Source organism: Salarias fasciatus, chromosome 20, assembly GCF_902148845.1.
Source record: "Salarias fasciatus chromosome 20, fSalaFa1.1, whole genome shotgun sequence".
Lineage (NCBI taxonomy): Eukaryota > Metazoa > Chordata > Actinopteri > Blenniiformes > Blenniidae > Salarias > Salarias fasciatus.
Genome location: NC_043764.1, coordinates 12337187 through 12408452, shown reverse-complemented (window position 1 = coordinate 12408452; position 71266 = coordinate 12337187). Strand labels below are relative to the sequence as shown.

General features: G+C 41.1%; 3 protein-coding genes across 19 annotated transcripts; 1 reads left to right on the top strand and 2 right to left on the bottom strand.

Moving 5' to 3' along the window:
* Positions 1–15483: 15483 nt before the first annotated feature.
* znf217 (zinc finger protein 217) lies at positions 15484–21868 on the bottom strand. Of its 2 annotated transcripts, none has more exons than XM_030118736.1 (5): positions 21790–21868; positions 18509–19795; positions 18316–18423; positions 16749–18014; positions 15484–16663 (listed from the first exon to the last, which is right to left on the bottom strand). In XM_030118736.1, exons 2-5 carry the CDS (start codon positions 19752–19754, stop codon positions 16551–16553), a joined length of 2733 nt encoding a protein of 910 aa, XP_029974596.1. In that variant the 5' UTR covers positions 19755–19795; positions 21790–21868; the 3' UTR covers positions 15484–16550. The 2 variants fall into 2 exon arrangements, with proteins under 2 accessions (XP_029974596.1, XP_029974595.1); XM_030118735.1 differs by lacking the exon at positions 21790–21868 and adding an exon at positions 21597–21690 and having other exon boundaries at positions 16530–16663.
* An 8425-nt stretch (positions 21869–30293) lies between these two features.
* On the bottom strand, positions 30294–44815 carry bcas1 (brain enriched myelin associated protein 1). Of its 16 annotated transcripts, none has more exons than XM_030118977.1 (17): positions 44678–44815; positions 44485–44544; positions 44163–44247; positions 42680–43212; positions 38739–38927; positions 37450–37509; positions 37244–37279; positions 36846–37061; positions 36652–36720; positions 35158–35208; positions 34900–34932; positions 34705–34773; positions 34385–34426; positions 33401–33520; positions 33206–33286; positions 32646–32867; positions 30294–31386 (listed from the first exon to the last, which is right to left on the bottom strand). In XM_030118977.1, exons 2-17 carry the CDS (start codon positions 44521–44523, stop codon positions 31321–31323), a joined length of 1911 nt encoding a protein of 636 aa, XP_029974837.1. In that variant the 5' UTR covers positions 44524–44544; positions 44678–44815; the 3' UTR covers positions 30294–31320. The 16 variants fall into 16 exon arrangements, with proteins under 16 accessions (XP_029974837.1, XP_029974839.1, XP_029974840.1 ...); XM_030118979.1 differs by having other exon boundaries at positions 33401–33517; XM_030118980.1 differs by having other exon boundaries at positions 34397–34426.
* A 1906-nt stretch (positions 44816–46721) lies between these two features.
* On the top strand, positions 46722–51122 carry pfdn4 (prefoldin subunit 4). Its single transcript, XM_030118631.1, has 4 exons — positions 46722–46827; positions 47216–47323; positions 48250–48390; positions 50712–51122. The coding sequence occupies exons 1-4, from the start codon at positions 46801–46803 to the stop codon at positions 50841–50843; spliced, it is 408 nt and encodes a 135-aa protein (XP_029974491.1). The 5' UTR covers positions 46722–46800; the 3' UTR covers positions 50844–51122.
* Positions 51123–71266: the final 20144 nt, after the last annotated feature.

The window sequence follows — 71266 nt, the reverse complement described above, 5'->3', positions numbered from 1 at the left end:
GTAAACCCGGGACAGAGCTGAAGGAATGAAAGCAGCGGGTTGTGTAGTCGGTAGAGAAGCGAGGGAGAAAGAAAAGGGAAAAAAAAAAAAACCAACATACACACACACACACCGGCTCCAACTCCGGTGCTGGGGAAAGAAAGGTACGATGATCAATTAATCCAGGCAGTAATTGGATGAGTGTGTATGTAAAGCGGTAATGCTGTAATGAAAGTCATCCATTGTGCACATTCCCTCCCTGGCCGGTGAACCATCCCCCTCATCATCCTCTGGATCTCAGGTGCTTAGCCATGCAAATCTGTCTGACAGCCCAGTACATCTCTGTCTGCCTAATTGGACAGTATAGAGTTGTTTATGGATATTGCAGACATTTAGGACTCAGTTGGGGGCTGCTCAAAAATCATTAGCAAACGGCCCCTGTTACTGGACTGTCAGCCTCACTTCACCGACGTCAAAGCGGCGCCATAAAAAAATGTTTATCTCTGTCAACAACGGGGGGAAGGCTCCCTTTTTAAATGGGGCAGCGTGCCTGCTGAACATTCAAACATGTACTGGTGAAATGAGAGTATGTGGACTCTAACAGCTTGTTATATCACTCCCATCGCTAGTTTCTGATGTGTAAGCGAGGTGGTGTTTTTGTTAATTAGAAAACCGCTCCGGCTGTAGAATTTGCAGTGCTGGATGTATTTACCTCGGACTGGAAGTGTGAGAATATGAGACTCTTTCCCCTAATATTTAGTTTTCACTGCCTCACATACCTTTATGCCCCCATGTTTTGACAGGACAAAGACTTAAAACTACCACCAGCAGTGTTTTCGTCTTTGTTTTAAAGCGAGGAGGCGCTCGTTGTGACCAAGCTGCAGAGAATTACAACCCGGTGATGAGCAGCTCTCCTCGGGTTTATGGAGGGTATTAGTGTCTTTCAGATCATCGTTTTGGTTTTCCGGTCGGCAGCTTTATGCTTGTGGTTCACCTTCATCGGTTTCATCGGCCTCTGGGTTTAGGATGAGTCTGACAGAAGGACTTCCTGATCAGGGGACTCAGGAAATGGTGAACGGAGCGAGAACGGGTTTGTTTAATTGTAAACAGACTGGAATGAAATCATGCAGGGATAAGATGCCCTACTGGTTAGAACACAAAAGACATGCTGTGGTCCAGTTGGAGCATATTTTGGGATTGCAGGAGGAAATAAAGGACCTGCTCTCCTTTTGGTCAGTCCTTCGACTGGAAACTCAGCGCAGCTGCAGTGACTCCAAGTATTGTTTTCAAGATGGCTGACGTGGAACGTGACATGTTAGCATAAACACTGTTTTGAAGAGAGCTTTTTTCATTGTCCTGTTCTGCAGTTAAGGTGTATGCAATATAATATGACCGAGAACGTTTTCATGTCAGGAGAGTTTTTGCTCTTGCAGTGGGAAGCGATTGGCGTTCTCCCTCTGTTGCTGTCTTTATTGACAGCTAGCATGTCCGCCAGACACGATGAGGGTGGAAACGCTCGGAGAGAGGGAAGAAAGAGATGAGGGGGCTGGCAGACAATGACTTTTCTTGCTGAAATATCACATCTACAGATACCACACCGATCCAGACACCTCCCAACCAACAACGGCCACACAACCAGACAATCCTGAGCAGCACTGACCCAAAATACATACAGCAACAGCAACCAAGACGTCTGTTTGTGCGCGCACATGTGTCTGCGTGTGTGTGCAGTTTGCCCACTGGGTATGCCCGCCCAGACCACTCCACCAGCTTTGTTGTCTCGCTTTTACATTCCTTCCTGACTCCATATTGTTTTCTGACTTGATTTTTTTTGTGTGTGATAAACTGGACCGCTTAGGCCGTTCTGTCAGGAATCCCGAACATGTCTTCAAGAGAGGAGGCCGAGCCGGAAGAGGCAGACAGGAAGATGCTGATCTTTTCATTGGGAGCGAGCAGGGTATTAAAAATGAACCGATCAGAGGGACAGCAAAGGTCAAGAGGTGCAGAGATAAAGCCCGAGTTGTCCGGAGAAGAGGCGAGCTTGTGATGGTTTGGACATGTGTTGAAGAGAGATAGTGGCCACACTGGACAAAGGAAGCAGGAGATGGAGCTGCCAGGCGGGAGGAGAAGAGGAAGACCTCAGAGAAGATTCATGGATGTCGTGAAGGAGGAGATGCAGCAGAAGAAGAGACTCAGGAGAACAACTACAACAAGTTCAAGAATTAAACAAATTACATGAAAAGTCAAGTCTGGTGCGTTGAAGCTGCAACCTGTGAGTCACATGCAGCTCTTTGTTGGTCTCCATCACACAGTGTCACTAAAAAACTAAGAATACTTTGTTTTCTGGATTTTCACATTGTCAGTTGACGATTGAGGCGATGCAGGAGGTTTGTTGATGATTCTGGTTCAAGGCTTTTACTTTGAAATCCCTCTGGCTATCATCAGTATCTATGCTCGATGCTGAAACTGTTGCACTTCTTTTAAATATTGTCATAATTTGTCTTCATACTAAATTTCACCAATGAGATAGAAATCTGCGTATTCCGTAGAATACAGCTAATGATGAAGAAAATACTACTGTTAAACATAATTTAGCTCAAGGAAACAACTCATTCGGGTACTTTTTTAATTTGAATTTATGGATTATTTACTGTTTAATATACTCATAAAGTCAGAGGGTGTCTTCTGAACACTTGGCCATTTCAATTTAATTCAATTTAAAGAATTTATTTAATTAAAAATACATTTTCCTGTATTATTTTGGAGATACTTCTATGTCAAAATGATGGAGTGATAATTTGAAGAATGATTCAAAATTTTAAAAATGAAAATATCTCAGAAATCTCAACGAAATATCCATGTTTACTTGGATCCAGAACAAAGCTTCCCGGTTCCCCCCCCCCCTCCGTCTCACTTTCTGTCCTCTCACCGGAACATGAAAGTCTCCTGTTGTACATCAGGCAGCTCCGTTCGCCTCCCGGCTCCCACCGCCAGGTTTGGCTTATGAATGTTCAAATTGAAGGCACTCGGATTTGCATGGCTGAACACGGCGAGGTGGGGGAACGGGTCACCGGGACTCCAGACGCGAGCTCTTAGAGGGACGAGGCGATGCCAGGCTGCGTGGAGGAGGCGATGTGCCGGTGGCGCTGGTGTGACCTTAACACGCGGCGGACAAAAGAGGAAGCTGTGGAGGGTCCTGCCGGGATCACGCCGAGCAGATAGCCGCACGGACTGCACTGTAAACACGACAGAAAACGCGGGCCACGCCTGCAATTATTCATCAGAGTTATTTATTAAAGCTCATTAACGCGACGGCGTTTCAGAGACAGGCCTCCGGCCAGCAGTAATAGCCGTGTCATCAAGCCCTCTTCCATTTTTGCAGAGGAACTGTTTTATCATTGCACTTATCTCCGTCAGGATGTAAATGCACCGCGCGATTGATCGGAGTGACCACAGAAGAAGACTTTATGCAGTGCACACACACATACAAAAAAAAAAAAAAAAAAAAAAAAGAGAAACTGGTGACAAGACAAGGGTAAATTCAGAAGGTGGTGCTCACTCTAATTCTCTTTTCCTCTCTCCGCTCCCTCTGCCTCTCCCCGGCTCTTTAAACCATTCCATCTTTATAGCTGAGCCAATCAATGGCAAACCAGTGTCTATTGTCTGTTCTGTGCTCAGGCCACTGCCCTCCTACTGCACCCCCCATTACAGAAATGTTTCTTCCCATCAGTGCCTTTACTTATCACTTCCCGGGTGACATTGAACTTCCTATGCCCCGGCCGCCGAGACACATCTCTGAACTCACACAATTACTCTTCATCCCCACTAACAATTTAGTAATGAAGTATTGATTTCCAGATTCCTCTCTTATGGATGATATTAGATTTTGTTTGATAAACTGTGCCTGGGCCTCTAATCTACACTGTCCCTTTTCCCACTGTCTGTAAAACAAAGTGCCACTGGAGAGATAATGACCAGGGAACATCGATGAACTCATTTCATCAATTTGTAACACTTGACAATGAAAAAGGGCAGGCATTTTTCAAGCTGCAATGTCAAAGTTTATTGCTCTGGGTACGGGCTTATTGGAAGCCAGACATCTTGAGCAGCATTCAGTTCTAATTTATGGGCCCCAATGTGCCAGTTACTTTTAAAGGAAATGTTTGGATACTGGGAGGATATTAGTGTTGCACCTGGGTTTTCTGATTCCCAGGGCCACCGGGGATTCATGTGTCATGTTAGAAAATACAAAAACAGCAGAAAAAGAGGCTGAGACTCGAGCTATTTGCAATGCAAGAAAATGCTGCTCGGGACATAAATCATGCTGAGGTGTTACATGCAAGTCACACATGCATGGATTCAAGGGCCACCTAAATGCTTGAATTCTAATGCTCTTGCTTAAACTGTGTTCTTAGAATATTAAATGCACTGGCAGTAACAACAACAACAACAACAACAAATGGGTCTAAAAGATAAGAATTTAATCTTGTAATTGAAGTCGAGCAATTCAAAGTGCTGCTTCTTCCTGGATAGTCAATGTTAAAAACAGACAGAGCAACCTTTGTCTGAAGGCAGACTGCAAATCTGTTTTGTGGTTGTGGTCGACTAACTCAGAATAAATATTCAGAACCAAGTTACCGTGTCTGAACTACGTTAACGGATGTGTTTAGTTGAAGTTACCGGTTTGATTTCATGTTCAGGTTTCATGTTACAACCACAACTCCTTCACTGCACGGTGCATGTCAGGTCATTATCACATTTCTTAAACCAACATGTAACCTAAGAGCTGTTTTCTCTTTAAAGGTACAGTGGTGCAACATTTTCATTTGCTTTTCAGCTAATATAATATCGATTATTAACCCAAATGGGAATACATAACAGTAATTTTGTGATGAGTTGTTGATATACAGTTCATCCCAAGATCTGCTTGCTATTTAACTTACTCCAGGTCATTACGTCTAGGTTGCGTCAAATCAAGGTTGTGTTATTTTTTTTTTTACCAGAAGATGGTGTATTGAGTCATTCACAGAAGCGGCTATAGCAATAGGCAGCACAGCGATTGATGCTACTGGCTGCTCCATCGTGAGGCAGACTTCTCTGGCAAGCTAGTGGATGAAAAATGGCCACTTAAATTTACCGGAATTACAGTTAAAATACAAAAGCGTGTGTAGAATAGCCTGCAAATGCTTCAAAATTTGACATTAGACATGTATATTTATGCATATAGTCATGTGTCCAGACAGAAGGCGTCTGAAAGCAACTAAATCTCTTCAACTGGACTTGGTCATATGCTGCTGAAGCCACTTGGATGAAGAGAAAAATGTCTTTAAAGACCATTGAACAGGTCAAGTTGAACTCATCAGATTATGTTGAGATATAAATAATTAACCAAATGCAATCATTAAAAACTTGAAAAGGAAATCTTTGAGCATTGCTCACTTTTACCTTTTTAACAACAGATGGTTTCAGATCAGGAAAAGGAATCTAACAGAGTATTTTGTGTCTGGTGTCGCTGGATCGAGCGCCCAACATTAAAACTGTGGTCTTGTTGAAACCAGGCCTAAACGAGTATGATGTCATTATCTGTGGGTTGACTTTATGAAACAGATTAATCCTGGTTTGCTTTCCAAGGCTCTTTCCAGACAGGTCTGTGGCAATAAAGGCCGGCTGTCTGTGTGTCACCTCCATGAAATACTGAAGCGCCCCTCTGGTCATCCATGACACCAGATCAGTCTTCGTTCTTCAATAAAGGTTTCGCTAATGGCTGCAGCTCTTTTTTTTTTTTAATAATACAGTATATCTTTTACATTATTCCAGCTGATGTGGACCTGCTTGCTTTTTGCAAAACGTATAAATTACATGTTGAGAAGTGTCACTCGTGTTTCTGATGTCCTCTTTTCTCCTTGGTACAGAAACTTTATCTCCCTAAAGATTAACTTTACACAAATCATCCAACTGTTTTGCAGATTCTTGAACTTATTCTTTTTTTTTTTTTTTTTTTTTTGCATTAAATGCATATACATGGCAGATTCCTATATATGCCCAATAACCCCGGTATTGTTTTCTGTGCTTTGTTGTATGCTCCCGTGCAGACAATTTATCCAGTACAAAGTCAAATCATTTATTTCCTCTCATTCATCCTGTTAGAATGAGAGACCCGGGGAAGAACAGCCAATTTAGACTGAAAATCCCAGTTCAGCTCAGGGTAATCTGATTTCTCTGCTCCCCAGAAATCTACATGTATAGTGCTTATCAACTGGATTACTGGCAGGTAGGAGGAATAACCCAATTTGAGGTTACTTGTTTCTCTGTGTGTAGTATTCAGTGTCACATTGCATTAGAGGAGGAGGGCTATTGCTCTGTGGAGTGGATGCGTAACTTCCTCGCTCCTCCTTTCCCAGATCTGACTGCTCATTCTTTTTTTTTTATTCTTCTTCTTCTTTGTCTTCTTTTTATGTAAATGTACTGCAATCAGATAATGGCTTTAAATGTGCACTACTTAAAATTTAAGTCGTGCCGCTGTTGTACAAGGGATGGCGATGTTGAGTCAGTGTGTTATTTGTTTGACTCTCAGAGTTTTGTCTCTTCTTTTCAATTGGTAGCTGCAGAGTTGCAGATCGCAGAGGATTGGGAAGTACAAGCTTTTGATGACATTGGGGCACAAACGCATCTCGAGGCTGATGCTTTGGCTTTGATCACTTGAAAGTAAGCGGCAATAGCACGAGCAAACTTCTCATGCTGCATTTTTGGAAGGATAAATAGTAATTCGGGGCAATTTTAGTTGAGAAATGTGGCTGTTTAACAGTCATTGTCTCAATGACTCAATACACCATCTGGTGGCACAGAGTTGTACTGCAAGACTAAACACAATGGAGAACATTGGAAAACTAGCAGATTTATACCAGCAGGACATCAAAATGTTCCCTTTAAAATGTCAGTATACGTGTTTTACTTCATCTTACTGATTATTTAACTATATTTTTATCACATAAATAAAAAATACTAATGCTACCTTTGAAGACGGAGAAAAACAAGCCAGAAAATTCCAACTTCATCTTTTTTTTCTTTCTGAAAGCGTAATTTTTCTTCCTCCCCGGGACGCAGTGAAAGTGACAGATCTGAGATGGGTTTACTGGAGTGGTGACAGGGCCAGGAGGCCACCTGCTGTATGTGGTATCACTCTGATCCCAGCATGGACAATAAGAGATCTGCTCCCACCCTCCCCCCGTCTGTTGCAGATATTATACGGAGCCCAGTATGGGTTGTGGTAACGGATGACCACTATTCATGCACCCTCATCACCACAGAGGTCAGTCTCCCTCCAACAAGAGCTGCACTCCCTCCAAGGTGATTATTGATAAAGGATGACACACCGATGTAGACACTGGATAAATTATACTCTGGGGCCAATCACTGCTCCTCTCTTGTTTCTGGAGAGGGACATCTTGCTTAATATATAAATACTGTGGTGGGACACTATTCCCTCACCTATTGAGTGACTATAAAAGAAACGGAGTGGAAACCATCAGGGATGCAGGGAGCCATGTCAGTTTCCTTTAGACACAGTCCTCCTAATATCTTTTAAAGGAAACAATCATCTTTCCTGATGAACCAAAATGTCCTGGAGTGGCCAAGGTCAAGTACATGGAGTACACACACATACACACACATGCACACACAGAGACACACATGTCACATCTTGCAACAGTAAATGCATCATGTGTTCAACTGTGCATTGTGTCCTCTGATTCTCCCTGTAGTCTGCTGTGTTTTGATCTCAAGGTGCTGAAAGGCAGATGCTTCAAATGCTTTTTTTTTTCACACAAAAGTGGTGCCATAAATAACACATTAACATCTTAATATAGCCTAAAGGCAATTCTAAACTGTGTGTCACGCAATTGCATCTATTAGCCTGTCTGTTTAGCATTTGTGTGTAGATACACACAGTTCAGGCATAACATTATGACCACTCTAAGCTGCTAAAACAGCACTGACTGATCAATACATGGACTCCACTGGACCGCTGGAGGTGTGTCGCAGCATATTTCACCAACATGTTAGCAGAGCTGGGAGTCAAAAAAATGCATTTTATAATGCTTTTTTTTAATTCTAAGAAGAAAAAATATTTCAAATAGGCTTTAGTTATACAAAACTGCAAAAGGTATAGGGCAAGATATTTTTCTTACAACTAAGTTGTCAACTAAATAGAAAGATACTCTGTTCTGGGGCAGATACCTGACAGCATTTATCATCGTATAAATTGCACAAAGATGTGCTTCATTCACAATCTCTTCCAGGTTGATGGTTCCAACCCCAATTTCACCCTGTGTGCGTAAATGGGGTAAATGTGACATTCTTCTATTGTTTTAATACCTCGTGCCACTTTGACTAACCTCTGCAGACAGAGAACATGTTTCCAGACCAGCAGTTTCAACGTGTCAAAGCCATACACTTAAACACTTCTATGCTTCTGACACTTCAACTAAATTCACATGCTTCCTGTACGTCCCTTAACTTTAAAATCTGATTTTGAAAACCCTGCAGGGAACAGGATGCCATGCCTGTGTAGATTTTGTTAGAGTAACAGGAGCTTGCAGCGATAGTAACCTTCCACATGACAGCACATGAAAACAATGTTTGAAAACTCAGTTACAAAGTGAACCTAAATGTTCAATTCATTCTATATGTTTAAGTTAATATGCAGAATTTATCATTCAAATGAATAAGTGCACTTACAATATTCTGATGTGGATTTACATTATTTCATGTGTGTTATAAATTGCGCATGTATTTACCACGCAATTGCATATATATCATTTTTATTAATGCAATCAAAGATGGGAGGTATTAAGATATTGTTGTTTTTATTCATTATTTAAAAAGTGATTAATACAAGTTTTCAGGATGAATTATAAACACAGACATTCGTCATTGCAGAGCCTAAAACATTATATTGATTATGCTGTGCTGAAATGTTAAATACGAAGGAGGGGTGTTACTAAACGAAAGTAAGAAAGGTAAAGAAGAATTTTCTTCTTAGATTTTCTAAATAAATGTTACTTCTCCAGCTCATCTTCATGCTGCTACATGTATTGTTTTTCTTGTGCGATGTGAGCAGATGATGTCTTTGGTGACATTGTACATGTTTTCCCCGCAATGTAGCTTGTTGATAATAACTGTAAAACTGGGAAACTCTGAGAAAAAAAAAAAAGAAAAAAAAAGCACACTTGCTTAGGGGTGCCATGTCCTACCAATCACTCTCTCCTTCTAAAGGGGCTCCAATGGCACCTGAGGGGGAATCTCATGGCTGTCATCCCAGAAAGCCTGCCGCACTGATGCCTGCTTACCATCTGCTCCCCATATGAGCAAAAAACATGCAATTGTCTGAGAGAAGGCACCTCAATCACGCTGTCATTGAACTAATATACTTTAACATGTTTTTCAGGCAGCGTCAGACAACATCTTGCTGGAATCTGCTTTTTCTGGGAGTCTGTTTGGCTCGTGGAGATAACAGAGAGCGAGTGTGTGCGCACACGGCGTAGGGCGAGCGCGCTTGAAATGTATATCATGGTGCTGCCCTGTCTCAGCATGGATTTGGCATCTGACAGTGAAAAAAGCCGAACAGTGGGACTCTGTCAGCGTTACACTTCCTGTAAATAACCCCTCCATGCCTTTGGTTTTATCATTCCCTGCAAATGATTCCAGGCCCCTCCAGAGTCGACAAGGAATAGCATTATTTTATGGCATAGAAAAAGAGAGAGATAAAAAGAGGAGCCGGGGAGAGAAAAAGGGAGATGGGGCTAAAAAAGGTCCTTCAGGGAACATGGTGTAAATGAAGTTCCAGGAATGACACAGGCGAGCAATGAGGCGTGGATGGAAAATATACGCTGCACATCATCGGATAGAGATGCCAGTGGAAATGGCTTCATTGAAGTGTCAGCCCTCATCCATCAATCAATCATCCGCAAGAAACAATAACGCTGTGGCGATGGGGCAGCTTTTATGGGGCTTACTCATGGGTATCGGAAACAGCACTTAAGTGTAGTTCTGACACTGGGAGAAAAACAGAGATGAGGTGCTCGGCTTATTCCACATTCAGGTAGAGCAGATAAGAGAGGGGAGGGAGGGACTAAGTATACGGTGCCCCTGTGGCAGTAAAGCTTGGACAGAGGAGTTTTTTATCTTCGCAGCAGTGGCGGATTTCTGCTTATCTCTTGTACATCCGCTTTATCCTCATTAGTTGGAGTTGTTTTGGATTTAAAACGGGTTTATGTTGTGTTAATGTGCAAGTACAGTGGGAGGGCTTTTTAATTCTGCAGCTTTTCTTTCACAGCTAAAGCTTGTGAGGGATGGTTGAGTACAGGTAGTGATTTTATATTCCTGGTTTGAGTTTGTGCAGAGTTTGCATGTTCTCTCTGTCCGTGTCTGGGTTTTCTCTGGTTTGTCCAAAGACGTACATTTCAAGTTAATCGGTTTTAGATTGGATGAGTTCAAACTTTATGGATCCCTTTGGGACGGATTCCCTCAAGAAAATTGAAAAGCGACTCTAATACACTCATAAGTGCCTTCGTCCATAGAGAGCTGGGACCGACTCCAGGATCAGGATCCTGAAGGAATTTATTCATCCGGGGGGGAAAAAAAAGCAGAAAGCTAGAAATTCAGTAATATCTTGTGACCCACCAAGCAGCCGTCCATTGTTCCAACCCAAACAATCCAACAGTTGACTCCTCCACAGTGAAAACAAACTCCAAAAACCTTATTTCCTTTTGGCAAATATTCGACTTGTCCCGTGTATTTAAATCAGGATTGAAGCTAACAGAGAGTTTAGCAGAAAGCCAAACACACAGGCCCCCCCACCGCCGCCACAAACACCTCCAGGTTTCAGCCTGCTACCTGCTGCTTCTCTGGCCTCCGTCGCTTTGTTTATGGCACCACACTGACCCTCCAACCCACGCCCGGCCCCCCGTCCTCTCCTTAACTCTTAAAACAGTGGTGGGCTTTCTTTTTTTTGTTAACACACAGTCTTCGCATTCTTGCAACACAATGCAAAAATTGAATATACACTAAGTTCATGCATGGTAATGAACCTTTAGTAAAGTTAAAGTTAGGGTTTTAAAATGCTCAAAAGTCGTTCAGTTTTGTCACAACACTGTCTCGTTTTACTGCTCGTATTCTTTCTACTTCAGCTCTTGACAGTAAACAGTTTCAGAAAGTTCACCTGTATCTGAGAGCAGAAGGCCTCAGATTCTACACTTTAAATGTATTCAGTTCCTTTAGCTTTCATTTAAAACATAAAAAAGTTGGTCTCAGAATTTGAGTGATTTGTCTAAACATGCGCCTGCATGGTGTCATACTGTGATTAGCCTTTCATAGCAAAAAAACACAATGTGTAAGCAAGCCATCATCTGAGCCAGTGTGAAAAAAAACCAAAGGTCCTCATTATTTTTGCACTCCAGACTTCTCGTTGGCTAAAAGTGAATGCAACATGACAGAAGTTAGCTAAGATGATTGTAGCTTTATGTGGTTTATTTTTCCTGAAAGATGCCTGGTCCTGGTGCACACTTCAGAGAGAACCTGTCCCACAGTCTGAGGACCGCCGGTCCATGTTGTTGAGTTGTTGTGCCCTCTAAATGAGACAAACACAACCAGGGGTGGAGCCTCGGGGGGACTCAGGCCTGGGGGGGGGGGGGGGGGGGGGGGGGGGGGGGGGGGGCGCAGATTTGGTAGCAACATGAGGCATCATGCCCAAAACTTTAAATAAAGGCGAGAAGTCGTCTTGCAAGGGCAGGCTGTTTATTTTCACTTTCACAGTTAACCTCCAACATGAAAATTTACAAATGAATTGCCACTTTTGTCTCCAATTGCATCCTGGTAATGGGTGCCTGGGGATGAGGGGGGGGGTTGCCAGTCGGGCCCGTTTGTCTGCCCTGCCCCCGGCCCGACCTTGACTTGTTCCGCTAGTGAACACAAGCATGTATCACCATGTTCATGAGCACATTAAACACGCTGCAAACTGCAACATGCACAAGCACGAACAAATAATTACTGTTTATTTTTTGCATGTTTTCTTGTGCTCTGCAAATGTACCTGTAAAAATACATTATGTAAAAATTAATTTTTTTCTTTTTTGCTGAATGCATGAAAAAATCTAAAACTAAATCTAAAACTTGGCAAAAACATCAATTCAGTCATCTCAAACAAGTATTGAGTTGAAAGGACTTCAAACTGGAGTTAGCCTCACATCGTGCTGTAATACCTCTTACTACCACAAGATGAAGCAGTGAGCCACTTTTGTATTGCTAAAAAAAATGAAGGCTGAAACCTTTAAACTCTGAAAGGCAGGCTCACCACTGCCTACTAATGGCCAAAAGTGGCATTACATCAATCTTGCACACATGACCTTTAACATTTATTAGTTTGAGGTTGATTAGTGCGACGTGGTGCTCAAGCCATCTGCAGCGTCTCTCTGACAAACAAAAGGAATCCTCACTGTGTTTACTCAGAAATAAACCTCATCAAACCACAGGTACTGAAAACACAACACCACATTCTTTACAACTATATGTTCAGCGCTTTAACGACACTAAAATAAACAAAAAAAAAAATGCTAAATGGTCCAACAGTCGCTTTTGCTGTATGTGAGCCTTTTGATTTCCCCAACCAAAGTCTCTTGATGGCTTCTCTGCAACATGAAACATGACACATCATCCATTATTCTGTACATGTGCCTTGCTATCTCAGCCCGCTCCATATGGCCTCTGTTGTCTCTAGACACCCAAATCCCTTTCCTTAGGCCAGGGGCTGTTTTTGTGGGAACCATTACATTGCTCCTCTTCCTCAGAGGAATGGGGTGACGATGATGAGCAATCACAGCCAGAGCAGACTTTCAGCCTCAAATTCTGACAGGATATTCAACAATTGACTGTATCCGCTTTGTTGGCCCAATTGCTAATTCATGCAAGTTGACAATCTGGAGGCAACAATTATGAGTGATGAAAGGACTGAAAATAAGTGGAGAGAGCACTTAAGGGAAAGGAGGAAAAAAAAAAACATGAAGTTTACTTTACAGGGAGGGAGGGAGGTAGAAGAATTAGTAGTCATACGAGAAGAGAGAAAGAGGGTGAAATTGCTAAAACACATCCTCAGTCACAGACGAATGTATCCACAAGTCTTAAACACAGCCTCCTGTTAAAAACTCACAGCAGATGAATCGATGTCAATGAAAGCATAAAACGTCACTTGTGTGCCAAATGTGCGCTGAAATGCCCGATGCGGGAAACTTTATCGTACACAAGCCTGATATGATGGCAGAAGTCTGATAAGGAGCTGTTAAGGCCTCAGGTGTTCCAAGCCAAGGAATTTTTTTTTCTCCCCCAAGTGCGCTTGCATTAGCTATGAGGATAATCTTGGGTCATCCTGGCCCACTTTTTTTTTTTTTTTTTTTTTTTTTTTTTTTTTTTTGCATAATTGGCAAAGAAGCTTTTGGATTGAGGGACTAAAAAAAGAAGTGTTCAAATAAAGGTCTAATTAAATCACTTAAGTGAAGATTCTCCCACATTACTGTATCCACAGGAAAATTATCGCAGGCCTTTGGACCATACGGAGATTGAGTGGAGATGCAGTGCGGTGAGCGGATGGTCCGCAGTGCCAGGAAAGTACGCTGAATCTGTGCAGAAACGAACAGATTTTTAATGCTTCGGGAGGGCCCCAAATTATGGATAAAAAATGCAGAACTTGAAGTAAACAGAGGAAACATTCCACGTGTATCTTCGCCTATTAAAGAGGCTTTTTTGACACGAAAACCCTCGCAGCATTCTGGACACGGGGATCGAGCGTAACAGGACGGATGTCATAAGCTGTTGTCGACTTACGTTCTCTGCCATGCGCTTGCACTAAGTTTGCCACAGTGTGAGGGAATATGAGGGTGATGCTAAGTGAAATGCTCATTTTGCGTTTGTGATTACCAAGGCCCATGGGCGATATGCACTAATGTGAGCTAATGCAATAGATTACACAGTGCTGGCCCAGGGGAACAGACAGCAAACAGATGTGGTCTACTCAAAAAGGGAGGAGGAGGAGGAGAAGGAGGAGGAGGAGGAGGACGGGGAGGTAGTAGTGGGGGGGTGAAGATAAAAAAAAAAAAAGTTGAAAGTGTTCAATGTGCTGAAGATTGTCTCTTGCAATTTGTTGGTTACAGAATGTGCTGCCATGATGGCTTTTGTCAGACTTTGCCTTTTATAGAGACGGGAAGAGTCAACAGCAGTGTCCTGATGTCTCTGCAGATGTGGAAGCGTTTATCAAACTTCTCGTTCTCTATAATTATTGAAGTAGTGAACGCTCGGCGGATCCCAGATCAGGTAAAATCAGCGGCGTCACTGCAGGCGTGTGACCTTTGATTTCCTAACACCTGTGTAACATCTCCACGAGTTTCAACACACATAAGCAAAGTAAACAAGTTTATTATACCGGGACTGAGTTTCTTGTCCTGTGGTTAGAGCCACAGTTTCATACAAAACCATGTTATTTATTTTTTATTTTTGCGCAAGAACTTTTAACTGTTTGACCCCCCCGGCTACTTTCCACCCTTCCATCAAAGCTGAGGACCTGATCTCTGAGGTTTGCTGTGCAGCCTGAACACATACAGTAAAAAGCTGTGCGTCCAGTCCGGCACAGGCTGATCTTGACTTTGTCAATACTGCTCTCTAGTGGTCGATCTGGGTCATTGACGGAAAATCAGAACAGGCCACACACCCTGCAGGGTTGTGCACGTTTTCTCTCAACTAGTATAGTTATTCAGACTTGATTTTGGTTGGGTTTTCTGTCTTTAGTACATGTTTTCATTGAGATACTGGACTGAAGGAGTGAATCCACCACCGTTTACCACCCTCGGTGTCTGTGTGTCAGTTGTTCTTTTCCCCCCGGGCCACCTGAGCTTCCTTCCACAGTCAAAAAACAGGTTTGAACTGGTGACGATTAATTACACATTAGATTGAATATGTGTCAACTGGTATCGACCCCGAGCTGGACGAAGCTGTAAGATTAATAGATAGGAAAACTGAAAAGTTTCAGATGGTGTTTTATGGACAATTAAGTAGATGTTTACCTTTACTCAAATCTGATCACTTCTTTTTTTAATATAAATAGTCAAAATGATTTCAAAGAAAACAAAGTTGTGTATGTTTAGGCAATATAATATTTAGACACAAGAAATGTGTGTGTAAAGTAAGAATGTGATTGTGTATTTTGAGCAGCTGAAGGAAAAAAAAAAACTTGCTTGTTTAAGCAGAAAGACCAACAGGGTCAAAGGTCCACAAATTCCTCTTGTTTTCTGAGTGGACATGTGTGAGAAAAACAGTCATTTAGTCACCTTTAATTTTTTATTTCTGAAATGTGTCTTTCAATACTCAAAATATTTCCATTCGTACTCAAGCATACATGGAATGTGAACACCAAACCAAACCGAAAAAAAAAAAACAACAAAAAAAAAAAACAAAACAATGACAATAAAACAAACTATTCAATTCAGGCTTTTTCAAAAGTGGCAAAAAGACAAAGTTACATTGCAACTTGTGCATACAACCTGAGATTTCTCATTCACAGTGTACGGTAAACTGAGCCATACATCGGCAGAGCTGCTGCCGCCGCTGGATTTTTCCTGGTTTTGACATCTCATAAAGACCACTTGATGACCAGTCAACTCCGACTGGGCTCGCAATCAAAAAGCACATGAAACAAACGAAACTTAAATTTGTGTTTTGTTAATTCTGTGATTTTCGTAGCCTACAGCTCAAAGCGCCTGTTGAAGGGCGACGACTGGCTCAGCCGGCATGATCGCGTTTAGCAGCTTTACAGAGGGAAGTGTCTCGATCGCAGCATGAGGTAGAACTGTCCGACGCGCAGCGAGGGGGTCGGTAGGTACTGTGGCCCGTAAACTCCTCGGCCGAAGCCATCCAAAATTCAACAAAAACTCCCCACCACACTGTGCTCAGGAAACGAGGAACCTAAATAAGGAATAGTGTGTCTTTTACTGCCTGGGTATCAAGAGGTTTTTTTTGTTTTGTTTTATTTTTTTTAAAATAAAGAAGCAGTGTTCTCCCAAATATTATTTCTTAGGCTTTAGCTCAACACAGTTCAATATGTACTGAAAGCTTTACAAATGGATCTTCACCCCACAAATTATTTTCTTTAGTCACATATCTACAGGTTAGTGTGGGTCAAACAGAAAATGATCAACAGTTTTGAATGGAAAGATTTAACATAGAGACGATCTGCACTCTTAATCTCAAACAAAAAGGAAAAGTCTAAGGAAATTCTCTGAAATGTCATTTTCTTCTAGCAGAGTACAGGAGCAAAATCAATCTGACATCAAATATATACATGAAATTCAATTTCTGAAGATATTCTCCAAAATAAGGTAGCAGCAACAGCCGTTGAAATCCAGAGTAAGAGAAAACGGTCTCTAGAACTTCATTCATATCAAGTTCAAGGTTTTCTGAATAAGTCTGGTCAGGGTTTAGAAATGAAGAAGATCCAAAATAGTTCTCAAACTTTCAGTTCAGTGGTTTTTCCCTTCAGGCACTTTTGTCAGACATCCCGTAGCGTTGATTGGGGAAGGAGCTGGTGGGCTCTCTCCTCTGCAGGTTGGGTAGGCCCGGTAAGTGTGGGTACAGCACAGTCCTGCCTCCTGAGATTAAAACAAAAACAAGAGACATTAGCTCTGAAACAATCTGAGAGAAAACTCAAATCTACAGTGGTCATCTATTCCATACCTGCTGTGGGAGGGGCCAGTCCTCCGGGACTGGGGTTGGGCGGCGTGCTGTGATAGAAAGCGGCCAGTTCGCTTGGCGTGTAGGGATGCAGGAGGTTCATCATGCCCCACTCAGCGTCCAGACCTGCCCCGAGAGGCGGGCACGCCCCCAGAGCCTCGGACGGTGTGGGCAGACCGGCCCCCTGCGGCATGGTCCTCATGCTCCTCCCCGTCATGAGCAGCCTCCTGGGCCCGTCCATCGGCGGTCCTCTCACCGCCGGCTTCTCCCCGGGGTCGGCCATCGTGCCGGCCGGCGCAGTAAACCTCATCCGTTTGCGTGCGGATTCGCCAAAGTCCATTTTAGGGAGGCCCCGAAACGGGGTGGCGATGCACAGCCTGGCGGCGTCCGAGTGCCAGAGGGAGCCGCCTCTGGGCGGGTAGCTCCTCTCGCCGACCCCCGCTCGGTCCAGGGTGAACCTGCCGCCGGCGCCGGGTCTCCTCTGGAGCTCTGCGTGTCTGGAGGACTCCTGACCGGGCTGTGAACCGGGGTTCACCCTGACGGGCTGGACGGCTTCCTGTACGGGTGCAGGGCCAGGGGGGGCAGGCGGCTGCCTCGGACCGTTCGGGGGGTTGACAGGAGGCTTTGCTTGTTTTCCCGGCGGGGGGGGCGGGGACCTGGTTCGACGCGGGTTGCGCCTGTCGATTTGAAGCGGGGGAACATCCTTCCCGTTCAGCGCGGGGGGGCAGCCCGTGAAGCGCCTCAGTCTAGTGTTGCCTGTGAATCTGCTCCTCTTGTGGATCAGCCTGTGGTGGATAATCAGAACCTCGGGGTGGACGGTTATAAAGGGACAGAACGAGCAGGAAATGGGAAATACTACGTTCTTGGCTGGGATGGCGAGAGACTCTTTCAGAGACAGATTTAATGGAGCCTCTGAATCTTCTCTCTTTATGTCGACCTTCTCCAGGTGAACAGGTGAGGGGAGCCCCTCACTGCTTGGGGACAATTCGCTGTACTCCGTCTTCACCAGCAGTGGTGGACTGCTGCGCTTGCCACTGGCGTCGCCCAGTCCGCCAAATGGCGATCCACTGGTGGGACCCCAGAGTTTGGCCTCGGGCTTTTCATCATCGCTTCCTGGCTTCTCCTCGCTGGGGGAGGGCACGGACAGCTCCGGTCTGCTGGGGATCTGCATGGGGGGCTTGTCCTTGTGACGGCGATCCAGGTGGTATTTCAGTGACGTCTTCTGAGCGGCAGCGTAGTCGCAGTAAATACACTTGTAAGGCTTCTCACCTGAAACAAACAAATTATAGGAGTCTTTAAATTATGGAGCACAATTTAGTCAAAACTCTTCAATTCATAAAGTTATCACTGAAACTACAGGATAGCTGTAAAATCGTCACATACAGCAGCAGCCAACTTTTTTTTTTTTTTGCAAATGCTTCGTGTAGTAAAACAAGTTTTTCAAAACTGAAACGAAAAGCAACCTCTGGTTTGTTTATATACATGAATATGATCTAAAGAAAGCTTCAATCACTACTGATATATTGAAGGCATATGAGCACATTTATTCGATATGAAGACAAAAACATACCTGTGTGAGTCCTCAAGTGAACTGTGAGGTAGTGACTTGACTTGAAGGATTTCCCACAGTGAGTGCAATGTCTCGATCTGGGTTTTGAGCGATCAAATCCATCTTCACCTTGGAAAATAGAGACAAATACAGTGAACAAAATAATACTTTGAAAATTCCAAAACGTTCAACAAGTGTGTAGATGTGGATTTACCTAAATCCATGGCTTCTTCGAAGCCCTCTTCAGTGACCTCTTCTCCCTGGTCCGGTGAGACCGCTCTCGGCTGCTTCGCGTCGACAGAAGAAACTGGACTTTCTTCCCCGCTCTTCTCCCGTTTGTGCACCCTGGAGTGGAGGACCAGCTGGTGGTAGGTCCTGAAGGTCCTCTGGCACACCTCACAAGTGGTCGGCCTGTATTTGTTCTTTACTTGCTGGATCTGAGGCCGGCGCTCTTTCCCTGCCACTTTTTTCAAAGGCTGGTCCTCTTGACCTTTGACCCAAATCATATTCAATTCTTCCTTATCAGACCCACTCTGCTCATTATCTGTGCTGGCTTCCTGGCCAGTTTCTTTCTGATTATTTGGCCCGACGGCTAACTTTCCTTTGGTTGCAAGTTGCCAGGCCTGATAAGTGACAAAGGGGTTGAACTGAGGAATCCACTTCGACGTTCTGACAGGCAGGTCGCTCTCTGTAACACGGGGCTTAACATTCAGGCCTTGAAGAAATAACTCTTGGGATTCGGCAGCTCCATCCAGCCGCTGTTTATCTTTGTCTGGCTCCACCTCTCGGTTATGTATTTTACTATGTTCGGCCAAACTGTCGTGGTCCGGGAAAAAAAAGCCGCAGACCATGCACATTTTGTAAGAGCTGACCACAGGCTCCGGTGCAGGCTCCTGCACGACATCGTTGATTGTCATGGGGGGCTCGGAGTCTTGCAGTCCCTTGCCCTTTCCGCCTGGTTTCGCGTGCACCTTTACATGTTTCTTGAGGAACCAAGATTCTCTAAACCGACGTCCGCAGACATTGCAACAGTAGGTGAAGTAGTCTTTGTGCTTCCTCATATGAGACTCGAGCTCGCTGGCGTCTTGTGATATCTGGCCACACAAAATGCAGCTGTGAACCTCCTCTTTTTCCACAGGAAGGCTGTTGGGTTTGATCCTGGGCCCCTCCCCTGGGATCCTGAATTCTGCTTCGACCCGGAGCACGGCGGGCTCTGAGAAGGTGGTGGGGTGCTCTGTGAGCACATGAGGGCCCAGCTCATCCTGGCGAGTGAACGTCTGATCGCAGAACATGCACGACAGCAGTGCATTTCCTCCCGATTGCAACACAGGCTCCGGGTAGGTGGTGTGTGGTGTCATGCTACAGCCGAGCCCCGGGATGCTTGCACTGTCACTTATAAGTATATCTTGAGGTAGCCCATCTGAGCAATCCACAAACGGCAACACCGAGTAGGTCGGCATTCTCCACTCGGAGTCGGTCACACTGTCGGGGCGACAGGTACCTGGAAAGAAAAAGGAAGTTTATCTTCAATTTGTATTCATTATTTAATATCCTCAACAGAAAGTTTTAACTCATAGTATAGTAGCATCTGAAAACTGTGTTTGGTGTAAACTGTACATTGCATAAAGCATATAAGATCTTATTTATGCTGAGAAAGGAACTTTTGCTAGACCCCTCCCCATGGTTCCTGTTGGAAAGTCAGACAAATCATTGCAGGCTGCATGTTACGATTGGTCAACACGGTTAGCCAGAGGGACAAGGTTAAGATTGTATTATCCTGGCCAATATAATTGTGTTTAGCGATATTAGCATGACATTCATCAAAATATGCTTACAGCTTTGGAACTGTCACCAAAACAAACTGGATAAACCATACTGAATATTTTTTGTAAAAAAAAAAAAAAAAAAAAAAAAAGAAATTCATTACACTTTTCTTATGATCGACTTCTCTAAAAGGTGGAAATAACATAAATTAGTTTAAAGTTATGAATTTTCCTTTAACAGAAAGGCCCATTTGGCATTGTGGTGTAAAAAAATAAAATATTTTTTTTTCTGATTTCCTTGAATTAAAACAACAACAAATACTCAGATAAAATAACTTGAACAACATTGTTTTCACAGGATTGTTCTTCAGCGGGTGAGGGCAAGCATTTTCTGAACTTACATAGATGAGGAGAGTTTATCCTGATAATTCAATTGGTGATATAAACCCTAGTTAGTCTTAACAATGGCAGCAAATCAAGTAAGCTGGTTGGTTTAAATCAGACGGCCAGCCTTGTAACTTGATGGCTGGTAATATAGTGTGTAAACATGCCAGTTTCTAAGTCTTCAAAGAGAGACTGGTTGATTAATCAGCCAGGATTTGACACATTAATAAACAATGACAATAATTGTTATCTGCCTCTATTTCAGTAGAGGAAAAAAACTGTGTGATTGGCCTCAGGGTAGTGAAACCTGAAGGGCAAGATCTACAACTCATGCAAATAGAAATGAAGCTGTCCACTGTAGCATTACTGTATCTCTGTGTATACATTCATAACACCACTTTAAAATGGTTCCATCAAAGTTGAAACTGAACAATGGAGTTGATAAGGTGAAGTGGGGAAATCCCAGCTTCTGGATTCCAATCCTTTTCCAGCAAATGAAACCAAATTAAACACTAAACTTCTGCAGTTTCATGGAACGCAGAAGATAATATGGTAGAAGTTTAACTCCATGTAGAATGTCTCGTTTCTGTCTTTCCTGGTTTCTTTAAAGAACGCGCAGGCTTGCTGTTAGCCACCCTGTTTTTCCAGTCAACCCAGCCCTGTTAACACCATTCATTCAGGGCGAAGGGATGCTGGAGCAACAGTTAGCTCCTTTAAACGACTATAAACTCAATTATCTGATCACCCCAGCGGTTATTACATCCTAATATGTCCTTTATAACCCAAAACACGAGCTTTTTATTCTGTTGCTCTCTTTCCAGGAGACGAACAGATCCACATCAAACCCGATGAGGCTGGAGAGTGATATAAACACGTTGGTTTTTTAAACTTTAGCATGAATTATTCAACAGAAGGAGAGAGAAAGAAAAAAAACACGCTTTCACACGAACGAGATTTAACTGGAGAAGCACGAGCTTACGCTGTGTGTGTGTGTGTGTGTGTGTATGTGTGCGTGCGTGTGCTCGCGATATTTGTTTAAAAAGCCACTTTCATAAGTAACATAACGACTCGTTAAATTAGTTAAACTTCAGTTAATAGAGGACAGCGCGCGGAAGCGACGGAAACACTCGCGAGCAAACAAGTGTAGAAACTCACCAAACAATACCAAGTGAGAATTTCCGGATTAATAATGATTACAGCTGAGCCCCGGAGTTCAAGTGAAGCTACGAGCTGTTGTTTTAGATGTGTGTGATGCTCCTTCCGTCTCGCGCACGCACGCACGTACACACACACGCACATACTGCTACGATCGCACGCGGACACAGTGTGCAAACTGCTGAAAACTCACCTTTTCCGTCGGTGTGGATGTGAATCGTTTTCGTCCGACTTGCCGTGCTGCAGCTGTTGAACCCAGCGAGGCGCGCTCCCGTCACGACTCCCAAAGCAGGAGGAAGATGGTGCGCGTTCACGACCCCCCACCTAAAAAAAAAAAAAAAAAAAAAAAAAACAACAACCCTTATCCACATTAGCCGGTCACGTGATCAGGGGTGACAAAAAGAGCATGAATAGGTGAGTTAATTGTTACCTGCAACACACAAAACGCACAAACTTAACTCATTACAACTTATTATTAAAAAACAGACAGAAAACGTGGAAGTCTCCACCTCGGTTTCCACTTTAACTCGCTCATTTTGCATACAGTTACTGCTATTATAACGAACCTTTTACATATAGAGAGAATGTTTTTTTTTTTTTTTTTTTTTTTTTTTTACCTTGATTAAATCTGTCTTCAAGAATCCAGAAACTCTGTGAAAGTTGTGCCGGACTCTAACTGCATGTCAGTGCTGCGCTGAACTCACGTAAAGTATTGGTGATGGTAGAAAATGGTTGGTGGCAGTAAGCAGGGCTTCCTCCTCCTTCCTCTCCTTCTTATATGTGCTTTGGTCTCGCATCAGAAACCATGTGGAGGTGGGGGGAGGGGAACCTCAAACTTTTCACAGTTACATGACGCTTTTTGCAGAAGCAGGTTGGTTGAGTCACAGCAAAATGTCAGGTTCTTCCCATTTGAAATGTGCAGAAATACTCCATTTAATGATGATTAATGCTGCCGTTTGTGTCTTTGTGTATAAATATGGTTGAAGGCATAGTATCGCAGCAAAGAAATAATTGCACTCCAAAGGAAAAAAAACACCTATTGAAGTTGAAGTAAATCTACAGTACTGCCATTAAAATCACATTTTCAGAAAGTTTGATTTATTTTGTATCAGCAAGCAATGCTGATTTTAAATTCCTTAAATAACTTCCAATAAAACTATTAAGAATAGGTTTATTGTTGGGTTTCATATGATTCCATTAGAAATGTGCAAATACACCAGGTTTCATTCCTATTTAATGTCACTTTATCATGCATGTGAGGATTAATGGAGGTGTGTATGGTTGGAGGTATATCCTCCTAAAAAAAAATGTCAGATGTATAACAAGCAAAACCTCTGCCATGGTATAAACAAGCTTAATCCCACAACGTTAAAAGAAATCCTCTTTCCTGCCATCAAAAGCAAATGAAAAAAGTCTCATTAACAGTGTTTTTTTATCTGCTGTTTAGTATCAGCAGGTAGAGATAAATGTCAGTAATGTTTATTACAAATGCCACATATTAACCACTTCAAATACAGCCTCTATTTTTTTGTGACATTAAACATCCCATGACTTGTTTTTCTTTTTTTAATCCTTTAAAACTAGGTGTAGCTGTTATTGACATGTTAAACGCGCATCTTGAATTTGAAATGTGCCAAACACTGAGGCATTGATCCCATTTAATCTCACCATAGCTCACATTTGTTGGATAATAGTGGTGAATACATACATCGGTGTGTTTGTTTCACATTAATATGGAGGATGAGGTTCTCAGTATGACACATTTAACAGATTGCCTTATAGACTTTTGGCATGGCCTAATAATGTTGATAAATCCACAGTACTGCTGTCAAACAGTACAAATTAATGAAGAAAATCAACTTTTGCATCAATCAGCAATGACAAATGTCGGTAATACTGAGTACAGATGCCATATTTCAATCAATGGGAGTGCAATAAGTAATACATTTTATTATTATTTATAGATATGTGTTTTACATTTTGAATGTGAAAAGAGTGATACCACTTTGAGTTAAACAAGACGTTGATGGCATTGAAGCTCCTGCATAACACAATCAATGAGGATATTCAGCTGACTCATTCAGTACTGACAGTGAGACTTCCTCCCCCGAGCGGCTGCAATCTGGGGGAAAGAAGAAAAAACAACTTTGGTAGGAACCACTCCCAGTTCAGGACCAGTAAACACAATGGTGGCAAACTTCACTCACTCAGCAGTTTAGCATAAATGTGTCGAACGCCCAGCTGTCTTGAGTATTTATTAAAAAGCATGTTGATGCCACCAAGCAGGTTGGACCGATGCAGCGTTTCCTGTGGAATAGAAAACAAAAGCAGATGTGCAGGTTTGACGAGCAGACTTTAATCTGAAAGTGAATGTTGTGCGCATACCAAAAATACCAACACAGAGATCAACACAAGCACATACACAACATTTTGAATATGTCTATACCGCCTTTTGTAAAAATCCCATCAAATCATGTCAATCTCTGACCTGTAGATTAAAACCTCATGTGTTTTCTGTTTGCATAAGATTTTATCACTTTACATGCGCTCTCCTCTGTATTTTATTTAGTTTTAGGGGTATTTTTTTCCTTGCCTTGCCCTTTGCTTCTGTAACACAAACAAGTCTAGTATGTTAATCAAAGGCTCCACATGTGACGTGCTGAGGCCTCCCGCTCATTTCCTATTGTTGTGCGGCCACAAAGGCTCTGTGAAGGGCTATCAATCTGCAGCAGTGGTGTCATCCCTCCGGATGAATGAGTGATGAAATTAGCAGGAGATAATGGGGCCTATTAAAGAAAGAAAGTCTTTAATTGCAGGGTTGGTGGTCGTTTGTGGTGAAATACATCCTCAGCTGAATGTTTGATAAGAAGTGATGACAATTAGACGGCAGGAATTGTTTATTTTGGCCCGACTTTGATGATTTTCTATTATTATCTGGCCTGTGAGGTCAATCAGATCCTTTCATTACAAAGCCACATGCATCCATACTCAGGACATAGTAAAAGTGGACAAACACATGAGTTTTGATAATGTTCTGTCACTATTTGCTATTTTCCCTCTGAAATCCTTTGACTTAGAGTGTTTGTCTTAGATTATTTCTTTATACAGACACGTGTGCGTAGCCCTTGAATATGTAAAAAAAAAAAAAAAAAAAAACCTGATGTCACTCTAAGCTATAATAAAAAAAATATTGGGGAAAGAAATGACTATGCTGGTGGCAGTTTCTGAATACACTCACAGATGAGATCAGTCCTTTGATTGATATTTATCACTTGAGCACTTCTCAGTTTTAATTCGTTTATCTCTTCAGTTGTGTTAATGAAAAAATTGAACAGATCATTTAGCGTGACCTAATTTTTTCATGTTTTTCTCCTAATTTTTTTCTTTTTTCTTCTGTGAAATTCTCCAAAGACTGTGTGTTAGATACATGCCACTGTGCTTCAGACATTATATAAAACACAGGATTTTAATTAAAGCGAAACTGCAATATTTGAAAACTGAATGCTTGAAGATTCTGATGGATATTCAACATTTCATGATTGACTTTTTGCTAATTTTAGTGAACATTGATCACCCACTTGTGTTAATGACCATAAATCTGCAAACAATCACATTATTCTGTTTCTCTTTGGCATTTTTCCATCTATAAGTCACTTTTCCTAGATTATTTCCTTTACAAAGACATTATAACATTATGGTTTTCAACATATCCTAAAAAGGATCTTAGCTAAAACTAGAGTAATAACTTTAAATGCTGAACAAATTATTCTGTTAGGGTATTTTTCAGTCTTTTTTAAACAGATTTACTGCAGGTTTTAATTAGCATTCAACTCCCTTGTTGTGATAATGGCAGCAAGTGGAAAAACACTGGTTATTTCACCAGATTTTCCATTGTTTTCTGTCACTGTTCAAACCCAAATTTTATAAAGTCATATTATTTCTTCACGTATACTTTTCACAACATGGTAAAACATGATGTAAAGTGAAACAGTGATGTGATCGCATTAGACAGACACCCTGATAGAAAGTGGATCAACGGATGGAGAGAGGCGCAGCGGCTTGTTTTTTTTTGTCTTGACGTGTCGGGAGCAGCTGACCGCATTGTTCTCCTCCAGATTCACAGCCTGGCTTCTCTAATAATCCCGGTGTCCCTTCTGAAAGACACTGACAATATATAATCCCCCCTCTCTCACCCGGGACACCAGCTGTTGTGTCGCTGATCGTCAGACAAAGTTTTATCAGTCAGCCAAAAGAATTTCTGTTTTCAGAAATTCCTCCATGTTTGAAATCGCTCCCTTCTGTCCTTGAGGGAGGGGGGAATTAGGTAAAAGAGGAGTTTCTTTGTTCCGCTGCTGGTGTCCTGCTGTTTGTATGCTCTTCTCAAGACATTCAGACTTTTCTTTGTTTCACCCTGACCTTTCATTATTTCACGTTTATGGACAGTTACACATATAAAAGAGAGGACACAAAGGACGAGGAGCAGGCAGCATATAGCGCTACGTCTGCAACAGTTAAAGCGATTATGGAAGAATGAAGAAATGAGCAAACAGTCCTACTTTAAGATCCAGTAGATCATCAAACATGTTCCTGGTGCCTCAGCTTAAACATTGAGCAAATGTAAATCCTCTAGGATATTTTAGCTGATGTTTCTCTTTTTAAAACGTAGGACAAACTGAATAATGAGCCCTTTGTACCTTAGTTTTATGTTGAAACTAAAGTTAATTATGCAAATTATAAATATATTGTCTTAAAAAATGTAGTTTGTTGCAGCCACACCTAAACTTAAACAGACAAAGTTGATTCAAAACCAGTTTATCAGTCTCCACAGAGGGTTTGGCTCTCCGGTCTAATCCTTAAGATTAATAGAAATTCATTTCGATCTGAAGGAGAGCAGCTGAGAGCCAAACCTTATATCTGACTTAATCCTATTTAAATATGTAAAGTTAACAGATATAAACATTCCAATAGTATCGTGTAAAAATCTACAGAAATATACAAAATGTAAATACAAATGTCATCAAAAAGGTGTTCCTATTAAATTTTACCTTGTTTTCTAACTTGTAACCATGTTTCCTGTTGAACTAAGAGCAGATTCCCTGCAGATCGATCTAAAGGAACCTCTAAAAATACATTCACTGAAGTGAGTTTACACTTCCACATTTCCAAAGCTTCGCTAGTGATTTATATACACTGTTTACTTAATTATACTGAGGTGGGGTAGGTGTTTTCTTTAAGTTCCCATTGTCCCTGAAGGCGGTCTGTGCCTGGGTTTTCTCTAGGTACTTTCCTTTCTTTCTGTTAAAATTGTGCTTCTTTGGTTAATTAGTAATTTTGTAACGTCTTGGAGTGTGAATGTGTATGTCGGTGATCGTCTGTCCCTCAGTGTTTGCTCTGTACTGTGATTCACTGTTCGTCCGCTGGCGCTGGCCACAGCTGCTTACAAGCTGTATTTGGATAATGCAGGAATAGATTAAAAATGAATAATAATTATCCCAAGAAACAGAAAAAAAAAAATCAATTGAAGTCATCAAAGCCTTACAACCCTGTTTTTTTTTCCTTTGCTGCCTACATAGCGAAAATGTAAATAATCTAACAAGATGAACAATAATGATTGGAGATGCAAATATCTCGTGAGTGCCAATGAAAGTTCATCAGCTTGAAATGTATGGATTTGCAATTATCACTGTTAATGTTTTAATAGGAGTTAAACACACGCTGCATGGTTGTTTGGAATATGAAATCCCTCTCATCAGGCCATCATTCCTTCTTTGAACAGAAGCTGTTGATGAGTCAGAAAACTGTGTCGGACGGCAGACGTCTTCTGTCCGTCTTCTGTTACTCTCCCTGATAAGACCACAAACAATCAAGCCAGCAATGATTGCGTTACAACTTGTCTCCTGCGCAGAGAGACGTGTCGTTCCCTGACAGTTTTTGTCATTCTACCCTTCATTAAACTGAATGAAACCAAAGGCTAAATCCCCTCACCGTATCAGAGACCTGCGCTCACTGCCTCCCCATTGGTCCCTGGAAAAGTTTCGCCCTCGTGTTCCTGCTGCTGAGCGCTGCGGCCATGCACATGAGTGCAGGCGGCGGGCCTCCCGTCAGGCCTCCTTGCCCACTGTTCACTTGTTTCACCCCCTCTGAGCTGGGCTGCATTCATACAGGCTCAGGCATTGTCCTCGGATGAACTGCAGCAACATGGTGGCCAGAGCGGAGCTGCGGCGCCGCCGCGTACAATCTTTGCATTGTGAAATCCATACTTATTACTGTCTCTACATTAATAGGTCTGCCAGTTCATTAAAAGCTTATGCGGGAGGGATTGGCCAGCGCCGGTGAGGTCTGATTGCTTACATAATTGTATGGAAAAGCCCTCTCCTTAAAGAGCTCTCAGCTCCACACAGTGCAAGCAGGGACATGCAGCCATTACCTTCATCTGCTCTGCCAAAGCACCTGAATGCATGAAAGAAAGCACGAAACGCGAACAACAGCCGAGCGTCGGTGTGACTGCCGTCTAGATTTTCATTCTGATTTAACACATTGTCATAATTTACACTTAAAATAGTGTGTTGCTGCATTTTGTTCATACCGGAGTTCCAATTAATTTCAGCATCGCGGGACAAGAAATCAAAAGTTTCACCGCTTGTTCTCCTTCTGTCTCATTAAAACTCAGTCAGAATTTGTTATCTGCTGCTTCCATCAGCACTGTGCTTTTGTTTGGTAATGAAGACGAGCTTTTCACACTCAAGCAAAAGCTGTTGGCAAAAAAATGTCACAGTGCATCTTAATTGAAGCAATCCTCGAAGGGGGGGGGTGGTGGTGGGGGGGGGACAAAGGAACACGTGTCTGCAACTGTGCGAGCAGCGCCTCACTTTTTCTCCTTCAGTGCCATGGCAATTACTTTGATGCACAATTTAAAACGATCACACCTATTATAGACAGTAATACAAGAAGAGTGCGTCTCATTGATAACAAAGGAGCAGTGTGAGTTATGCCTCCGGGGGCTGCGACTCATCACTTAATGGTGGGTGAATGGTGGGGCTCAGACATTTCTATCTAAAACACATCCTTCCAATGAGTGCACACTCTGCCATCAATCACGGAAATTGCGTCGTAAACGTAGAAGAAGATTTGAGGTCTTTCTTCACCTGGGAAATACAGTCCCTTAGATCTTGTTTTACATCTTTTATCTGGGATATTTTACATCGTTATGTTTTATCTTTTTATCTTTTAGTGTGTCCTACAGGCTCGACAGAACCGTGCATTAGCATTCAGCGGTGATGTCCAGCAGCCGTCTGTCTGTCGCGGCGAAAAAATGATGGTGTTCGCTGCACTTCTCATTGTTTTAAGTTTCTTTCTTTTCTTTTTTTTTTTTTTTTTTTTATAAATGTTGCTGTTGCTTGTCTGCCAATACAAATACGATAAGAAAAGATAAACCTGTATTTGTCCCACAAGTGAGAAATTGCAGCGTCACGGCGGACGGTCACACAGAAACACCGACAAACTAAGGAATATAAAATAGAAATAAAGATGAGTAATGCTCACAGCATTCGCCTCTACACCCAAAAATATGTGAGTCACAAGCCACACCTCGGCAGCTCTGAGGTTTGAAACAAGTTTCACAAGTATGAGATGTCAGCAGTACAAGAATGCATGATTCAGTTTATGGCAATCTTGTAGATAAAAGGCATCAAATATATGGTCCGTGGGCCATAACCAGCACACTCGAGGGTCCTATCCAGCTTACGGGATGGAAACGTTCCCAAATTTCATGTTTTTAGGTCATCATTTTAGGACATTTTCCTATTTTATTTTATAGATACTGTATATAAATCAGGTTTCATGTTGAGATTGCATTGATTACTTTTATTTAAATGTGGCAAAAATGTGTGACCAGATAAAAAAAAAACAAAAAACTTTACAGCCATTTCAACTGTACTGAATTCACCCCTTAGACTTAGCTGTCCACAAAACAATGCTAAAAAAGCAAAATGTTTATATGTACACAGGCTTGGAGCCCGTTAAATTTATTCGTTTCTGAAACCAAAATTTCATCTGTTGACTGGCAGCTGTCCAGCGGAAGCTGGCAGCAGCACCTGAAGTGCTGAATCATTCAGCCAGACTGAGACGCAGCAGCATGTTCTGACACACAGATGATTGAGTGATTGATTTTATGTTTTTCTGTAGGTAAATTTGTTATTGTGAGTACAATAAGTACCATCTGCACTGAATTTATCCTTAGTGTAGAGACTGAAAACATTGCTCAACAAGCCGCGGAAGGAACACAAAATGTGACATATTTGTAGTTTTTAAGGCAACACAGAGAGTAAATTTGGTATTTTGAGTCTATATTTTAATATTTCCTCTCCATTTTAACCTCCGTCCTTTAGCATTAGGCTTCCAATGTCACACCGATAGTTTAACCAATCGTACTTTATTAATCCCCTTGAGGAAAATGTCTTTTTTTCCCTCATTGACCAGCATTTTTTCTAAAATATGGAAGTGCAGCCACATTATGGTGCTGCAGGGAGTTGCTGGGGTCAAGGGTCATGCTCAGGAAGCCATAGTGGTGTCACTTTAAACAAAAACAGAAAAGGTACACATGAGGAGTTGGATATGTGCACGTAGGTTAAAAATATTTCCCAGTAGGATAAATAGAGAAGTTAAAAAAGGATGTGGCACAGTTGTCAACGACAAACAAAAGCTGAATGTATTTATTGACTTCAAGGTAGCTCATGTTACACATACAAGCGTACATACAGGCAAACAAAAGTCTCATGTTAATTACACAGATAGGTCACACCACAAGACTTGAGATAAACACAAAGTGCCGAAATCAAATGAAAAGCAAATCAGTTTTGGTTTGTGATGATTGCGAAACGTACCACAAGGACACATTTGCTCCACAAAATGATTTTTTGAGACCGCAGTAAGACATTTACAGTCATTTCCCCGTAATACAGTCAGGATTGTGATATCATGTGAGACCCTATTGCATATCTGTGCTTTAGTTTATTCATAGCAAAAACATAGTTTAAATATTAGTGCAACGAGCATGCTTCTTAATATCAAATCTATCAAATCCTAATGGATTTCTTTTATATCGGGGTTCCATTTCCTAGTGTTTTTTTTTTTCTCAAAGTAAGCAGAGGATTACTGCAAGAACATGATTTTTTTTCTGTGAAAAATTATGAAAAATAGACCCCATGTTGATTTTTTTTTTTTTTTTTACAGAAAACAACATTTTTAGAGAAAAAAAAAACAATTATTAAAGCAAAGCATGAAACTTTATATTGATTAAAGTCAAGTTTGTTAGATTTTGGAACCAAGGAGAAGATCTGTGGAAAAGGTTTCACACGCTGCTGTATACTTCTCAGGACATTTATACGACCAAAAATATATATATATATATATCTTGACATATTTGCCTTTGATCATTTCAGATCTCCACACCTTGCACTACCCTGCTCGTGCTCACTGCGGTTCACGTTCCTTTAGCAGTCGAACAATCTTTGCTTTGTAAATTCTGAACAGTAAAAAAAAAAAAAAAAAAGAACAGTTAGAGTAATTGAGGGTTGAGAGAGCAATGATAGAGTGAAACAGAAAGAAACGTTGAGTAAGAGCTGGAGAGAGAGAGAGAGAGAGAGAGAGAGAGAGAGAGAGAGAGAGAGAGAGAGAGAGAGAGAGAGAGAGTCTGTACAAGTGAACTTCAGGTCTGGTTGTGGTTTCATTTGGCTTTCTCAGTTGCTGCTTCTGTCTGGACTCCGGCGTCTGTAGAGTGACGTTTCTGACTCTGCACAGTGAAGAGAAAAAACAAAAAAACACTCTGAAAGTCCTTGTTTACTGCTGCATGTACTCACCTGTTTGTGTTTTATGTTACTTACTGGTATGGTTTGCATTTATTTGTCAGGGACAGTGCACAACAAAACATTAACCATAAGAGGAGAAATGCTTGGTGCCAGGTTATAGCCGAATGCTAATTTCCACCAGTAGTCCCTGGGCAGGTTGATGTTTAACAGAGAGACTGTATCTTCATTTTGTAACATTTTATGGGACAAGTAAACCATTACAGGTTATTCATGTTTCTTTAAAAATACATTTTAGGATATTGGGGGGGGAAAAAAACAGCATAAACATATTTATTTGTAATGACTGGGATGAGACAACAGGATTATGAAAACCTTTTGAAGATGTCTAGTGAGACATTATGACTATCACTAGTAAAAAACATTTGGGTCAGTGTATGTAGTGAAACATCAGTGGAGTTGATAAGCTGGATAAACATGGCATGAGTTCATGTTTCTTGATCGTCCTCTGTACCTTCATCTTTTATTGCATTTCTTTTTTGTGCTACAAAAGCTGCAGTAAATACTCTGAATTGTGTTTGCTGCCATCTAGTGGCAATACATAGACTGTAAAGTTCACCATGGAGGTAAACTACAAAAACATGTTATGTTATGCCTATAGAAAGCATATACGATAAAAACACCGAAGGAACCTGTGCCAGTATTACATACAGATGCATTTGGAAAGTTTTTCAATTATTGTATGGTTGAGAATCGATCATCCTTCTTTGTGATCTATCGGTAAAAGTGTGTATATTATAAAGTGTATATATTACTATAGGTAAAAAGTTTTCAGGGTTACATTTTGGAATTCCTAAATTAACGGAGATCTATATATCAAATTAAACGATTTTTCTTCAAACTTCCTTTTTTTCTGACCTATATTTAGTTGTTGTTGAAGTTAGTTTCCCAAAGGGGCGCGCTACTCGATTACCTTAAACGACTATTTGCGCATGAATGGGAAACAGACTTCAATTACCAAAGAAAGAGCGTTCTGCATGCTTTCTGTTTTACACGTTTGGAATTTTCAAATGGGCCTCTCAGGAATACTCATATCCCAGTTGTATTTCACTGTAACAGTCAGACTTGATTTGATGTTTTTCAAGCAGTGAAATTCTGCAGTTTGGAAATGGCTGAGTGGCAGTTCACTTCAGTGACGCTGATACATATCACAACAAACATTACACTACTGTGAGCTTTTCCTCACCAGATTTTTAAAGAACCCCTGGATGGAGTTCCTCTTCTCCAGTTTTTTAGCCCCCTTGGCTGCATCATCTGCAGCTTGGGAGGCCGCCGGAGCAGCCTTGTTGTCTACGACCACCTCTGAAGACTTGGCGGCTGCTTTGGGTTCCTCCTTGGCTTTGGCTGCCTGAGCGGCCTCTGCTGCTGCTGCAGGCGGGGTCGCGGTCTCCTTCTTGGATGCAGCCCCCTGAAAATGTTCCAGCACGGAATAGAGAAGATTAAATCATCCCTGCTCTTGATCAGCAGAGGACATGCACACCGGTGGCCGCTCATTGAGTGCAAATGGACTTTGAGATGACATTTTGAAGTGACATTAAGGTGTGCATCTGCTGTTAGGGAACCGTTTGCTTTAGTGATCTCACCATTATGAAGGATGATTGCACGTGCACAGATGTGTCATTTGAATGTTCGAATACGCCAGAAAACGGAGAGAGAGAGCGCGCCTTCAGCAGCAAAGCCGTTTAGAGCGTGTTTTAATATTCTGGTTAATAATGCATCTTTTCACAAGAGGTGATCTGTATTTACCAGTCCAGAAGTTTTCCTGAGGAGGCGAACTCCACTTGTGGAGGCTGCTTGGACTTTTGTGGTCATGTGATCTAACAGTGCCTCAAATTCACATAAATCTGTTACTTATTCTGAAGTGATCGGATCAAAATTCATACCAAGGGACTTGCAGAAGTTTAAAAGCATTTACACAGGCTTAAGTGAAGAGATGCTTACTTTGGGCTTGAAAAGAGAAAGAAAAGGCGATTTTGAGGTTTTCTTCTCCTCCTGAACAGGTGCCGGCGGTTCTGGTTTAGCAGCTGCCTCCAAAGTGCCAGTTTTCGAGGGATCCACCTTCTTTTATCCAAAACAGCAAAGAGGAAAACATGCTTCGTGAGATATTTACAAATCAAAGGCTCGGGCATCAATGAAGCCGGCTCAGTGAAAGCAGGAGCTGCCACCTGTGATGTGAAAGAGGAGGTGACGGAGAGAAAGTATCCAGCATTAGGCAGGAAAGAGAGTGAAAATCAGTTTCAGATAGGAACTCGTCCCAGGAAGAATAAAGGAGGCCACACCACCACGTGCTAGGTAAATACAGATGCATCTAAAAGAGAAGGAATTATTGAAAAGTCGGACTGAAACTCTCTTAAATTAATTAAACATAACCTGATAAGGCTTTTTTTGTACATTTTTGTATTTTTTTTTAACTGTATTCTTGATCATTTTAGCTTATAAATCAATAAAATCAGAAAGAAAGCATCTCAAAAAATGAGAATATTACACAAGATAAGATGTTTTCATTCAGAAGCCTTAATGATCACAAACAAAATGAGCTTTTCAATGATCTCCCTGGTTTTAGATGCACCTGCAAAGCTTCCTTTAAAAGGGAGGAAAAAGAAATGAATCACTTCAAGTAGTTGGAATGCATCTAAAAAGCCACTTATTTGAATCCAGACTAAAACCTCTACCAAGATAAATATTGTACATAAGTGGTTCTATTAAGTTTCTTGTCTGAACCAAATATAGATCAGCTATTTCTTAGCTTTGATAAGTCAATTCTTTTTTGTACTCATCTATATATCTTCACATTTTCTGGAGCTACGCTGAAGTGTTTTCAAATCTGCCACCAAACTGGAAAACGAAAGAGCATAAATACCAGACATAGAAAGAACAGACAGGAAATAGGCGTGTTTCCCAAAAGGTTTCTGTTCAGCAGTTCACCTCAGCTTCTACCTCTGGCTGTAGTAAGTCTTCAAACACTTGCTGGAAAAGGAAATACGTTTGTTATCACTTGTTCTGTTGAATAATATCAAAGAAGCCCTGACTTATTTTTTGTTTTTGGGTAAATTGTGCAGTGTACAGCAGTGGACTGCAGTGACAAACCTCTGTGATAAACGAATGTGTGCATTTTTGTGAATTGCAAATATCACATTGTGTGTGTTAGTTTGGAGTTAAAGGAATATTACATTTGGAACAACACATTATTTTGATAAAGTGTAGGTGCCCGTCGAGTTTCTACTCCTCATTTATGGCTCATTTACCTGCACTTCTCCTACAAATGACTGAGCCACCTCCACTGCTGCCTCCTGAAGATCAACCTTATCTTCGATCTGACAAACGCAGATTGATTACAACATGTGAAAACAGCCATGGAAATGCTGATGTAATCTGAAAATGAGAAGATTGCTCCACTCCCTAAAACAAGAACAAAACATAAAAGGCTTGCTGTGATTTACCTGCACAGGCTCTGGCGCCTCCACTGGTGTCTCCTGCAGAGCAAAACTGCTTTGTTTGAGATGCAAATGAAGATTGATCATATAAAATACTACAGAATGTGTGATTTGTGCCATGATAACTATAATGACTTCAGTGATGCTTTCGGGTCAGAGGAAGTCCCGATGTTATATTTGTGCATGTAAATACCCTGTTCGAACCAGCACAGACTCATTTAGCATTTCCTGAATGAAACAGATGAAGCAGATTGTCTCGTTTACCTCTGGCTGTACCTCTATCTGTACTGCTGGTTCGGGCACATCCTTGATTGTCTGCAGGATAATGAAGGAATTCTTACTTTTAGTGAAAGCCAACAAGTCAGGAAAGGCATGTCGTCAGAGCCTCTGAAGCAAGGGAGACATTGTTATTCAGTGTGTTGACATGCGGGGCTAAAGGGACTGGTCAGGAGTGTCAGACGAGTCAGAGAAAATTATAACACTCATTAAAACTCAGGCTACAATAACTTAAGAGTTTCAGGAATATCTTGAAATGTTCACACAGTTGTTCCCAGGTTTTAAAGGAGTCACCGCACCCGGCAAATGTGTCACTTGAATTTTATGCACATTCCTGAATGTGAGAATGGGTTCTTAGTGTGTCGTCCTTAATCCAGCAGCTTCTACACTCACGTTTAATGACAAAATGATTGCTCAGTTTGTCTCAGTGTGTTTTTCGTAGATATAATTTGAAATAAAACATCCTTCTTCCTCTTATTTCACAGGATTAAGGATTACACTCAGACAATATACTTTTTTACAAAATGGTATCGACACAGCTTTTGGTATTTTCATGTACCAAAATTCTAAATATTTTTCAGTGAATGTTATTTAGGATGTTCAGCAAGTAGTTATGTGACACATATGAAGTCCCAGTGAGTTTTAGGCCTGGGACTGCTGGCAAGACGCATAAAGTGGGATTCTTAGGGAAAATTGTTTGTCTCTTAAGTTATTATTCACATTTTTGTGTCTCTAACTACTTGTAAGTTGTTGCATCCCAGCAATGCTGAGTCTGCAGCTTAGCATGTAAATTCATGAGGCGCTCAAGGATAATATTTCATTCCTTCTATTTATTCATATTTATTGTCTGGATAAAGTAATAAAAAGGAAAAAAAAATATCATGTCACGAGAAGGATCCATGCACTGGAATCCTATTTGGTACTGATTGAAATGATAGAGTGATTATATGGATGTACGCTGTAACAGTTTATTGGTTGAATGAAGCAACTTCCTGATGAGCGAAGAGTCAATTAGTTGAGTTACAGTTTAAAGAGGCAAGATGGGATGTGTTCATCACCGAGCTGTAAAGGTGTTGATTAGGTATGATTTGGAATTTGTTAGAGCCATGTCAGCTGTTCCTCCTCATCCTACACTTCAGTCTAATGTTAAGTTTGTTGTCGTGCACTTCAGACGCTGCACACAGATTTGTTAATTACTGGAAAGAACGCACAACAACCAGATGTAACAAAATGATTTTTGCAATTCACTAATTTAAATATTTCACATGAATGTAGAGGTTGGGAGAAACGGTTGTGCTAAGTTAAGATTCATATTGTTTAAAGTATTTTTTTTCCCCCTTTTCTGAAGTGACACTAACTAAGGAGTCACATTCTCTGAAGCTTTTAACAAAACCCCCTTTTGTGCTCAGAGATCAGCCTTTTTTGCTCGGTTAGTAGCAGAATGCTCCACGGTCAGTCAAAGAGTAGAATCATCTACTGTACCACGGCTGCAGTCTTGGCTCCACTGGCTGAAGCGCCTTTGCGTTTGGGTGTCTTGATTCCTAGCCGTACCTCAAATTCACATACGGTATGTTTCAAATGATGTTCACACACTGTGGAACATGCAGCAGAGAACCTGCCAGAGGTGTAGCGTGAAACTGCATTCATTTGGTTTTTTTTGTCTTTTTTTCTTTTACCTTTTGGCGGAAGAAGCTGCTCAGAGCATCTTTGGCTGATTTTCCTTTAGAGGACTCGGCTTCCTTCGCCGCAGCTTTTGGTTCTTCCTTAGGCGACGGTTTTGCAGCTTTGGCGCTCGGTTCTCCTTTGACTTCCAGTTTCGGTGGCTCTGGAGGAGGCGGCGGTGGGATAGACATCCCTTTGGGCGGTGCAGGCGGTTCAGATATCTGTGCAACCTGTGAAACAAAGCGATATCACATACAAATTTATGGTTTTAATTTGAAAAAAAAAAAAAAAACAAGAAAACTATCTGAAGTATTATAGTTAATGAGCAAATAAAGTCACAGAAAGTCATTAGTTTTGTCTGAACTGTGAGATTTGTCACGCAAGCAAACCATGCTCAGGGCTATATGCTCACAGTAGTTGTTGCTGCTGGTTGACTCTCCGTCTGGGACTATTTTGCAACAGAAAAAAGATGAGTGGCTTGTCAAATAAAGTTAGATAGAATCAAAGAAAGATCAGCAGTGAAATCCCGCAAATAGAGAAAATGCAATAAGCAAAAGAAGGAAACAAAGGAAACGTTGGATTCTTACTATACTAATGCATAAAGAAACATATTTTCACCTGATCTTTTGCTGCATCAGGAGAAGCTGTTTCCTTTTTGGATGTTTTTGTGGTGTTCACCTGTGCAACAACGACAAAAAAGCAGAAGCATCATAATGTGCAACGTGTAGCATCATGATGCATTGTGGGATTTTGACCTATACAACAGCAAAGCTGCAGTGTCAGAGGATATAGCTGATGCAACAGCAACAGCAAAATAATTATTTGTATGAAACAGAAGCCTTTCATGGGTGCAGACATAGGCCTCTATGGTAAGCTCACTGAGGCCCACAGAGACGCACACTGAGCTCCCTGACAGAGCACATACAGTACATGCGCTGTCATTGTGACGGCCATTGTGCTCCGGAGATGGCGTAGGCCTGCCCTCGCTCTATCTTCACAAATCTCAACTTCCAACCGCACAGGCCTCCCTTGTGAGCTCACACGATGGGACGAACAATGGGCCGCCACATTCCCGCATGTTCAAAGACTCGATTAGCATGAGGCTAGGGCAATGGTAACTCTTTAAAACGGCATGAATCCAAAAGACAGCACGATGAAGAGGAAATACAATAGCTGCTTGTTGCAAGGTTTTCAATCAGGCGCTGCCGTCGCGGCAGATTTTGGTCATGGATACCTTCAGTTCCTTCTGCAGTTATAGTCTTTTCCAAAGTTTTACAGAGAATAAAATCACAAATGCAGAAAACAAATGAATCCAGGTTTATCGTCCCGCCCTGTGTGTGTGTGTGTGTGTGAGTGTATTTATTTAAAGATTTTGCCTATCCTTTCTGAAGCATGCTTGGGTTTGACCCACCCTATATTTTCAGAATTGTTGGGACCTGCTGGTTGTTTTAAAATACAAACTGTAAAAGAAATTTTTTTCAAGCATTTAAAGAATTTCAAGGCACAATTTGATTTTTTGTACATTCTAAATTTTATTTATTTATTTATTTTTTATTATTACAATATGTATATAATTAAGTTTGGTTCATTTTATTTTAAGAGTACACTTAAATATTATCATTGTTTTCACAGATTTTTTTGGTTAGAACATTTTTAAAACACAGTTTTTTGTGCTATGAAAATAAATATATTAATATTCTTACATCTTTTTGCTTTTTGACTTATCATTGATGAGAGGCTCGTCAGGCAGATCTTTAGTGAGACATTATAAATAACTGATCCTGCTGTTTCAATAACTGCAATCAAAGAAACTTGCAGATAAGTTACACTTCTTTCTCAGTGATCTGGTTTTATTTCAGCAAATAGACATACATTGAGTAAATATATCACATCTCAGTGCCACTTACTAGGGTTTTGAGGAAGTTCATAACTGAGCTGTCTTCTGGGCCCGTCTCCTCTCGGCTTTCTGCAGCTTCACTGTTCGCCTCCTCGGATTCAGGAGCTTTCTCTTCCTCCTCCCGTGGAGCAGATTCTGGAGTCTCAGGTTGTGGCTCCACTAGTGCCTCGGCTTCCTGCTTTGGGCTGTCAGCCGTCTCCTATACACCATGACAGAGAATTAGCCTTTGAGATTTATGTTAGAGCAGCACAGCTGATATGCGAGCGGCGAGTGTCTTAATCGCAGCATTGAGATGGGAGCACAATTCCAACCATGCCTCTGCCTACTCGGGGGCATCGCCAACAATCGCCCTTTTATTAGTGTGTGTGTGTCCCACCCATCACTCATTGATATTCAACAATGTGTGAGAGTTATGCCCTGAGAAATGTCAGGAAAACCAAATACCTTGCTGTGTCCTCAGGACGACTGCGGTTTAAAGGGCTGAACTGATGAACTCAGATTGTTTTGTGAATGAATTTAGCTCCTCCATCATGGGTTATCTAACTAGTCTGCAGCTTTACTTCAGCTTTATTTGTCTCTGAAAGTGATTTGATACCTTCAATGTAAAGTAAATCAGGAATACAAGAGACAAAAAAGAAAAAAAGGGTCAGAGATTCAGTTTTTTGTCTTTTTTATTTACATTTTTTCATCTTTTTGTACATTTGAGCTTTTTTTTTTTTTTGGTGACACTGCAAGAGCAAGGGAACATTATTTGGCAACATATCTTTTATAATTAGTTTTTACAAGTTCGGGACATTGGCAGAGGTTGCAAATTCACTTATTCCAGCAGCCACATACAGTTCAGTTTCCTCTCAGGTGGGTCAAATCAGAAAAAGGTTGATAAAACATATGAAATCAAAATGTTGGACAACTTAATATGGTTGGAAGTTTCCATTTATTGGTAAAACACTTGACTTCAAATACTCCCAAAATGCCCCTCATGGATTTTGAGGTGTGAAAAGGTGCATGAACAGGTGAAAGTGAATAACACTGGGAAGTGTTTTAAAACTCAAACAAAAAAAAAACCCCAAAAAAACTATAAAGTAAAATCTGATCAATAATGACATTCCAAAATCCTTTTTTTTTTTTTTTTTTTTGTTTTGAATTTGTCACATTCATTTTTACCTCAAACATTCTGTTTCAAAATTTTGTGTTAGAAATTTGTTCAGAAAAATTACAAATACAGTCGTTGCTTATTTCAGATTTGCAGTGGTTCAGTCAAAACAGCTACAGTAACAAGGACACTTCAATAATTCATTGCAGGTATTCGAGGTAAAATGCACAAAGTGTATCGAAAAGCATTTTTCTAAAACACTAGATACACTTTATCATCACAAATACTTCTCACATGATAAATACTGATAAGGCAGAATAATAACTGAAATGGTAGATAAATGGCATCAAAATACTATTTTGGAATTCCACAAAAGAAATATGTTAACCAATCAAAACATCTTGAGATCACATTGTTTGTAGAGCACCTCTCGACACTTTCACGTATGTCCAACAGTTTATTCTTCTTTTATTGAGTTTACTGTCAATGTCATGATGCTTCGTCTTTAATTTCATCTCCAATAATCTTCGGAGGACCGACACACACCTGCAGCAGTGGGATGCTGCTCACTCTCATCCACTGGCTCTTCAGAGACGACACGGTCGGCCCCAGTGCACCCGCATCGACACATCTCACGGCAGCTTCTGTGTTTTCCAGCAGAGTCTTGCACTGGAGCTTCAGCTGGAGCAGCCGTCTCTTGGCAGAGTTGAAGTCAAGCGCAGGGGTCAGACTCTCGGTGGCGTCCATCCTTCCTGCTCGTGCGACTTTAGGCTTCCTGTTTGCCTTTTTGACTAATTGAAGCTTGTTTGAAGGGGCTTCAGGAAGTGACAGACCTGTGTTCTTCAGCATCCTGCCAGGTGCGACTTTATTTCGAGGGCTTGGACTCTTCGCTGGTCTTCCCTTTGACATCCAGCCGGCTGCGTCCCGATCACCTTCGGAGAGACGATACCGCTGCTCTCTGCAGCAAACCCCTGTGATTTTTCTTTTAGAAGATGATTCCCACAGAGGGACATGTCCTTCAGCACCCTCTACCACAGTCTCATTTTCATCTGATGAAGCCTCCGGAGCAGCCTCCGCTTGTTCTTGTTCTTGATTTGGGGGCATGAAACGCGCAGCGTCGACGACCTCTTCCACCATCGTACTGAGGTACATGGGGGCATCAAAGACCTCTTCTGGACTTTCATCAGCACTTTCAGGATGGAGTTGTGTTTTCTCAGCCATTTCTTGAGCCATATCGGCGGTCACATCTTTTTCAAGTTGAATATTTGCAGGTTTGACAGCTTCATTGGACGCAGGCTTCTCTCCATCAGCATCTGCAGGGCAAAGTTTGGCCTGCTCCTTCATTTCTTGTGTATTTTTGGCTGCAGCAGTGATCTCTTCGCTTGCTGATGCCCCCTTAACTTGAATTTCTTTCTCAAAAAAGGCAGAACCCTCCTCGGCGGACACTTCTCGGTTTGCGGGTGTGGGGATTGGCTCCTCACGAACAACCTCGGAGATTGCTCCCATCACCATTACAGCTGATTGTTCATCTGGGGAGCGAATGCCAATTGCGTCCGCGGCCTCGGGAGTGACAGCATTAGGCTCAGGTTCAGCAGTTTCAATCAGCACAGCATCAGCGGACATGTCTCCAGCTTCTTCACTGTTGCCTCCAGTAATTACCTCATCTGCTGCCGACTCTGATGTGATTATATAGGTGTTGTCAGCACTCTCATTTTCACCTGCCAAAACTGTTTCAATACAATTCGCCACCACTGGTGGAAGGTTATAAAGCACCGCCAGCGACGTCTTGCGAGTCTGTTTTTCCTGGACGATGTGATCTCCTGTAATGGATTTGCTTGAGTCAGACTCAGGTGTTGCAGCCATTTGTGGCTCCGGTTCCGGCCTGAAATTTTTTGTAAAATCCATCCTCTTCACTCCCAACAGCATGTTCTCGTACATGCCCTCTATGATGAACTCATCCGACTGGCTCGTCGCGGTTGTGCCACTTGTCATGTCTTCCAACAGTACGTTAATAAAGGCATCCACAAATTCTTCCCGCGGATCCCTCCAAGATGCTGCAGGCTTCGCCGTCGATCCTTCTTCTCCTGGGCCTTCAGCGTTGTTGTTGTTGGTGTCGTTGTCTTCTCCAGTTTGAGCTGAAGCGTCTGCAGTAAGGCCTCTGTCCGTCTGCGTCCACCTCTCCGCTGTTAGGCACTGGCATCCTCCACCGTTGACGTCCGCTCTGACTCCATCTTCAGCTCTTGGATCCTTCATTATGAACATCAACACCCACGTTTAGATGACATACCGGTCATGTTTGTTTAGTGACCACCATGCAGTGGAAAGGATGACTTTTAGGACTTTTGGTGACGATATAATGTAAAGCGATTTGCATTCTCGTGGGTTTTTGGATTCAATATTTTTAAAAATGTCTGTCTCCTGTGTGAATTTCATTTGTAGCACTGAGAAGCAAAACACTGATTGTCGCCAGAGACATCCATACAGTTACCCTTTACTGAACACTAACAATATTGTCTCTGTGTTGGGGGAGCAAAATGGAAAAGTGATACGGGCACTGCGCCAATATGCAAACTTCACATAGAACGATTAGCTTTTTAGAGACAATTTTAGTACTGAATGTACAAGTTATTGGGGCTGTTTTTCTCTAAACATTATTCCATAATTGTGAATTTAACTAAAGATAAACTACAGGATGTAATTACCCTTATGAAGAAGTATTATTTCAGCATATATCAGACTATAGTTATAAACATGCTAATTTTTTGGGATAATTTCAGTGTCTTGACGGAGTTTATTAAGAATACAAACATTAGTTTATCATATAATGCTGCCAAAATCAATCAGAGGAGTGCACTCACCACCTGTGGTTCATTTGGCGGAGGACTGACATCTGACTGATCTTCGCTTGACGTGTTCTTTTCCTCCACGGTCTCAGCTTCAGGTGGAGGAGGCGACGGCTGCTCTTTCTTTTTAAACATTTTGCTAAAAATATTAACTTTTTCCTTTTTCACTTTTTTTTCTTCTTCATTGACAGTGGCGGCTTCGGGAGCCTCGACGGGCTTCTCATCGGTGGAATCAGGGGTGTCGGGAGTGACCTGATCACTGTCAGGTTTGTCATTGGTCGCGTCAGGAGTATCAGGAGTGACTTGATCGTTGGATGGTTTCACATCGGTGGCATCAGGGGTGTCAGGAGTCGCTTGAGCAGAGTCAGGGATTTCAGGGGCGGCTCCGTCATTCGGAGGCTTCTCAGTCGTGGCGTCAGGGATTTCAGGGCTGACCTGATCGCTGGCAGTCTGGGATTCTGAGTCGATAATCACATACTCAGCCGGAACTATGGTGATGCCGTCAGATGGCGGTTGACCGTCTTGCTGGGCGGCAGCTTCGTTCTTGACTGTGACGCAGAGAAATGGGTTGTTAAAAAGTACACAAAAGACCAAAATGATGTGCAGTTATAAACAAGATGGGCATACTAACACAAACTGAACAACAATTGAAACTAAGAATTAAACCCTCCATGTGGTCCATATGCTACACCATATTATATATATAGTGCAGGGCTGAAAGTCTTTAAGATATTTATGCAAAAAAACAAATTTTAACCCCCCCCCCTCAAAAAAATATAAATCTGCAAAGTTTTTAAAGCATTTTTAAATTAACATTTTCTTCCTTAATGACTTCAGAAGGAGGGCATTTAAACCGACACCTGAAGTTTAAACAACAGACATTATTTTAAAGACACAATTTTTATCCCAACGATGTAATAAAAAATGCTGAGTGCAGCACAACTTTACAACAGAAAGTATATGAAAACACAAATATGTGATAAATGCTGTTGATACAAATTGAAATTAGAAACATATTTAAGCAGGAGGCAGGAAGGGAGGGTCGTGAAATGGCTGAATGACAAATGAGCATCTGCAGCATCAACATCAAGGCTTAGACAAACTCAGAGTTTAGAAAGCATTCCTCAGTGTTAATGCTGCTGCATGGACTCAAACCACACCGTGACGGGATATACACACTGTAGCTGCTCCTTCTCCATGGGACTACGCCTGTAGTTTACACTGGAAGACTCAAGACACAATCCGGACGGGAGTCACTGTGTTGACAGAGCTTTACAGAGGCACTGCTGACTAATCCAGTACAGGCATGGCAAATCGGCTGATTTTACCAGTCAGAGACTGACTAAACAAAAATCTCCCTTTTGCATTAGGCTGAATGACTGATGAGCAGTAGATTACTCAATTTTCATTGAATCTGCATGTTCTTCTCCCATGACACGCTAATGTCGTATATCATGATTTTATAACAAGCACAACCTTAGAAATAAATTGCACTCACCATCATTGAGCAGTCCGTTAGGTGTGGCTTTTGGGGCACTGCCATTCACCGGCCCGTTCTCATGTTTCTCAGGAATTTTCTCCTCCTACAAAGAAATAAAACAACAAATAAATATCAGTGCCGTCAAGTTTGCAGATCAATCCTTGCTACCAGTTTGTACTTTAAAGAGAAGTACAGTTTCTTCCAATAAATAGATGTATAAGAGTTAAAGCATTTTCAGAAAATCAACAAAGAAATAAAATCTCTTTGTGTTTCTGAAATGGGTATACTCGTTCCAAATGCAATGCATGCAGGACTGTAGTGTCATTTACATAGTTTTTACCTTTTTTAGCTCAGAGCTCTTGGAATTCTCGTTTCCCATTTTCTCTCCAGTCAAAACAAGCTACTTCAACAAAAAAGAAATAGAAAAACAAACAAAACAGAAATGTAGCTTTGTAATGAGAACAACATATACTCACATAATCAGCAGACTGTGCTTTTAAAATGTTGATATTACCGTTATTCTCCTGTCTTACCTTATCTTACTTCCACAATAAACTTAGGGATGTCTTCCTCTGGAGAAAAAAATTCTGTATGTCTCTCTGTCTACGCTCGCTCCTCCTGCTCAGCTGTGTTGTTAACAGCCGATTATACGTGGACTTTTAAAGGGTGTGACTGTTTTAAGGACTGAACTGGATGTCCTCCAGTTAAAGATCCATTGTTACTCATTGGTCGAAGCACATGATTAACTTAAAAAAAATTCTATTTTTCAAGTGTCTGACAAAATTTTTAAGGCCAACAGTCTAATCAGTCACACAGTGATAAGGGACTTCAGCATCTATTGTTAACAAACCAAAGACGGAACAGGAAGCTGGACCAGCTAAACCTGTCTGGCACCCAGTTACATGAAATAAACTCATCTGCATTTCAGACACTGTCGTTTTAACCTGATTTAAAGAGAATTTCCAGAGCATTTTAACACTAAGTTCATCAGGGGTTTGAAAGTGTGATTGTATTATAAGATCAAATGAATGAAACTAACAAATCCTCATCAGACAAATCCCTTATTGGTTTCTTAATACTGGCTAATAAGAGGAAAATGTTTTGAGTTGCTGAGACCAAACGTCTGTCTTATTGTTCCGATTAATCAAGGCTGACAGTTCTGTAATGAAATCATCTGCTTGTGAACGGTTGTTTTGAGGCATCATTAAGCCCCTGTCAATGCATCAAGCCTATCAATGGTCAAAAATAATTTGTCTTCCTGTTGTTTTTGCAGTTTTGGTGTGCAAAGCATTCTCAATTTATCTGCTCTCTTTTACAGTGGGGGGGGGGGGGGGGGGGGGGGCACAACAGTCTTGAACTTATGACTGAACAAGTTTTTTTCCCTGAAAATCCAGTTAATTCTATGCAAATCAACCAAACATCTGAAGTGCAAATTGAAGTCATTTTTAACAGAAATCTCAAGTATTTGTGAAAGTTTTTTTTTTTTTTTCATGGCAAGACTTGGAATCCATGAGCACAATGTCCCAATTGTAGTTTGTAGCCTGCAAACTGAGGTGGGTGTTGGATTCCCCTGTTGGGATTGTGCACTTATGACTTCATGCAGAGCTTGCAGCTGAGAGACCTCAAGCAAACTCTTCATCATGTACCAACGCAGAACAGCCTACTAGTTTTATCAGCGGTGCAACTGATACAAAAGGGACATTGATTTTATGACTGAAATACTTAACTCAACAGATTTATGGCTATTCGGGTCAAAACAACAGTGATTCCTCATTATGCTGCCCGGATGCAGGCAAGTGTCAGTTTTAGGTGATACAGCTAAGTCTAGTCATAATTGAATTAATAGCATTCACGCCTTAAAAACCCATCTAGTAAATATTTGAACTTGGGTGCAGTACTGTTTGCAGTGGGAATATTTGCATAGGAACAGTTCCGGTTCGTACAGTAACTAGGCTGGCGTATCAAAAGCGGTTTTGCTTATTTGTAGACATGAATAATGATTGTACAAAGCCTGTTTATGGGACTTATGTTCAGTTATTTACAATGCTATTTATGACAAACATGACAAAAATCACAGTCATTTGGCAAATTAATAGTGTGATTATGCCATTGACTTTTTTGCCGGTTTTTCTCTGTGTTTTTTATTGATTTCTCCAGCTGTTTTTGTGTAGTCACAGTAAAATAATCAGTTTGATTCTAACCTGTGATCCCTGCACAACGATATATTTCTACAGACATTTCATTGCTCTAGATTGCTCATAGGAGAGTGATCTTGAATAACAAAATGATAATGCAAAGTGTAAAAATTGTTGTAAAAAGTGTTGAATACAAATTGTCAATTATAGTAACTGTTGTCATTTATTCCTCCCTAGTGGGTCACATGTTTATTAACAGGTTTGATTCTCCAAAGGCAGAACTCACAGGGGAAGCAGGGCCCGAAAAATTCACTAATAAGTAAGAAAAAAAACAACAGTAGCAGCAGAAAAACGCAGAAAAGTTCAGTCAAGCCAAATGTCAACAACCAGACGCGATAATAAGAAAAGTAAACAAATGAATGGCAGTGCGACGACACGGGGTGTCAACACACCAGGTGCCGCTAGGGGGCGCGGGCGCTGGCGCTGACTTTCCTCTTTCACCGTCAGCCGAAGAAGCCAACATGGCAGCCACTCTGAAGGGACCTGTAGTAAGTCAAAAATCTTTAATGAAATGTGCACTTTTGTTTTACAGGAATTAGCTCCATGTTTCTGTTAGCGATGCAGATATAAACCGCGGGGAACTGCGTGAGAAATAAGCCCAAGTTGATGATAATTCAGTGATATTTGGAGCCGGGGCACGCCCTCGTGTAGCGGCTAACGTTAGCATTAGCTCGACTATATAAACACTTCATAGATGAAAACAGATAAATGTGACTTTTATCTTCTGAATAACGAAAGCTGTGGTGAGTTGGAAGGTGTTGATGCGCCCATTTAGGCTGTCTAGTCCTCCAGTATCTGTACATTCGTCGTTCGTGCTGAAGACGTAGCCTGTTAGCTTTGCTCATGTGTTTGATTCATCCTAATTCATTTCTTCAGGCGGTTGAAGATGTGTCTGTTACCTTCGAAGACCAGCAGAAGATCAACAAATTTGCCAGAAACACGAATCGGATGACGGAGCTGAAAAATGAGATAGAAGCAAAGAAGGTGAGTATAAGACTGGTGTTGAAAATTAGCAGTCCTGCTGCACTGAAAGCAATGCATCAGGTCTGTCCAATGCCTTTGTGAAGTCCATATCAAATAAATAAATAAAAATAAGAGCCTTCAACATTGTTAGCTTTAAGTTCGCAGTTCGTCATGTATAAAATCTCAAAATTACTCCAGCCTTATCTGTCAAGTCATTTTCTGAGTGGGGCAGAGAGATTGCATTTGATCCTAAAGGGAAGCCACGCTGTTTAATTAGGAGGTAAATAATTTCCGAATTAAACTTCACTCAAACCCGAAGAAATATATACATCTATATTAAAGGCAGTAATTCTTTGTCTATGCAATAATACTATAAGGTGTCACGGGGGTCTGGAGCTGATCTTGGGTCACCACTGTCAGTTTTTGTCTTGAGGATGTGTACACTATGAAGAAAGTCTTACTCATGAGGATGAATTAATACACTCTCTCACAAGAACTAAGGTACTGGACGTTTGTCTCTGAATAGAGGTACAAGTGTGACCATTGCAGAATTTATTTGTAGAATCGTTGACAAAGATCATTTAACATCAATGATAAGGCGAGCCTTGAAATCTGCAACTCCCATTTGTTGTTTGAACATGAGGCTTCGAGGATGACACTGATCTGTTTACTTTGATACTGTTAATACTGTTGATACTGTTAATTCATCAGTATGTAATAACTTGAGCCATTGCTTTGTCTTAAGCAGTCTCTTAACAAGGATTAAAATGTTCAGATGAATTGAGTTTTCAGTGACCCACAGTTGCCGGTGGTGGCCTTACCAAGGCTTTTCTTTTCTCTGTTCGTTTAAAATCTGTTGCACCTATAAATAAATGCTTTGATTAGCATGACACTACAAAGCTCCAGACTATTTATACTGTAGTAACCACCTTCTGAAACTGTCACAGAAATCGCTGCAGAACATTCAGGATGCCAGCGACGACCTGATGATGTTAGACGACGACTCTCTTCTGATCCCTTATCAAATCGGAGACGTCTTCATCAACCACAGTCAGGAGGAAGCGCAGGAGATGCTGGAAGCTACAAAGGTGGGTGTGCTACACACAGTTTCCCAACAACTTAATCAGCCATTAGAACTGAACTAATCAGTGAAAGACCACGGTTCTGGCATAAAGAGTGACGTGATTAAAGGAGTGAGAAGTTCATGCAGTTGATGTTATAAAGAGTCTGCTGTGGGTCTGTACTTTCAAAGTCCTAAACTACCGCCAGAATAGAGAATACATCTGCTTTTCTTGTAGTAAAAATAGTCAAAAAGATTAATTCCGGAACTGTTAGAAACACATCAGAAAGCTTTTTGCCACCTTTTTTTTGGCAGTATATACAAGTTTATACCTTTCTGTAAAAGGCACTCAGTTTAACCCTTTCCAGGACAAATAGCAACGTTTGGTAACTTCCAGAGTTTAGTCACAGAATCTAAGCTCATCTGTAACACATATACTGTGTACGCTTTATGAATAAATCTTTCTTGTTTCCACACGTTTTAAAGGTATAAATAATGACAAATGTGTGATTTGGGTCTGTTTTGCAGATTTATATAAATAGCTTCCTTGTTTATCTCTGTTTATTTTTTTTGACTTTCAACAAAAGACCAAAAGCTAACATTAATTTACGTCACTGAACTGACCAAATGTTCTTCGAAATAAAGCTAAATTCCAGACCTTTGAAAGGATTTTACAGACGTTATAGTAAAGACAGATTCTTTCATTTGGGTGTTTTTTCACAGTGAAATTTTGAGGATTTGTGAGAAACGTATTACGTGTCATTACATATAGCTAATGACAAAATCAAACAAGAAGCATCTTCAGTTCCTCTGGAGAACTTTTGACTGGTGCTGTTTGTTTTTTTGCTGCTCGTATTGTCAGAGTAGTTGATGGAATCCGAGCGGACAGTTCCTGAAGACTCTGATTGATCAAATGGGAGTTTCGAAAAGAGGCGCCGGAGATGTTCTTTGTTGCGCCTTTAGGGTGAAACTGCTGCAGAGTGTCGGTGCTAAAAAGATACTAAATCACTCCTTGTCATCCTTTACTTCTACAATGCCTCTGCTTGTCTTCCTCCTCACACAGACTGACACTCAGACCTGAACTGATTGAGTAGCGCACGCCAGACTGCAAATGAGAAATCTGTCAAAACTGCTCAGTTATTATAAAAACTGCCAAAGATCACATTAATATCCCGACTCTTTTCTATTAGGTTTTCCGCTAGACTCTACCAGGACCTTTTTTTGTTTTTTGTTTCGCAAATGTGCCCCTTTTTAAATCTTCAACATTCTCCGTTGTATAACACCTGCTTGTCATATAGTCAATATAAATACATTTCCTTTACTCATAAAAGTTGATTAATTGTTGCTCTGTTCAAATTCTCAAGTTGTAGCCATAGTTCAGGGGTTATCTTCAGGAAACAACTCTCTTGTTTTCTGTTTGATATGCATTACAGGCATTGCATAAAAAGCCACTGATATTAATAATAATGAACAAAATGCAGTACATTCCTTGAATATCTTTTTATTTTTGTCTTCATTTCACTCTTGCACTATAAATGCAGACAAAAAAAATAAGCGTCAGGGACTCGGTGAATTGCACAATTTTCCATGTTTAACTGTTCTTTTGATTTTCTGTTATCAGTTTATCATCGTCAGGCAGCCTGCAGAACTTCTATCAGACTGAGCCTTTTCTCTGTAGAAATCCCAATCTGTCAGATTACATCGATAATAATACATGATTGATGGCACACAGCAAGAAAGTGAATGCCTCCAGTCAAAAGTACCTGAATGTCATTGTATGAATGACAAAAGCTGGATATTATTGTCTATTTTGGATGATTTTAAACCAGTCTTTATTTTCACTGCTATCGTATGAGAATTGAAATATTGTTCTGTCTGCAGTCGTGCAGGGAATATCTAAAAACCAGCTTTACTTTTATTTATCACAGTGGCTGCAGTCACCCAGTGGAAAGTACTGACTTTTTCTATCATGAAGTGAAAATTCTTTTGACATTTTATTGCGTTACAGTTCCTTTTCAGATGATCGATGTAAAATAATTCCCCAAATCATCTTCCCCAAATTCAATCCAAGTAAAGCAGAAGTGGCAGATTTTGAAAAAAGATTTAGGTTTCGGTCACAACTAACAAAAAAAGAGGTAAATATCCCCAGAACTGTGACTCACTACTGCCACCTAGTGCACCAGAGTGGTGCTGCTTTAGTCTCACTAGCTGTCTTTCAGGTTTTCAGCTGATTTCTTCACCTTTTCAGTGTATTTTAGATGGAGAGAAATGTCGTACGTCTGTTTTAGCTGACCGCCTCGGATTAGCACTGACTGTCGGGTAATTAGAGTCTCTGTGTTGTGCGACCAGGAAACACTGGAGCAGGAGGTCAAAGGCCTTGAAGAGCGAGTTTTGGCGATACAGCAGGTGTTGGGCGATCTGAAGGTGCAGCTCTACGCCAAGTTTGGTAACAACATCAACTTGGAGGCAGATGAAAGCTGAGCTGTGAAACGGACTTTGACGCCTGCTCCAACACGGACATTCACGTGCATCAGCTCCAACAGGGGCTCGATCCGACGAAACAAACATCGGAATGGATGGATTCGGTTTAAAACTCACAAAGGATGTGGCCGACTTTAGTTTTGGAATGAAATTCACAAAGGCAACAGTAAACACATGAATAAATGCACATAATCTGTAAGTGGTCCCGTATTTGATGCTTTTTTTTTTAATGATTTTACTGTGGTGGTCTGACTGAAGTAAAGAAGAGAAGAAAAAAGATAGATGTGTGATGTTTTAACTTGTGGATATCAGCCTAAACTGCAGCAGATTAATGTGACGTAGCGATCGCTAAAACAATTCAAGTCTTGAGTATCACCTCAATGCCAAGCATCGACAAACCCAGACAGCCGGTCTAACACGCTGAAGTTATTCCTCATGAAATAGTGCGGTTGTTGATATCAGATATTTAAAAAATAACCACGAGTTTGTCGTGTAAAATTCTGCAAGTTTATTTATTGATCTGCTGAAATCAGTGTGGACTTGAAAGACGTTTCTTTTATTAAATACTGCGATCAATTATGAACCCTGCGGTAATTTATTTACCCCTAACTCAAGTTCAAACATACTGCAGCAGTTTATTTTTTGTTTCGACAAGCAAAAATGTAGGAGTCGCTGTGACAGACGACCTCACACGCCTTTATACTGAGAAAACCTGAATTTGTCACATGCTGCTTAAATTCTATTACCACTGCCAGTGTAGAAAAATAAAATCATGGACAAGTTCATTTTTTTTTTCCTGCTCATTTGATTCACAGTGTGAAACTTAAATAGATTTTTTTTTTTTTTTAAGTTATTGAACATCGTGCTTCTCATTTCTTTGTTTAACCCCAATAATTAAAGCGTATGATAGTTTCCTTGTGCTGTTTTAAGAGTGGTGAGGCTCAATATATGGAGTATTTCATAAGGTCAGTGAACAGAGACTTCTGAGAAGTCTGATCCTTGATGCACTCGGTGCTCGTTCTGGCTTTCCTTCTACAGGAATCCTGCGTCGGTGTGGTCTGGCATGGGGGTGATCAATCATCTGGACTGTGGCTTTAGACCCGGGGTTATCAGTGTGGGACGCAGAGCCTCCTTCAAACAGCTTTTTGAACATTTCAACCTCCCGTAGAAGTAATTCTGTTGCATACGGGACTTGCTATTCTTTTTCACATTATTCTTAATGGTTGAGACCCATGAATGATTAAAAACCCAGAATTTTGTTGTAGTTTGCTTCTAATATAGAGTCTAATAAGTCTTTGATTAGAGTCTGAAACCATTTTGACCTCCTGATTCTTCCCCCTGAAGCTCTCCGGTGTCCCTCACTTTGCTCTAACAGATATCGACTCAAAGCAGCTCTGAGCTGTTCTGGTGCGGTGCACAAGTGGATTGTCCGGCTCGACAAGGAAATCAGCATCTCGCAGCCCTGAAATCTGGTGGAAAACACTGAATGGACACCTTAGTGTTTGGGTTTCTGCTCTTCTCAAATACTCCCAAATTTATTCTTATATCAGGACACAACAACACAAAGCAATTTACACTATAAAACTAAAATAAACCCCCTCAGACACTCATATGGCAAAGGAAGAGGAAAAAAACACTCACTAAAGGGAAATCAGAAGATGGATGAAGCCTCAGAAAATTCAATTCTCCTAATGTAGACGAATAAGTTGAAGTACTAAAGAAAATTAAGACACAGAGAAGCCCATTCATAAAAATACTGAACTGACTAACATTTAATTCGGCAAATTTCAAGTGAGATGAGTTTTATAAAGTTCTATGAACTGTGATGCTCAACTGGTGGGATGTGACCTGGAAGTGGGCCACTGGCTTGCTCCATATTTAACTTCAGTGAATTTGAAAAGCTTATTTGTCTTGATTTGAGGAAAAGGCCTTTCATTGGATTTTATTCATTCAGAACTTCACTGTCGTATTAACACTTTATGAAAGAAAAAAGAACAACAGCAATTAAAAAAACATGAACTGAGGAAACACCAAAGGCAGGAGAAAAACTCAAAACAGGAAACAAATCAACAGTGAAGTAAGATGAATAAGGCAAAAAAAAAAAAGCATGAAAGTATAATAAGACAAGCCAGTTAACAGTGTAATACAAGCTGGAACATGATGCAATAATTAAGATAATAATACAAATGATTAAAATCCAGGATAGGACAGTAGGTTTTTAAGTTTGCTTTTAAAAATAAAAGCCGGTGTCTGCAGCCATGGCTGCGTTTCCTCTGTGCTCTGAGGTTCTGACTTCTAAATGAAATGAGGTGAAGGTCCAGCAAGATCTCAGGAGTGTGTGCAAACCATGACACACACATCTGTTGCATTCACACAGCGGCTCTGTGCTGAATATAACAAAACACTTCAGAAATTCAAACTTCAAACATGCAATTTCTGCTTCCTGGAATTGAATCGTGTGTTTAAGCTGCTCCCTTTTTACCGGGGCCGTCACAGCCTTTCAAAGCAGCACGCATCTGAAAGACTTCTCTGAAATGACTTCATGTGATGTTTCATGGTTTTTTTTAAGATTCTGTTGTCCTTATAAATTTACAGTTTGCAGAAATCAAACTAGAAAAAGCAAGTTTTATTCAGGTTGGAATGAAGAAAGGAAAAAAAAAATACTTGAAATACACACCCATACTTTGAATTTTACATTGCAGTGAACGATGAGGTTCCTCTTCGCAGTATTCACGCACTGGTTGGTGATAATAAATGCCATAACTTCCTTTAAGTGCCGTTTGGCCTACATTTCCCCTTATAGTTCTTCTTTAGCGACTGATCACTCACCTTTTTTACAATCTCCACAAGTCCTCGCATGGCTTAGATAAATCAGTGGAGTGCAGGAGCTGGCAGATCAAAGCACCCAGAGTTAAGACTGGCGATACGAAGGCAGGGAAAACGACTCTCTGTGCTCCGGCTGCACAGAAATCCGTCGAGCCCATATTTTCACAGGCAAAGGAAATAAAAGATGATCACACTAGTGAGATGAGAAATAAACACAGACTCTAAACCAAACGCTGGATTTGGTAAAAAAAAAAAAAGAATCAAATAATACAAAATAAGGAAACTAACCCATAACCTCAGAAGATAGAATAGTTTCTACATCTAAGAAATGTATATTAAGCTATACAAAAAGCCTGCTTTGCTTTTATAAAGCTCAAAATAATTCATAGATTCAATCCAGAAATCGGAGCTAAAACTGCAGATGAATGGATTCAGGTGCAGGCTGAGTTATCTGTAACGTCTTTGTTCGGATTTCATTCTCCACACACAGCTTCCTGGTGTGTTTGGCGGCTCCCACAAATATCAACAACGCACAAACCTCATTAAATTGTGCCCTGAAGTGTGGTCTGCATAAACTAATAAAATATCTGGGTGAAAAAAAAAAAGAAATGGAGGGAAGTTACAGCAGACACCTCTGGAGGATCAAGATCTCAATTAGCAACTTTCTCCTCCCTGTAGGGTTTTTTTTTTTCTCCTCCTTTCTTTCTTTCTTCCTCCTGAACAGTCATGGCTGTGATTAAGAGGAGCTCCGCCCACACTCCGGCTCCTGCTCACGCTCGGCTTGTTAAACCTCCTCCTCAGAGGAACACGCATGGAAATGACTGGGCTTATTTCCCCAGTGGCCTTGTTTACTCTCCGTCTCCGCCGCCCCTTCCCTCCGTCCCCCGCTGTTTATCTGATCATTTCTATCTGTCGTCTTGTTAGGATCCCCCCGCTCGCTCTCGTGACACACATGTTGGCGTTCATCAGGCGGACTGACAGCTCTTCACCTCACATAATTACACAGCAAAAAAGCTCGAAATTATTGGATTCAGACTGATAGTTTGGAAGAGTTTTGTGTTTTTTTCCTGCAATTAAAACCGTAAAAATATTAATTAAGTGTGAAAAAAGTCTGTTTTTTTAAACTGACCTTGTTGCAGAATGCGAATGAGTTGGGTGAAAGGTTTTCTTTGTGCCAGCCTCACCCTGCCAGTGGGGGTCTCTGTCTCCCCAGTAATTTCAGTGTGGAGTCAAACAGCTCCAACTAGTATTAAGATGAACTCTTTGAGTTCACTTGATATGTCCGCACACATCAGAGATTGCAGAGATACGTCAGGTCTGCTCACATCAGCGGTCCTGCAGGAGAATTATGAAGGATACTGAACTCATACGGTCTGCGCCTTGAGGCTCGGTGTTTTCCAGGATACAGTACAGACAGTCATCCTTCTAAATGTGGGATAATATCTCCGGGTTTGGGTGTGAGGCTGTGTGCCTCCACACCTCCGTGATGAGTTTGTGCACACTTCATCACTCTCCGCACTCCGGTGCATCAGTGGAACATCGTTTTTTTTTGGGTTTTTTTTGGTTTGTTTGCTCACTGTCTCTGCCCGTTAGCCCAAATGTCAGCAGAGTCAACCCAGATGGTTTGAAAAAATCCATCGCGGCTACAGCCATTCTTCATCGCTTACAGCTGTTCTGTCTCAAGCCAGCCTTTTATTCATAACAAGGGAGGAGCAGTCCTCCGGCTCTCAGGCGCACGGTGCGGCATGCCGCCTGTCAGGATGCTGCTCGCGTCCCGGCCCCGCAATACATGTATTTTGCAAAATTAAAAACCCCTGCAGAACAGCGAATTGTTCTTTGGAGAATTAAATGTAGGAGAAAATATTTCCTTTTTAAAAGATTCTTCTCAGAATAAAAGACTGCTTGGTGAGGTTTGAGGGCTGACTTTGTGCCGTTTGCATGTAAACTGATCTGCAGAAGCTTTGCTTTATTCATAACCAGCGATGCATTTTTAATAAAAATGCCAAAAATCTTCAAGCTGCATACATCTGGACACTGATGGCATCGCTGTAAGGTTGTAGACATTTTGATTTCACCGACAAATCCACTGATTAATCAATACTGCTGAGCACTTCAGGAACCAGTGAGAAACAGAGATGAATTGCAGTGTCAGATTTCCAGCGCCGTGTTATTATCGCCGTGTTCCAGTCAACTAAATCCTCAGTTTTTCCTGAGTGATGGGGCAGGATATGAGGCCCTTAGCTCTGACAGCTGCGGCGCAACGCGCTGCGAGAGAATGTCAAGCGAGCCCCGTCCCGGGGATCAAGAGACACGGGCCTGAAAAGCGGAGAGCGAGGCGGAGAGCGCCGGAGCCAGGAGCCACCCGAGACGCGACCTCTGCAGAGGAAAGGGCACGCAGCTCCGAGTGTGGCCGGACCAAAGGTCTGATGAGTTCTGCGGGAGAGTTTTAAGACTAATTAAAGGTGTTGATCATAAATTTGCGGCCTGGTGTGCGTTGGCTGAGCGCTACGCAGAAATGTCATTCATTTCATTACTGTCTGTCAAGTTGATCAGCCAAGACAATAAAGGCACAATTCCACTGCGGCAGCGTATGAATCATCTGAATGATGAAGGTGTGTGTGTGTGTGTGTGTGTGTGTCTGTGTGTGTCATCGCTGCAGCAATGAGCACTTATAAGTGCTTCGAAAACAAATTGATGTCCCAGAGCCAACATCCAGTGGTTTATTTAAAGATTTGTTTATCTTTCATTTATGAATTGCTGAAATGGAAATTAAGATTTTCACCCGTGTATCATCATCAAGTCTCCCCGTCTAGAATGCCTGAAACGTGTGGGTGTGGGGTGTAAGTTTCCATCGGTTATCTGCTTTAATCAGAAGGTCCTAATATGCAGGGAATATGAGAAATGCATTTCCATACCCCGCCTGGAACAACAGGCCAGATAACTTAGCATATGAAAGACAATGCAACGCTCCCAAATATTTCAATGAATATCATTACTTAAGGGACTTTTCTTTTTTCCTTATGTCAGTTACATTGAATAGACCTTGTGGAAATCAGCGTAACCGAGCAGCTCAGAGCTGGACGGCAGGGAACCAAACCCAGATGTTTAAGTATTGACCGCTTTACCAACTCTTTGCTTCTGGTTTGGGATTTTGCAGAGAACTGACACAACTATTACTTTCAAATCAATTCTGATGAGACAAATGTTGAATCTGAAGCCAAAAATGGTCAAAAATTAATTATTTTTTTTTTTATGTTAAATGATTGGTCACACAAAGTCTTTAAAAATCACTTTAACTATCCAACTTCTAAAAATCCAAACTATTTTCTCATAATTCAGACTTTAAATCATAGTAATGTCATAACTGTGACTTTAAAAAAAAAACAGTTCTTCTCACTCAAATTAAATTTGAGGTTTCACTTCATAAATCAGACTAAAGTCAAATTACTGTTTGGTCGTGTGGGTGTTTCAGTGAAAGAATCAGAATTTTAAGGGTTTTATGTTCAAGCAGTGAAAAAAAATTCTAGATGAATAAAATGGGGTCTATCAGTAACAAGAAAATGAATCTTATTGTTTCATTTGTACATCAGACTGTAAAAATAACCATTTTTGTGATTTTTAGTATCAAAGTCAAATGATTTTGCAAAAAAAAAAAAGACAAAAGACGTTGCTACAATGGCTAAAAACAGCTAAAATAGCTCAAAGCACAAGGTAAAAATACAAATAATCATCTTTTCAAGCAAATAGGTAGCTTGGCAAAAATTGCCAGAAATGACTGAAAATGGGGAGTGGGTATAAAAATTCTAAAACAATTAAGATGGCCTATATACCTTTAAAACTAATGAAAATGTAAAGATGAGAAAAAAACTTTCAAACTAGTTAAAAGTTTAAAAATTATTAAAGTAGCCAAACTTGCTAAAATATCTATAATGGCCAAATCCACAAAAGTAGGAAAACCTTCAAAAATCGCTCCAAAAGCTGAACGAACAAAAAAAAAAAAATTTGAATAAATGATCTGCCTGTCTACATTTTAGTTATGAAATATCAGAAATGTGACCTCAGGTGCAGTTTTTGAGTGCAGGGAAGATGAGATCAGACTCATTAAATACATTAAAATGATCCAAAAGTACATTTTTTAGCTAAAAACAAGACGGATAAGAATTAAATTCGCCATGATGTTGGTTCCACCTGTTCAGCTGTACCTACTGTAAATAATGTAATATCACATCAGATGCTCCAGTCACACATTACACTCAGGCATGGCGAAGACGACCCGACGACGAGTGATCGGACCGTCGACAGAACTGTGACTTTGAACCTTTCATTGTTGATGCATCTGGGCGACCCGCTGTTCTCCAAAACTGCTGATCTACAGAGAATTTTCATGCAAGGCCATCTCTGAAAGGTGCCAGAGGTCAAAGGAGGATAAAATAACCACTTGTGACAACAAGGTATGCAGACGACCTTGAGGCAGAAGAAAACAATGGGAGCCATTCCTCGCCGGAAAAGAAAAAGAAAAAAAAACAGAGGAACTGATGCAGCAACCAGCCACTTTCATCAGAGTTGTGAAAACTGATGTGATGATTCAGTGTTTGCTGGAACATCCGGAGGGGAGCTTTAGTGTTTTGCATGAAGAACATGAAATATCGATTTGTTTGGTTTCAGCGGCTCAGTCTGCCGGTGTTATATAGTTTTTGCTTTTTATTGTTTGTTTCTTTTTGCATTTTCGGGCCATTTGGCACCAACCAATCAAGTGATGATTAAACCTGCCATGGCCTCAGTGCAAACCATCTTCTGCTGATGAAATACTGTAGAATTGTGACTTGATATATGTTAATTTAAGCATTTCATATGGATTTACTGCTCTGTGTTCTTGTTCTGCCGCTTATTTAATCATTCTTAGCCGTGGTTAGCTCCCTCTAGTGGTACATGATGGCAACTCATAAATATAAATATGTATTTATGTATTTTATAGAAATCATTGGAAAATATTTCTATTATTGATTTAGTACAAAATAAATATCTGAGTAATAATTCCGTAGCTAAAAGGGTAACTTTCTGCTACTGCTTAAACTGATATATAGTCAAAAAAATGACGATGACAATGATACGATGGCTCCGTATCTTCTGCATGTAACGGGGTAAATTACTTGTGCTGAAACTCCCGTGTCTTACCGTGGTTTCTCCTAAGCTGCTAACGGCTCTAGAAGCGCCTCTAATAAGGTGTTGGAGTCATACTTTACCTCCGCAGTCAGGGGCTATTTTGAGTATACATTCCACGGGGCACGGCGGTCTTGGTGGTCCAGGCTCCCCATGTGCTGAGCTGATGACCACTTAAGCAGACCAATCTGGATTTTTTTTTTTTTTTTTAAGGCATTGTTACTCTAATGGCATACACTGAAGAAGAATGAATGCTTCACATTCACTCTGGCAGGATTTCCCCCAAAGTGGAGATTTGAACCAACGACCCTTCAGTCATGTCGCAGATGCACTGACTCAGCTCTGCTGTCACATAATTAGTTTCAATTTATGGTGCAGCAGCAGCACAAAAAAAAACTTAAAACGGTCCCTTAGGGTGACGTTTCCCTGTGATTTTTCAGATCGCTCCATGTTTTGCGTGCTTCTTTGATACATAAACGTCGCTTAATTAATGGGCTGAAGTGGATAGAGGGAGAAATCGCTCGTCCTTTACTCGTCCAATTAAATCTATCTGATCAGCTGTGGTGCGAGTCTTAAGCACAGACAGTCTGCATCGCAGCCAAACGTGTTCATTAGAGGATAACGTCACATTCCTCTCCGCCGCCGAAATCCCTTTTAAACCCTCATTCATGTGTTTTATGTATTCCATTATGAAAGCGGACAGTGTGATGTCTGTGGGCGTTGTTCACCTTGATTCTGCTGCAGACTCTCTTTTATTAACACCTCAGTAGGTGATGTGCTGTTTTTTGGGTTTTTTTTTTTTTTTTTTTTTTTTCACTTCGGTTTTCTTCACTTCGCTCAGCTCCAACTGGCAAATGTAAATGTGATAAATGCCAGGAAGCTCATGTCACAGTGCCAATAAAGTGTCTATTGAATACTTTCAATTAGGCCACTTGCTCAGTTCAGAGGAGAATACCATTGAAGACGGGATGTGGAAGGATGCGCGCCGTCGCAGCAGAGTTAAGTAGTCTGACCATCGGTGGTTTAATTGGGCTGGAAACAAAAACAGTCTGAGTTATGTAATCAGAGTAGAAGTGGGCTGCCCTGTGCCGTATGTGGGACACATGAGTCCGCAGAGTTAACGAAGCAAGATCATGTAATTTCATTTCTATTTGGGAAAAAAAAAACAACCAAACAAAAACACACTGAAGAAGCTGATTGTACTGAAAAATTTATAAAAGACTTGGAAGAATTTCAGATTCCTGGAACACAAAGTGGGAATTAAAGCGTTGGCGCTGTGATTAACAACACACGAATGAGTCTTACCGCATTATGAATGAATTTACTCATTTCTTACTGAAAAAACTGAAACCTACAAATGAATTCATCTTCGATCACTATCCAGAGTTTAGATAGATTTATTTGTTTTGTAGCTCAGTTTTGTTTAGCTTGTCTTATAGAAGCTTATGTTGATTTATGTGGTGTTTCACGAGTGAACTCGTTTGCTGTCGTTGTCTTGTGTCTCTATGCTCCTGTCGTCTTTCCCGCCTGCATCTCATCAAGCTACGACTCCATATTTCCTTCTCCAGCTGTGTCCAACTCAGAGCACCAGGTCTACGAGCAATTTAGAACCACTTATTAGCTTTAAATGCATGTTTTTAGAGGCACAGAGAGAACATGCAAACCCCACAAAGAAAGGCCCTATTGATTCAAAAGGGATTCAAAAAAAGGTACAAGTAAAATAGGGAAAAGTAGTTAAAACCACAAGAAATGGGGGGGAAAATGATAAGTCGGCTTAAAAAACCTGAAATGTCAAGAATATCTAAAAGAAGAAAATTAAACATGGCTGGAAAAAAAGCATGCAGAACTGCTTAAAGAGAGGTTAAATTGTTTAAAACAGTCGTATGTATGTTGTGCATTTGTTACTACGAAGGTCCTTGGTTTTAAAATAAAGAAAATCAATCAGTCAAGCCCGTAAAGAATACCTGAGAGAGGAGGAAGAGTGGGTGTCTTGTCTTCGCTGTATTGTTTGGTCTATTTCGAGGCGGTCTGTCGGGACTCCGAGGACTCAAGGAACCACCGTGCTTTAGGATTTTCAGTTTTGCAAGAATAATGATGGTGCCTCAGTCCACAGGATGGCTGTTGGTCCGGTTATGTTGTGTGTTTTTAGAGAGTTTGACTCTGAGCAAAAGACAGGAGCCTGAAGTGGATCCAGCAGAGCTGAAGCTTGTTTGTTGATTGTTGTTTGTTGGAGGTTTTCAGTGAGCAGAAGAGACAGGATTAATTATAAACACATTTGAATGACACAAGAGACAGAAGTCATTTAGCGAAGGCAAAATCTGATGAGAAAATGTCTGAAGAAAAAGAAGAAGAAGAATGCCGCCCCATTAATACATAACTAAGTATTTCAAAAAAAAAGAATTGCAGGATGAAGACTGAAATTAAAAATTGAATCTTGATATCAGCGTCTCACCAGAAAAAGATGTAAGACATGATAAACCACCAGCCTGCGGTGGCTGCGACTGTAAAAGTTGTGTGACCTTATCTGCATGTATTGGAAGTAAAGATTCGCCCGGAGCAAAGCTGAGCCGCTCTTGACTCACAGACACTGCCGTCGAGCCCGCGGAGATGTGAAAACATGTGCTACCAGTCTTCCGTCTCTGACACCGTCGTGAATCATCTGGTCGGCGTGTCTATTTCTGTATGGAAGAACAAAGTGTGTGATAATGGTCCTGGGCGGGATGAACAACGCCGAGGGTCCTTTAAGGTCGATGTTGAAGCTGTAGAAGTCAAGCGGCTGCCCCTTTAGTGGGTTTAAAAATGAAACCGGTGAAATATTTTAACGCTGTCTGGAGCATCAATGCAGAGAAAACACAGTTAGAGACGGCTCGCTTTCCAAACTCCATGTAAGAGGAACTGAATAAGTAGTTGGAATCGGGTTGTGTTTTTTTTCGGTAATTGACGAAATTCATCACTTTCAGAATGCAGATTTACCTCCTCTCCCTGCAGTGGCGGTCTCTTCAGCAGCTGTTGATTCTCCTTTATGGCGTCTTGCTTTGACATCAGAGCAACACCTAAAGCAGGACGAGGGAAAGGCTCCAACATTTCACTGTCAGCAATCCCACCGGGTGCGGAGGCAGAGGCTGTGTGTGTATTGCAGGGAACAAAAGTAAAGTTATGGACGGATAAAGTCTAGCTGGCAGGTGTCTGTTCAGAGTTTGTGGTTGTAGCTTTTGAGAATACAGCGATTTTTTTATACAGTTTTTTTAATGCAAGTTAAGGTGAGACGGAGTTTAAGGTAATTGACCACATACTTCACACCATTCTCTATGAGCAGCAGTTTTCAATCGAGGCTAAAGTGATCTAACCAAATCCAACAGGTCTGGGTTTTGATTGTGTCGCCTGAGCACCGACCCCCGACCTCCAGCCCTCTCTCCGCCCTGCTGTCATTAGAGATATATGAACTAACTGCGGCCCTTCAGCCGCCTGGAGCTCCCTGGCCCTTCTGAGCGCCGACATTTGGCCCTCAAAGTCTCCGGGAATGGTTTAGGGGAAAGTGTGTTTATTGACGGCTGGTCCCAAACATCAATATTGAACAAACGGTGAAATTTCACTTTAACTCTTCGTGGCGTTGTGGGAACAAGTGATGAGTTGAAGTGAGGAAAAGTTGAAGATCTGTCATATGCAGGCATTTATTGAGTGATTTAAGCTCAGAGAAGTAATGATCAATACGACCCATGATGCAACTCTAATCATGAAGTCGTCGTTTTCTCATGATTGATTGATTCACTAATATCCTGTATGAAGTGTATTAAGTTGCAATATCAAGCTTACTCCTGTTTTTATCTTCACAGATTTATCAATCAGAAAAAAATGCAACCTTGTAGTGCAAACTTCTGCAGATACTGTCGAAATATAAACAGGAACAGGAAACATCCGGCATAAATTTAGCATTTCTGTGTGCCTAAGGCTACCGTCACTAAGCTCTGATTTTCTAACTGGTTATTAGGCAGGCAATTAGATATAAAGAAAGAAATATGATGTTTCCAGATGTCTACTTTGACTGGACATGTTCTTGAAATAAGCAGCGAAGCAAAATAAATTACCATCGCTAACAGATTAACTAATTAATGGAGATGTTTTCGGCCTCGCTGGAGCCTCCCGCTGCAAGTCTCTGCCGCAACTTAAAACTGAGGAGACTATAAAGACTCTTCTACGATGATTCCAGCAGAATGTTATTGTACATGGCAAGATTCATCATTCAAGTCATTTATCAGGACAAAGATGCCCACAGGAGAGACGGTGATAAGTTATCTTATGTGTAAATGTATGCAGAGATTAGATGAGGTGGGAGGAGAAGCATAACTGATGGTGGCAGTGGTTAAGATACCCTAACTCGCACGGTTCAACGCCTGCTTTGTTTGTAGAGATGTGTCCACACTTTCAGAAGAAGCTATAAAGTGTATATACTTCAGATGTGAGATATCGCATTGCTGCTTTTTAAGAGATTTTAGCTTTCTTTTATTATGAGCACAGACTCTAATATATCAAGTTCACAACTTTTCAACAAGGCCTAATGGTTGAGTCTGCACTTAATTCCATTTAAACCATTTTTAACTTGGAGTGGACCTTTGAAAATCGTCTGATGATCGCCAGGTGACTCTTATACAGCCCATCACCCATGCACTGAACGACCCTTAGCATTGCATGAGCATTGAACATGCAAACTCCACACTTAAAGGACTGTCATCAAACAGACTGAAGCGCTGCGTCGCTGTGCCACTTCCAGCTGAAATCGTGGTTTCTGTGATTTATTATTAAACCATTATTTAAAGTCTGACATTACGCAGACTGCAGCTGCGCCTCTGGCATTCATTTCTGATGACTGTTTAATTTCAGAAATGGTTCCCTGCCGTCGTACTGACATCTTTAATAGGCACAGCAGCTATCGCTCTCTCTCTTTTTTTTTCTTTCTTTATTTTCTGTCAACTGTCATCCTGCTCACGGAGCTACGTGCGCACCAGCATGGATTGGCCATTTCTGATTGATTGCGGAAGTGCGGCAGGTTGGATTACTTGGCTTGAGAAACACTGTGCACGTTCCCGAGGTCACTGCGATTCATAAACGGGAAATTGTGTGCAGTAGTGCATGTGCTCGGTTTCACCGTTATGAGTATTCCTTACGCTCAAACCATCTGTCTCTTCTGAATGTGAGTAAACTTTCAGGACGGCTCCGTCGCCCCGCTGCGTGAGAGCAACCCCCGCACGCATAAAACCCCAGAGGAGCATGATCAAAATCGAATGAGCAAAATGCGATATTTTGGTCAGATAAACTCAGCCTCACCTTCCCCTGATTCAGTTTAATAATCCTTGTCGAAGTGGGCAAACAAGCACCAGGCTCATCTGCAGCCGCCATAAATTGGTGGAAGTGCTCTTAAAAACATCCATTTCCATATGGATATGGGGCTTGGAACCCACTCCTGAATGTGTGAAAGCACATTAAAAAAGAAGTGCAATTTCAGAGTCTCGTCGGAAAGCGTCTTGAGGAGCATCATAAGAGCTGTCATTACACATCGCCGTGCATTTATAGCAGCGCTACTTATAGCGTCTATATGACTAATTCATCATATGAAGCCTTAATGTAAAAACATGGCTGTATGATCTTTTATAACAATGAACTCTTAAGATTTTTTTTGTGTAATGAGTAGTGTTAGTATTTTATTTTATTTTTTCAAATTTCATAAACCCTTCCTAAAAATGTCTGAAAATACGCCTCAGCCTAAAAAGTGTGAAGTTGCACAGTCTCACAGTTTTCCTTATATATAAAACTCGTGGACAACTCTGTCTCCACTTTGGATGAGCTGCAAATATTTTGACTCCACATTCTCATCAATGAAGCCGCATTTGCCATTTGGGTGTTTGCACAAAGAAACCGGTATGAATTCTGCACATGCAGATAATGCATGTTCTAACTTGAGTGTGCAGTATAATCTCTCTGCATATACTCTGTACTTCAGTATATGCATTTTTTTTTTTTTTTTTCTGATTGTCTTTTAAACGCAAACATCTTTTGCAGGCAGCAGGCATCTTTCCAAAAAAACTTAAATTATTGAGTTTAAAGATAATGGTGTATATGATGACACTTTTAGACACTTTTCATCAAGAGAACAAATTAAATTACTGCTAATTGTTTACTGTGTTTATTTTAGGGTAAAGAAAAAGATCTGAAGCATGAACACAAGCTTCAGTAGTTTTCATTTGACTCATGGAACCACGTTCCGTCTTTCTTCTGTCTGCACAGAGGATGAGAGCCATAAAGCATCAACGTTTGTGGCCATATTTGTGCCTGTGGTCACATCCCAGTTAAGTTTGGGCCCAGGTCACCTGCCACTTGCAGAGAGCTCTGGCCTGATTGGCGTTTTCTCTCCTCCGTAGCAGTAAAGACACTCAGGACATCGCGGATATCTGAACGCAGCGGCTCACCGTCCCTGATGAAGGCGCTGCTCGATGCGGCTGTTGATCTGAGAGTTTCATCTCGTGCTGCTTAATAATGAAATCAGAAATCATGGCGTGGTGCGTTCGCTGACTTCCGGAGTTGGTAAATCTTTGATGTCTGGCCCGAAGCCGAATGTGCAGCGTCTGGAGACGCGTGTCGGCTGCTGCGCGGCTGTCATTCACCGCCGGCACGTTTCCTCCTGCAGCGACTGTCTTCTGAGCGAGGCTGTTGCTAGAAGTGAGTTCCTGGTCGCTCAGATTATCGGTTCGCTCCGTTTCCTGATCTCTTGTGTGTTCAGTTGTGTAGCTGTGTGTTTATTAGCAGCTCCTGAGTGAACTTCTGTTGGTTTTGTCTGACAGGTGTTTCCTCTGACGCCTCAGCTCATATGTAATGTTCTCACATGGTACATGATGCTTTTTCCCTGCAGGTTTCTGAGTGTTTCTCATTCTTTCTTCATGCACGCTCCTGGAACTGTGTTCTTTAATTCAATTTTCAGTTCAGTTTTTATTTAACAAGACGTGCATGTCATGGCAGCTTCACAGAGAAACCCCAAACAATCCCACATGATCATAGGAACAGTAGAGAGGGGAAAAGATGGCTGAACTGAAATAGATACATCCTCATCTTTTAGAGTAATTATTTTTATTTATTTATTTTTTTTTTTTTAGAAAACCTCTCCAGCAAAAACAACATAACTGCAGCTTGCAATCGGGCATTTCATCACAGAAACAACAGTGTCCCCCCAAACATTTACCTTTCTTTTTTTTTTTATCGCCAGCGGTGCACTTTAATTTTGCACGGTGTTTTCGTTCTGTGAATCGTTAATTTTTGCATTGCCTAAAGCCTTTTATCTTTGTGTTTTGGTTTTCTAATTTCTGTATTGTCGAAGTTAAACTAGTGGTTCTCAGACATCTTCCTCTCATGCCCAACTGTGGAAAAAAAAAAGAAAAACCTTTCCGCCTCCTTCTCTAAAAAAAATGAATCGACCTTTGAATAAGATATTTATATATGTAAAATCCCTACATTTAGCTCAGTGATTAACTGAACGGGATATTTGTCTAATACTTGTTGAATGTTTTTTATTGAGAACTTTTATTAAGAAGTGTTTCTTTGTTTTTGTTTTTAACGTCTGGATTATCCATCCTGTAAAAATGCTCTGGCATAATGAATCAGGAACCTTTCTGTAATTGGTTCAGCTGATTTTTAATCCCCCTCTGTAATGCCTCAGCATTACCCGTCTAATTACATTTTGAGGATATAGTTGAGAGCATGCTCTACAAATAAATTAGAGATTAGAAATTATTTTCCTCAGTTCAGTTTAGTTTAGACAGTTTCATCCCGGATGATTTCTTGGTAACTTCCCATTTTGTACACTCAAATACTGACAAGGTATGAAAAAGCAAAACTCTTGTTGCGCTGGTTTGATCCTTTTGAAATATAGGATCTTTATATTTAGTCTTTTTGCACTTAAACTTAATTTATAAAGCGAAGTTGTCTCCATTACACTCACAAAAAAAAGTTAATGAAAAACTGTTTTACCTTTTACCTCATTCTTCTCAATAAAAGGATGGAAACATGCTTTGAAGAAGATTCCCAGTTTATCTTATGCCCAACCTGAAGCATCCAAAGCACATAAACCTTGTAAAAAAAATCAACAAAGAGCTCATGTGGCATTACTTATGATAAAATGTATAGAAAACCACCTCAAGCTTCCTTCTATTCCTAGTTTAATTGCACCTGTCTCCGATTTTTCAGTTTGTCTCTGCGTAAAGTGTAGAACGTGTAGCGTGCAGCCTGTAAACCAATTAATATTCTAACAACTTTTCGCATGTTTGCGAGAAGCAGGAAGCGGTTTATTTGGTGAAAACACTTATCTTTTTTCGGCGTGGAATCAGGATTTGGAGGTGCTGTGAAGAACATGAACGTCATGTTCCTACTGAGAGACACGCGGGCTAATTTGATACCGTTATACGTTTGTATGAAAACAATGTTTCTGACAGTCGGCTCTCACTGCCGGGGTGGGAAGTGGCTGTTAACCTCATTTGTTTGCACTGAGCTCGTGTCTCTCGGGGCCTTTATTTTTTTTTCTTATGTGATATTTTCAAAGTCTTTGAAGGAAGACAACCTAGATTTTCTTTGTGCACTTTGTGGGGAAAACTGAGTCTGAAGGAGTGAATGTGTGAATGCCAGGCATATTATTCCAACAATTATGAAACACAGGGGTGACAAATGCTAAATAAAAATAAATCTATGCTGCATTTACTTTGGAGTGAGTGAAGTGTGAGCCTCCTTTAGCTTCGCAGCGCATCCTGAAGCAAAAGAATCGAATTCATCCCGAGGGTTGGAGCTGGCTACAGGTGGTGTAAAGGAAAGTGGAAATAGCCAGTCCATCAATAACACCGATATCATTTGTGTAAGATAAGACGGCGCCGTGAGGGTGGCGGCCTGTTGCACATCGCCCTGACCACACCAGGAAATGTGGCGGTGGCAGCATCATGCTGTGGGGATGCTCTTCTTCAGGACGGACAGGGAGGCTGGATGGAGACAGATGCAGGACAGTCCTGGAGGAAAACCTCTCAGAGTCTGCAGAAGAGGTGAGACTGGGGAGAATGTTCACCTTTCAGCAGGACAATGACCTGAAAATTCTCAGTGTAATGTAATGGAGGCACAGTGGACAGGTTTACATCAAAGCGCCTGTTAGAACGGGCAAGTTAAATTCCAGACCTTCATCCAGTTGATCATCTGTGGCAGGACATGATGTTTACAGACGATCATACACAGTCGGAATGAGCTTGAGAGATTTTATAAAGAAGAATAATCACACTTCAGTCTTTCAATATTCAAAGCTGGTAGGGAGATACTGTACCTCATATTGATTTGTAGTTGATTCCTCCTGAAGGTGGCTCTACAAAATATCGACTCAGGAGATATGAATCCTTTTGCACGCCACACTTTGTGAAATGTAGAAATGTCCAAGAGGAACTATGTTTGCCAGTTTTTGCGTTTCTGTCTCTCAACCTGTCGTCACACTCATAGTTAAGTTGCTCTGACTGCTGCCATTTCCAGGTCAACCTGGTTGAGTGTGTTGCAGCGGATGTGAATTCAGCACTGCTGCCCTCTGAGGAGAAGCTGAAGTTTCAGTTTGAGAGGTGATCTTGGCTCCACTCCGCTCACATTCTGGTGCCTCATCTGCTCCACAAGTTTCGCCTGTGGAAACTTTGTCACATGATGAGCTTTTCTCCATGAGCCACGGGCGCCGTCTACCCTGTCGTTTGTCTTTATCTGCATGGGATGAAGACTGATGAAGATGGTTGAGTAGGAATAATCTACTCCTCTTCCCGAATCATGCTGATATCAGCTGTTGGTGTCTGTAGCGCGTCAGTGTGTTTTTGCCAAACTACACCTGCACAGCTTTATAAAAATCCACTTTTTGTGTTGAATGGAAATCACAAACATGAGAGAAAACAGTGACTGCTCAGAACCGGTCTGCTTTGGTTTCCTGTTCATTTCACCTCAAGCTCATTCAGAATGTCTTCTTCCCTTTTTTGAATGGAGGCCATGTAAATATGACACTCTGTGTCGTCATGCAAGCCAAACTACAACGCATCAAACCTACTTACATGCACCTTGTTCTGCATCCTCAGCTTTACAATTTACTCCACCCGATGAGTGCACTGAGACGATGGGGAGTCAGATGTTTGGATGCACAAACTTTCAAAGTCAGCCAGCTTCTGTTGAGTGGATGACTCGCGGTTCTAAAATGAAATTTGCAGGTCAGGCTAGAATTAATTCTTTTATGATAACACAGACAACAATTTCTTGTGGCTTTCAATTGCAAAGTCAAATGAGCTTCTCTCCTCCTTGTGTTCCCGCCGCCCATCATTTGTAGAATCTTAACCAAACCTGGGAGAGCGAATGTTGATTTCATTTGACTGGTTTTGCTGTAATGTTTTGGCAGTCAGAGAGGAACCGTCGGGAGTCGCTATAGGAGGCAGTCTTTAAGGTCTTCATGCGAAATATTGTAAATTTAATAAAGTAAAATAGTGTTTGTTGATTTTGAACAAATCAATTTTTGTATGATAGAAAGTCAAAAGGTAGCTGTATTAAATAGAGATGCTTCTGGCAACCAAACAAAACTAGTTTAAAAGTGAAACGTGCTTGAATAATAGTATTCAAGTTCAACTTTCACAAACCTCCTCAAGTCCCTGTATTCAAATATAGAAGTGTTTTTTTCTCACATTATTGTTGTACACTGCGCTACCTTGTCAGACCAGGTGAATCACAGAGTCTCTGGGTAAATAATGTCATTTTGACCTAAATGTAGCAGCAGCTTTAATGTTTTCACTAAGTTTTGTGAATTCCTTATCTGTGTTAGTTTAGTTAACTCAGTGTATTTCACGATTGACAATAATATGGAGAGTCTGTTGTAAACATAAAGTCAAAACAAGTCAATCATTAGTCTGAGGTGAAGCTTGTGAAAATGATAATTTAGCACAGAAACTGTTGGGAGAGATGCAGCAAAACAAGTTGATATCCTAAATTAAAAATGAAATTTCACAGAAGCTTTTTATCGCTATACTGCGCACTTTTCTTCTCATTTTCCCTATAGAAGATTAGACCCCCTTCTCTGTTTATTGCTCGGCTTTCTGCTGTCACTCACTTCACTAAATGGTATTATAGAAGCCAAGATTAGGACCAGGTCGGCTCTGAAAGCCTCAAGATGTGCAGTTTACGCTTTTTATTAGGGTGTCAAAATATTCAGGCGGCAAAAAAAAAAAAAAAAAAACAACTTTTCTCCAGGTACGAGCTCAATTTAATTTCTCGACATGAAAATAATGATAACCAATAACCTCTGAGGGCCGGTCGGTCCGGCAGAGGGAGGCTGCAGCCGCCGCTCGCTAATTGTTATTCCAGCCATCGGTGGAGATAGGCTGTTAAAACCGGCTGGAGCAGAGGTCAGGAGGAGAAACTTCACCGTACAGCGGCAATGACGAGGAGCTGATGTCTTCTTCAGCTTTGTTTACTTCTTTTTTTTTTTTTAAAGCCTTATTAGTGGAGCCTCATCCAAACAGCCACAATTAATAATCTTAAAAAAAAAAAAAGTTGAATGAATAAATAATGAATGATTTGATTTTCTTCTTGTTTAGACTTTCAGTCCCAGGGTTCAATTTGCATCCTCAAATAGTGCTTTCACCTTGTCGGGAGACGGAAAGAGCCGCGCTTTTATCTGCAGCACATTATGGGATCCACAGTTGTAATATGTTATATCAGATGGAATGATTTGATGCAGAGCAACGTTTTACACTCGAATACTCTCTGCTTCTAATCCAATTTTGGGACACCGTTTGGCAGAATGCATAAAAAAAAAAAAAAAAAACAACAACAAGTCCCTTCGTTCAAACAGGAAGCTGTTTACCTTCAGATGAACACTGAGTTCCACCTGGTAATGGAAGAATAAATAACTGAAAGTGCCAATAGCAGATTCTACATCTGTGTTGGCATGGATTTAAAAAAAAAACAGACCCACAGTCAGACAGGACATGCCATCAGATTCTTCAGGATTAACATAAAAAAAAAAAAGAGAGAAAAAAATAACAGGAGGAGAAATGAAAATGACAAGTTCTAACTTTATTTGAAGGAAGAACACATGAATAGAGATGACGTTAAAATGGATTAATGGTTAAAACTTTCTCTGAATTTTTCTGCGGAGAATCTCACGATCAGTTAAGAGGTAAGAGCTGAACTAAAGCCAGGAAGGTGAACTATCTGAGGTTAAATGGAGCCCGGCTGCACAATATGTTTTAAATAAAAAGCCTGACTGTACATTTCTCTGATTAACTTCCTGTAGCTCATCTAAATTTATAAATGCACTGTTAATTCATCCTCGCAGACGCTTATCTGTGCAGAGTTTTCAAAAACCGTGACTCAGAAAAGCCAGAATAATGGAAATGCCCCCAAAATTC

Excerpts from the sequence above, each read along its gene's own strand:
- znf217 (XM_030118736.1), bottom strand. The coding sequence starts at position 19,754 with ATGCCGACCTACTCGGTGTTGCCGTTTGTGGATTGCTCAGATGGGCTA. Across the intron at positions 18,424-18,508 it reads CGAAGAAGCCATGGATTTAG|GTGAAGATGGATTTGATCGC; the intron begins GTAAATCCACAT and ends CTATTTTCCAAG. Across the intron at positions 18,015-18,315 it reads TCACTTGAGGACTCACACAG|GTGAGAAGCCTTACAAGTGT; the intron begins GTATGTTTTTGT and ends TGTTTGTTTCAG.
- bcas1 (XM_030118977.1), bottom strand. The coding sequence starts at position 44,523 with ATGGGAAACGAGAATTCCAAGAGCTCTGAGCTAAAAAAG. Across the intron at positions 44,248-44,484 it reads AGAGCTCTGAGCTAAAAAAG|GAGGAGAAAATTCCTGAGAA; the intron begins GTAAAAACTATG and ends ATTTCTTTGTAG. Across the intron at positions 33,287-33,400 it reads TTTCTCTTTTCAAGCCCAAA|GCACTGTTAGATCACATGAC; the intron begins GTAAGCATCTCT and ends TGTGAATTTGAG.
- pfdn4 (XM_030118631.1), top strand. The coding sequence starts at position 46,801 with ATGGCAGCCACTCTGAAGGGACCTGTA. Across the intron at positions 47,324-48,249 it reads ATGAGATAGAAGCAAAGAAG|AAATCGCTGCAGAACATTCA; the intron begins GTGAGTATAAGA and ends AAACTGTCACAG. Across the intron at positions 48,391-50,711 it reads AGATGCTGGAAGCTACAAAG|GAAACACTGGAGCAGGAGGT; the intron begins GTGGGTGTGCTA and ends TTGTGCGACCAG.